Source organism: Trachurus japonicus, chromosome 6, assembly GCF_045865225.1.
Source record: "Trachurus japonicus isolate A0001 chromosome 6, Traja_1.0".
Taxonomy (NCBI): domain Eukaryota; kingdom Metazoa; phylum Chordata; class Actinopteri; order Carangiformes; family Carangidae; genus Trachurus; species Trachurus japonicus.
Window position 1 is genome coordinate 18,688,081 of NC_140912.1, and position 69,604 is coordinate 18,757,684.

General features: G+C 41.9%; 5 protein-coding genes and 2 non-coding genes across 11 annotated transcripts; 3 read left to right on the plus strand and 4 right to left on the minus strand.

Annotated features, from left to right (window-relative positions):
• Positions 1–13,605: 13,605 nt before the first annotated feature.
• trnar-acg (transfer RNA arginine (anticodon ACG)) lies at positions 13,606–13,678 on the minus strand. The gene has a single exon. It is a non-coding gene; the product is annotated as a tRNA-Arg (tRNA).
• A 676-nt stretch (positions 13,679–14,354) lies between these two features.
• fanci (FA complementation group I) lies at positions 14,355–23,928 on the plus strand. Its single transcript, XM_085779588.1, has 37 exons — positions 14,355–14,520; positions 14,630–14,702; positions 15,033–15,163; positions 15,581–15,734; positions 15,870–15,927; positions 16,060–16,101; positions 16,243–16,366; positions 16,481–16,566; positions 16,660–16,792; positions 16,893–16,970; positions 17,081–17,217; positions 17,388–17,568; positions 17,652–17,739; positions 17,835–17,965; positions 18,046–18,116; positions 18,255–18,369; positions 18,498–18,620; positions 18,748–18,816; positions 18,912–19,013; positions 19,104–19,301; positions 19,546–19,667; positions 19,764–19,925; positions 20,103–20,282; positions 20,365–20,531; positions 20,634–20,710; positions 20,914–21,030; positions 21,111–21,162; positions 21,251–21,378; positions 21,696–21,761; positions 21,876–21,972; positions 22,089–22,273; positions 22,357–22,413; positions 22,499–22,558; positions 22,675–22,749; positions 22,846–22,941; positions 23,093–23,194; positions 23,400–23,928. The coding sequence occupies exons 1-37, from the start codon at positions 14,428–14,430 to the stop codon at positions 23,475–23,477; spliced, it is 4,008 nt and encodes a 1,335-aa protein (XP_085635714.1). The 5' UTR covers positions 14,355–14,427; the 3' UTR covers positions 23,478–23,928.
• Positions 22,834–31,043, minus strand: polg (polymerase (DNA directed), gamma). Of its 5 annotated transcripts, none has more exons than XM_085779593.1 (23): positions 30,937–31,043; positions 29,865–30,462; positions 29,518–29,713; positions 29,253–29,420; positions 29,003–29,149; positions 28,784–28,863; positions 28,486–28,668; positions 28,222–28,364; positions 28,000–28,123; positions 27,664–27,888; positions 27,459–27,576; positions 27,176–27,253; positions 26,852–26,968; positions 26,595–26,755; positions 26,432–26,485; positions 26,208–26,325; positions 25,977–26,112; positions 25,628–25,874; positions 25,419–25,541; positions 25,147–25,315; positions 24,806–25,014; positions 24,319–24,479; positions 22,834–23,621 (listed from the first exon to the last, which is right to left on the minus strand). In XM_085779593.1, exons 2-23 carry the CDS (start codon positions 30,434–30,436, stop codon positions 23,563–23,565), a joined length of 3,588 nt encoding a protein of 1,195 aa, XP_085635719.1. In that variant the 5' UTR covers positions 30,437–30,462; positions 30,937–31,043; the 3' UTR covers positions 22,834–23,562. The 5 variants fall into 5 exon arrangements, with proteins under 5 accessions (XP_085635719.1, XP_085635718.1, XP_085635717.1 ...); XM_085779592.1 differs by having other exon boundaries at positions 26,852–26,971; XM_085779591.1 differs by having other exon boundaries at positions 28,210–28,364.
• Positions 31,044–31,266: 223 nt separating this feature from the next.
• trnar-ucg (transfer RNA arginine (anticodon UCG)) lies at positions 31,267–31,339 on the plus strand. The gene has a single exon. It is a non-coding gene; the product is annotated as a tRNA-Arg (tRNA).
• A 422-nt stretch (positions 31,340–31,761) lies between these two features.
• On the plus strand, positions 31,762–33,394 carry LOC146986034 (Golgi apparatus membrane protein TVP23 homolog A-like). The gene is made up of 6 exons (XM_085780601.1): positions 31,762–31,876; positions 32,228–32,372; positions 32,513–32,602; positions 32,708–32,836; positions 32,929–33,057; positions 33,151–33,394. The coding sequence occupies exons 1-6, from the start codon at positions 31,797–31,799 to the stop codon at positions 33,175–33,177; spliced, it is 600 nt and encodes a 199-aa protein (XP_085636727.1). The 5' UTR covers positions 31,762–31,796; the 3' UTR covers positions 33,178–33,394.
• A 23,485-nt stretch (positions 33,395–56,879) lies between these two features.
• On the minus strand, positions 56,880–63,871 carry rhcgb (Rh family C glycoprotein b). The gene is made up of 11 exons (XM_085779594.1): positions 63,530–63,871; positions 61,765–61,957; positions 61,043–61,193; positions 60,768–60,915; positions 60,473–60,639; positions 60,038–60,175; positions 59,795–59,931; positions 59,514–59,638; positions 59,315–59,388; positions 58,660–58,727; positions 56,880–57,846 (listed from the first exon to the last, which is right to left on the minus strand). The coding sequence occupies exons 1-11, from the start codon at positions 63,750–63,752 to the stop codon at positions 57,795–57,797; spliced, it is 1,476 nt and encodes a 491-aa protein (XP_085635720.1). The 5' UTR covers positions 63,753–63,871; the 3' UTR covers positions 56,880–57,794.
• Positions 63,872–67,871: 4,000 nt separating this feature from the next.
• On the minus strand, positions 67,872–69,146 carry gdpgp1 (GDP-D-glucose phosphorylase 1). Its single transcript, XM_085779596.1, has one exon. The coding sequence runs from the start codon at positions 69,133–69,135 to the stop codon at positions 68,047–68,049; it is 1,089 nt and encodes a 362-aa protein (XP_085635722.1). The 5' UTR covers positions 69,136–69,146; the 3' UTR covers positions 67,872–68,046.
• Between the last annotated feature and the right edge of the window lie 458 nt (positions 69,147–69,604).

The window sequence follows — 69,604 nt, forward strand, 5'->3', positions numbered from 1 at the left end:
GCAGAAGGTTTGGTTGAAATCGGGCCGGTGGTTTTGGAGAAAATGACCAAAAACCAAACAGGCGATTTTAAAAAGACGACAGGGGCGCGGCTTACGTTTTTTTTTTTTGACCAAAAATTAAAATTTCTCCAAAACTCGGATATATCATCTGGGGGTCCGAGGGGAGTCCAACGCAGAAAGGTTTGATTGAAATCGGGCCGGTGGTTTTGGAGAAAATGACCAAAAACCAAACAGGCCTTTTTAAAAAGACGACAGGGGGGCGGCTTACGTTTTTTTTTTTTGACCAAAAATTAAAATTTCTCCAAACTCGGATATATCATCTGGGGGTCCGAGGGGAGTCCAACGCAGAAGGTTTGGTTAGATCGGGCCGGTGGTTTTGGAGAAAATGACCAAAAACCAAACAGGCCATTTTAAAAAGACGACAGGCGCGCGGCTTACGTTTTTTTTTTTTGACCAAAAATTAAAATTTCTCCAAACTCGGATATATCATCTGGGGGTCCGAGGGGAGTCCAACGCAGAAGGTTTGGTTGAAATCGGGCCGGTGGTTTTGGAGAAAATGACCAAAAACCAAACAGGCCATTTTAAAAAGACGACAGGGGGGGGGCTTACGTTTTTTTTTTTTGACCAAAAATTAAAATTCAAATTTCTCCAAACTCGGATATATCATCTGGGGTCCGAGGGGAGTCCAACGCAGAAGGTTTGGTTGAAATCGGGCCGGTGGTTTTGGAGAAAATGACCAAAAACCAAACAGGCCATTTTAAAAAGACGACAGGCGCGGGGCTTACGTTTTTTTTTTTTGACCAAAAATTAAAATTTCTTCAAATTTCTCCAAACTCGGATATATCATCTGGGGGTCCGAGGGGAGTCCAACGCAGAAGGTTTGGTTGAAATCGGGCCGGTGGTTTTGGAGAAAATGACCAAAAACCAAACAGGCGATTTTAAAAAGACGACAGGCGGGGGGCTTACGTTGTTTTTTTTTTGACCAAAAATTAAATTTCTTCAAATTTCTCCAAACTCGGATATATCATCTGGGGGTCCGAGGGGAGTCCAACGCAGAAGGTTTGGTTGAAATCGGGCCGGTGGTTTTGGAGAAAATGACCAAAAACCAAACAAGCGATTTTAAAAAGACGACAGGCGCGCGGCTTACGTTTTTTTTTTTTGACCAAAAATTAAAATTTCTCCAAACTCGGATATATCATCTGGGGGTCCGAGGGGAGTCCAACGCAGAAGGTTTGGTTGAAATCGGGCCGGTGGTTTTGGAGAAAATGACCAAAAACCAAACAGGCCATTTTAAAAAGACGACAGGGGGGGTGTTACGTTTTTTTTTTTTGACCAAAAATTAAAATTTCTCCAAACTCGGATATATCATCTGGGGGTCCGAGGGGAGTCCAACGCAGAAGGTTTGGTTGAAATCGGGCCGGTGGTTTTGGAGAAAATGACCAAAAACCAAACAGGCCATTTTAAAAAGACGACAGGGGGGGGTGTTACGTTTTTTTTTTTTTGACCAAAAATTAAAATTTCTCCAAACTCGGATATATCATCTGGGGGTCCGAGGGGAGTCCAACGCAGAAGGTTTGGTTGAAATCGGGCCGGTGGTTTTGGAGAAAATGACCAAAAACCAAACAGGCCATTTTAAAAAGACGACAGGCGCGCGCCTGACGTTTTTTTTTTTTGACCAAAAATTAAAATTTCTCCAAACTCGGATATATCATCTGGGGGTCCGAGGGGAGTCCAACGCAGAAGGTTTGGTTGAAATCGGGCCGGTGGTTTTGGAGAAAATGACCAAAAACCAAACAGGCCATTTTAAAAAGACGACAGGGGGGGGGTGTTACGTTTTTTTTTTTTGACCAAAAATTAAAATTTCTTCAAATTTCTCCAAACTCGGATATATCATCTGGGGGTCCGAGGGGAGTCCAACGCAGAAGGTTTGGTTGAAATCGGGCCGGTGGTTTTGGAGAAAATGACCAAAAACCAAACAGGCCATTTTAAAAAGACGACAGGCGCGGGGCTTACGTTTTTTTTTTTTTGACCAAAAATTAAAATTTCTTCAAATTTCTCCAAACTCGGATATATCATCTGGGGGTCCGAGGGGAGTCCAACGCAGAAGGTTTGGTTGAAATCGGGCCGGTGGTTTTGGAGAAAATGACCAAAAACCAAACAGGCCATTTTAAAAAGACGACAGGGGGGGGTGTTACGTTTTTTTTTTTTGACCAAAAATTAAAATTTCTCCAAACTCGGATATATCATCTGGGGGTCCGAGGGGAGTCCAACGCAGAAGGTTTGGTTGAAATCGGGCCGGTGGTTTTGGAGAAAATGACCAAAAACCAAACAGGCCATTTTAAAAAGACGACAGGGGGGGGTGTTACGTTTTTTTTTTTTGACCAAAAATTAAAATTTCTCCAAACTCGGATATATCATCTGGGGGTCCGAGGGGAGTCCAACGCAGAAGGTTTGGTTGAAATCGGGCCGGTGGTTTTGGAGAAAATGACCAAAAACCAAACAGGCCATTTTAAAAAGACGACAGGGGGGGGTGTTACGTTTTTTTTTTTTGACCAAAAATTAAAATTTCTTCAAATTTCTCCAAACTCGGATATATCATCTGGGGGTCCGAGGGGAGTCCAACGCAGAAGGTTTGGTTGAAATCGGGCCGGTGGTTTTGGAGAAAATGACCAAAAACCAAACAGGCCATTTTAAAAAGACGACAGGCGCGGGGCTTACGTTTTTTTTTTTTGACCAAAAATTAAAATTTCTCCAAACTCGGATATATCATCTGGGGGTCCGAGGGGAGTCCAACGCAGAAGGTTTGGTTGAAATCGGGCCGGTGGTTTTGGAGAAAATGACCAAAAACCAAACAGGCCATTTTAAAAAAGACGACAGGGGGGGTGTTACGTTTTTTTTTTTTGACCAAAAATTAAAATTTCTCCAAACTCGGATATATCATCTGGGGGTCCGAGGGGAGTCCAACGCAGAAGGTTTGGTTGAAATCGGGCCGGTGGTTTTGGAGAAAAGGACCAAAAACCAAACAGGCCATTTTAAAAAGACGACCGGGGGGGGTGTTACGTTTTTTTTTTTTGACCAAAAATTAAAATAATTTCTCCAAACTCGGATATATCATCTGGGGGTCCGAGGGAGTCCAACGCAGAAGGTTTGGTTGAAATCGGGCCGGTGGTTTTGGAGAAAATGACCAAAAAACCAAACAGGCCATTTTAAAAAGACGACAGGGGGGGGGTGTTACGTTTTTTTTTTTTGACCAAAAATTAAAATTTCTTCAAATTTCTCCAAACTCGGATATATCATCTGGGGGTCCGAGGGGAGTCCAACGCAGAAGGTTTGGTTGAAATCGGGCCGGTGGTTTTGGAGAAAATGACCAAAAACCAAACAGGCCATTTTAAAAAGACGACAGGGGGGGGTGTTACGTTTTTTTTTTTTGACCAAAAATTAAAATTTCTCCAAACTCGGATATATCATCTGGGGGTCCGAGGGGAGTCCAACGCAGAAGGTTTGGTTGAAATCGGGCCGGTGGTTTTGGAGAAAATGACCAAAAACCAAACAGGCCATTTTAAAAAGACGACAGGCTTACGTTTTTTTTTTTTGACCAAAAATTAAAATTTCTTCAAATTTCTCCAAACTCGGATATATCATCTGGGGGTCCGAGGGGAGTCCAACGCAGAAGGTTTGGTTGAAATCGGGCCGGTGGTTTTGGAGAAAATGACCAAAAACCAAACAGGCCATTTTAAAAAGACGACAGGGGGGGGTGTTACGTTTTTTTTTTTGACCAAAAATTAAAATTTCTCCAAACTCGGATATATCATCTGGGGGTCCGAGGGGAGTCCAACGCAGAAGGTTTGGTTGAAATCGGGCCGGTGGTTTTGGAGAAAATGACCAAAAACCAAACAGGCCATTTTAAAAAGACGACAGGGGGGGGGTGTTACGTTTTTTTTTTTGACCAAAAATTAAAATTTCTCCAAACTCGGATATATCATCTGGGGGTCCGAGGGGAGTCCAACGCAGAAGGTTTGGTTGAAATCGGGCCGGTGGTTTTGGAGAAAATGACCAAAAACCAAACAGGCCATTTTAAAAAGACGACAGGGGGGGGTGTTACGTTTTGTTTTTTTTGACCAAAAATTAAAATTTCTCCAAACTCGGATATATCATCTGGGGGTCCGAGGGGAGTCCAACGCAGAAGGTTTGGTTGAAATCGGGCCAGTGGTTTTGGAGAAAATGACCAAAAACCAAACAGGCCATTTTAAAAAGACGACAGGGGGGGGTGTTACGTTTTGTTTTTTTGACCAAAAATTAAAATTTCTCCAAACTCGGATATATCATCTGGGGGTCCGAGGGGAGTCCAACGCAGAAGGTTTGGTTGAAATCGGGCCAGTGGTTTTGGAGAAAATGACCAAAAACCAAACAGGCCATTTTAAAAAGACGACAGGGGGGGGTGTTACGTTTGTTTTTTTTTACCAAAAATTAAAATTTCTTCAAATTTCTCCAAACTCGGATATATCATCTGGGGATCCGAGGGGAGTCCAACGCAGAAGGTTTGGTTGAAATCGGGCCGGTGGTTTTGGAGAAAATGACCAAAAACCAAACAGGCCATTTTAAAAAGACGACAGGGGGGGGGTGTTACGTTTGTTTTTTTTTACCAAAAATTAAAATTTCTTCAAATATCTCCAAACTCGGATATATCATCTGGGGATCCGAGGGGAGTCCAACGCAGAAGGTTTGGTTGAAATCGGGCCGGTGGTTTTGGAGAAAATGACCAAAAACCAAACAGGCCATTTTAAAAAGACGACAGGGGGGGTGTTACGTTTTGTTTTTTTGACCAAAAATTAAAATTTCTCCAAACTCGGATATATCATCTGGGGGTCCGAGGGGAGTCCAACGCAGAAGGTTTGGTTGAAATCGGGCCGGTGGTTTTGGAGAAAATGACCAAAAAACCAAACAGGCCATTTTAAAAAGACGACAGGGGGGGGTGTTACGTTTTGTTTTTTTGACCAAAAATTAAAATTTCTCCAAACTCGGATATATCATCTGGGGGTCCGAGGGGAGTCCAACGCAGAAGGTTTGGTTGAAATCGGGCCGGTGGTTTTGGAGAAAATGACCAAAAACCAAACAGGCCATTTTAAAAAGACGACAGGGGGGGGTGTTACGTTTTGTTTTTTTTGACCAAAAATTAAAATTTCTCCAAACTCGGATATATCATCTGGGGGTCCGAGGGGAGTCCAACGCAGAAGGTTTGGTTGAAATCGGGCCGGTGGTTTTGGAGAAAATGACCAAAAACCAAACAGGCCATTTTAAAAAGACGACAGGGGGGGGTGTTACGTTTTTTTTTTTTGACCAAAAATTAAAATTTCTCCAAACTCGGATATATCATCTGGGGGTCCGAGGGAGTCCAACGCAGAAGGTTTGGTTGAAATCGGGCCGGTGGTTTTGGAGAAAATGACCAAAAACCAAACAGGCCATTTTAAAAAGACGACAGGCGGGGGGCTTACGTTCTTTTTTTTTTTGACCAAAAATTAAATTTCTTCAAATTTCTCCAAACTCGGATATATCATCTGGGGGTCCGAGGGGAGTCCAACGCAGAAGGTTTGGTTGAAATCGGGCCGGTGGTTTTGGAGAAAATGACCAAAAACCAAACAGGCCATTTTAAAAAGACGACAGGGGGGGTGTTACGTTTTTTTTTTTTTGACCAAAAATTAAAATTTCTCCAAACTCGGATATATCATCTGGGGGTCCGAGGGAAGTCCAACGCAGAAGGTTTGGTTGAAATCGGGCCGGTGGTTTTGGAGAAAATGACCAAAAACCAAACAGGCCATTTTAAAAAGACGACAGGCGCGGGGCTTACGTTTTTTTTTTTTTGACCAAAAATTTAAATTTCTTCAAATTTCTCCAAACTCGGATATATCATCTGGGGGTCCGAGGGGAGTCCAACGCAGAAGGTTTGGTTGAAATCGGGCCGGTGGTTTTGGAGAAAATGACCAAAAACCAAACAGGCCATTTTAAAAAGACGACAGGGGGGGGTGTTACGTTTTTTTTTTTTTGACCAAAAATTAAAATTTCTCCAAACTCGGATATATCATCTGGGGGTCCGAGGGGAGTCCAACGCAGAAGGTTTGGTTGAAATCGGGCCGGTGGTTTTGGAGAAAATGACCAAAAACCAAACAGGCCATTTTAAAAAGACGACAGGGGGGGTGTTACGTTTTGTTTTTTTGACCAAAAATTAAAATTTCTCCAAACTCGGATATATCATCTGGGGGTCCGAGGGGAGTCCAACGCAGAAGGTTTGGTTGAAATCGGGCCGGTGGTTTTGGAGAAAATGACCAAAAACCAAACAGGCCATTTTAAAAAGACGACAGGGGGGGGTGTTACGTTTTTTTTTTTGACCAAAAATTAAAATTTCTCCAAACTCGGTTATATCATCTGGGGGTCCGAGGGGAGTCCAACGCAGAAGGTTTGGTTGAAATCGGGCCGGTGGTTTTGGAGAAAATGACCAAAAACCAAACAGGCCATTTTAAAAAGACGACAGGGGGGGGTGTTACGTTTTTTTTTTTTGACCAAAAATTAAAATTTCTCCAAACTCGGATATATCATCTGGGGGTCCGAGGGGAGTCCAACGCAGAAGGTTTGGTTGAAATCGGGCCGGTGGTTTTTGGAGAAAATGACCAAAAACCAAACAGGCCATTTTAAAAAGACGACAGGGGGGGGGTGTTACGTTTTTTTTTTTTTACCAAAAATTAAAATTTCTTCAAATTTCTCCAAACTCGGATATATCATCTGGGGGTCCGAGGGGAGTCCAACGCAGAAGGTTTGGTTGAAATCGGGCCGGTGGTTTTGGAGAAAATGACCAAAAACCAAACAGGCCATTTTAAAAAGACGACAGGGGACCAAAAATTAAAATTTCTTCAAATTTCTCCAAACTCGGATATATCATCTGGGGGTCCGAGGGGAGTCCAACGCAGAAGGTTTGGTTGAAATCGGGCCGGTGGTTTTGGAGAAAATGACCAAAAACCAAACAGGCCATTTTAAAAAGACGACAGGGGGGGGTGTTACGTTTTTTTTTTTTTACCAAAAATTAAAATTTCTCCAAACTCGGATATATCATCTGGGGGTCCGAGGGGAGTCCAACGCAGAAGGTTTGGTTGAAATCGGGCCGGTGGTTTTGGAGAAAATGACCAAAAACCAAACAGGCGATTTTAAAAAGACGACAGGGGGGGGTGTTACGTTTTTTTTTTTTGACCAAAAATTAAAATTTCTCCAAACTCGGATATATCATCTGGGGGTCCGAGGGGAGTCCAACGCAGAAGGTTTGGTTGAAATCGGGCCGGTGGTTTTGGAGAAAATGACCAAAAACCAAACAGGCCATTTTAAAAAGACGACAGGGGGGGGTGTTACGTTTTTTTTTTTTGACCAAAAATTAAAATTTTTTCAAATTTCTCCAAACTCGGATATATCATCTGGGGGTCCGAGGGGAGTCCAACGCAGAAGGTTTGGTTGAAATCGGGCCGGTGGTTTTGGAGAAAATGACCAAAAAACCAAACAGGCCATTTTAAAAAGACGACAGGGGGGGGTGTTACGTTTTTTTTTTTTGACCAAAAATTAAAATTTCTCCAAACTCGGATATATCATCTGGGGGTCCGAGGGGAGTCCAACGCAGAAGGTTTGGTTGAAATCGGGCCGGTGGTTTTGGAGAAAATGACCAAAAACCAAACAGGCCATTTTAAAAAGACGACAGGGGGGGGTGTTACGTTTTTTTTTTTTGACCAAAAATTAAAATTTCTCCAAACTCGGATATATCATCTGGGGGTCCGAGGGGAGTCCAACGCAGAAGGTTTGGTTGAAATCGGGCCGGTGGTTTTGGAGAAAATGACCAAAAACCAAACAGGCCATTTTAAAAAGACGACAGGCGCGCGGCTTACAGTTTTTTTTTTTTTGACCAAAAATTAAAATTTCTTCAAATTTCTCCAAACTCGGATATATCATCTGGGGGTCCGAGGGGAGTCCAACGCAGAAGGTTTGGTTGAAATCGGGCCGGTGGTTTTGGAGAAAATGACCAAAAACCAAACAGGCCATTTTAAAAAGACGACAGGCGCGCGGCTTACGTTTTTTTTTTTTTGACCAAAAATTTAAATTTCTTCAAATTTCTCCAAACTCGGATATATCATCTGGGGGTCCGAGGGAGTCCAACGCAGAAGGTTTGGTTGAAATCGGGCCGGTGGTTTTGGAGAAAATGACCAAAAACCAAACAGGCCATTTTAAAAAGACGACAGGCGCGGGGCTTACGTTTTTTTTTTTTGACCAAAAATTTAAATTTCTTCAAATTTCTCCAAACTCGGATATATCATCTGGGGGTCCGAGGGGAGTCCAACGCAGAAGGTTTGGTTGAAATCGGGCCGGTGGTTTTGGAGAAAATGACCAAAAACCAAACAAGCGATTTTAAAAAGACGACAGGCGCGCGGCTTATGTTTTTTTTTTTTGACCAAAAATTAAAATTTCTTCAAATTTCTCCAAACTCGGATATATCATCTGGGGGTCCGAGGGGAGTCCAACGCAGAAGGTTTGGTTGAAATCGGGCCGGTGGTTTTGGAGAAAATGACCAAAAACCAAACAGGCGATTTTAAAAAGACGACAGGCGTGCGGCTTACGTTTTTTTTTTTTTTTTGACCAAAAATTAAAATTTCTTCAAATTTCTCCAAACTCGGATATATCATCTGGGGGTCCGAGGGGAGTCCAACGCAGAAGGTTTGGTTGAAATCGGGCCGGTGGTTTTGGAGAAAATGACCAAAAACCAAACAGGCCATTTTCAAAAGACGACAGGCGCGCAGCTTACAGTTTCTTTTTTTTTTGACCAAAAATTTAAATTTCTTCAAATTTCTCCAAACTCGGATATATCATCTGGGGGTCCGAGGGGAGTCCAACGCAGAAGGTTTGGTTGAAATCGGGCCGGTGGTTCTGGAGAAAATGACCAAAAACCAAACAGGCGATTTTAAAAAGACGACAGGCGCGCGGCTTACGTTTTTTTTTTTTTGACCAAAAATTTAAATTTCTCCAAACTCGGATATATCATCTGGGGGTCCGAGGGGAGTCCAACGCAGAAGGTTTGGTTGAAATCGGGCCGGTGGTTTTGGAGAAAATGACCAAAAACCAAACAGGCCATTTTAAAAAGACGACAGGCGCGCGGCTTACGTTTTTTTTTTTTTGACCAAAAATTAAAATTTCTTCAAATTTCTCCAAACTCGGATATATCATCTGGGGGTCCGAGGGGAGTCCAACGCAGAAGGTTTGGTTGAAATCGGGCCGGTGGTTTTGGAGAAAATGACCAAAAACCAAACAGGCGATTTTAAAAAGACGACAGGCGTGCGGCTTACGGTTTTTTTACCAAAAATTAAAATTTCTTCAAATTTCTCCAAACTCGGATATATCATCTGGGGGTCCGAGAGGAGTCCACAACGCAGAAGGTTTGGTTGAAATCGGGCCGGTGGTTTTGGAGAAAATGACCAAAAACCAAACAGGCCATTTTAAAAAGACGACGGGCGCGCGGCTTACGTTTTTTTTTTTTTTTTGACCAAAAATTTAAATTTCTTCAAATTTCTCCAAACTCGGATATATCATCTGGGGGTCCGAGGGGAGTCCACAACGCCGAAGGTTTGGTTGAAATCGGGCCGGTGGTTTTGGAGAAAATGACCAAAAACCAAACAGGCGATTTTAAAAAGACGACAGGCGCGCGGCTTACGGTTTTTTTTTTTTTGACGAAAAATTAAAATTTCTTCAAATTTCTCCAAGATCGGATATATCATCTGGGGGTCCGAGGGGAGTCCAACGCAGAAGGTTTGGTTGAATTCGGGCTGGTGGTTTTGGAGAAAATGACCAAAAACCAAACAGGCGATTTTAAAAAGACGACAGGCCGTGCGGCTTAGGTTTTTTTTTTTGACCAAAAATTAAAATTTCTTCAAATTTCTCCAAACTCTGATTTATCATCTGGGGGTCCGAGGGGAGTCCAACGCAGAAGGTTTGGTTGAAATCGGGCCGGTGGTTTTGGAGAAAATGACCAAAAACCAAACAGGCGATTTTAACGAGCGGCCAGGCTGCACCTGCACTGTTCTATTTATAGACTTTGATAACGAGCTGGCCCCAACAGCTGGCCACTGCACACAGAGCAGAGCAGAGCAGAGAGATTTGTGCTCTGAGCAGCTTCCGAAAACAGCCCAGAAAAAGAGAACCGTATCTCTTATCAGAATGTGGCCATGACTACTGGGGCAAGGAGACCTTCCTGAGCACATTGATGTGCATTAAATGTTTGTAGGGCAAAAACTTTTCTCAGGGTCGCAAGGTAGAAAAGGGGGGCATTTCTGTTTTTCTAATAAAATCAGCTCCTACTTTTATATTGAAGTGGATGAGCCACTGGAGCGGGTCTAGCTGCACAATTAGGCTCATAGAGACAATTCTGTAAGTCTGTCTGCTGTTTTGAACACATCAAATGAGACACGACAAGTGTGGCTACAAACCAGTGAGGAAATCATGTGTCTAGAGTTTAATTTGTGGCCGTGCTGGCAATTTATCCAGAAAAAATCCTGAATGTTTTTTCGATCCCTCTCACTCTAGCGATGATGTCACTCACTCTAAGCCCTGCTCGTTAGACGCAACACACACCCATTATAAAGCTGGATTTTGTCAAAAAACTTAATGATTTTAAAGCGGCCAAATATCAGAAACTGTTGAAGATATCAATAAGCTGAATCATAGAGGAATACTTAAAAAGTTTGTCTACAGCTCAGAATTTGAATGAAGTCTCTAGCTGAAAGTATGTGGACACTTTAAAGGCTGAAAGAAGTAAGAAGATTTGAAGAGTTTCAAGACTGTTTCAATGCATTCTCTATGGGGGAAAAAAAATCAGAAATAGTTGAATATTGCAAAAAGTATGAATAGTTGAAAAGAGAAAAGACATAGCACACCTGTCCCGAAAAGGCTGAACATTTTGATATTTGAATTGTTGAAATAGCACAAAGTATGAAGGACTAGTTACATGACGAAGAAAGGCAGAAAATGGCACGAACCGAATAACAATAGTGTGAATGCTTCCAGCATTCACACTAATGATTTATGTCGGCTGCGTTCCCTCACTTAGTGTTTTCTGTGTAGAAAAAACCCCCCAAAACAAATACATAAACAATGACAAACATGTTCCTAAATTGTGTATAGTCACACACACACACACAGCAGATACCTGTCTGCAGCAGGAATGCTCTCAAGCCGTTTTCTTGTTAGAAACGCCACATTTTTAATTAGATGTGTGGCGTTTGCGCGACCGTCTCAATATGTTTTTTTTTTTTCATATTTCGGTCATTTACGCAGTAGAAATGCGGTTCAACTACTGTGACCTGTCAATCAAAACAACAACTGTGAAGCGCTTCGAAACAGCAGAGTCGTTCAGAGGGATAGAGAGAGAGAGAGAGAGAGAGAGAGAGAGAGAGAGAGAGAGAGAGAGAGAGAGAGGCAGTGAGGATGATGAGGTTTAAAGTTCTGACTAATTTGATGAGGAAGATTATGAAAAAAGAAGAGAGAGTTGAGACTTCAGCCTGCTCAGACAGCAGGGCCAGTGGGCCTCAGCTCCAGATCAGCTCCAGCTCTGTATTCAGACCTGCTGAGCTCTCAAACTAGTTTTTTTTTTTTTACCTCTCAAACAGTAGGCTACCACAGTGACAACACATATAGGATACATTATATAGGCTAAATATTGTAAATTTTGTGTGTTTTTTGTCTACTTAGTTGATATTTGGAGAAAATTTCTCATTTAGGGCTACACACATCTCATGAAGTTGAAGTCAATGAAGTCAATATTTAGCTTATGTTATCCCACATTTGAGACATTTAGTGAGAATGACAGTTAGGCCTAACATTTATGCTCAAAAAGCAATTTCACAATTTTTTTTCCACACTTATCGCCTTATATCATACAGTATATTCCACTGCTTTTGTGAAGCCCAGACTTTCGTATACCCATTTCAAGCACCACAACAGTTTGTTCTCATGATTGTGAAGAGACTAATTTTTTCATGTCTTCACCTAGGATTTACTCAGTGCAATTTTACTGATTGTTGTGCAAGTTGTGTATCTCAGGGTCAGAGGGGACATAGAGATACACTGTTATGTTTTCGTTATGATCATTATGATCATTGTTGGGGGGGCGCCTGAGAGTAATCTCGCCTAGGGCACCAAAATGGCTAGAGCCGGCCCTGCACACACACACACACACACACACACACACACACACACACACAGTTAACCTATTGTGGTTACAGCTCCTCCATATCAGTGCTTATAGAAAGATGATCACGTGTCTGTCTGATCAGCTCTGTCTTGACCTTAAGATCGTGGGTTTGATTCCCATGTTGACAGAGATGGCACAACCGGCAGTAGCCCCATGGCCCATTCAAAATTTCCCCAGAGGAAATTTTCTAGTTGAAATAGCAATAGCAATAGCCTACTAAATACAATTTAATTAGGTAACCTATTCATCAAACTGACCTTAATGTTAATGAATTAATATTGTTATTAGTTGATGTTTAACCATTGTCAGGTGGAGATAATTGTGTCAGTGCTTATATTTATTGATGTTTTTAACTCCTCTTATGCAAATACTGTAGTTTACTGTAGGCTACTTCTGTATTAGAATAACTCACTACAAAACATAGCCACAATTTGTACAAATGCCCTGATACACTTGCAATTGAATGTATTACTAAAGCATATGGACATGCAGCTAAACTGGTGTTGTTACAGACACCAATTTTTGCAGGCTGGTAATTGAGCTACATAAAGCAGCAATCAGCCGGTGGTAAAAAAAAAAAAAAAGAAAGAAAGAAAAAATAACAAAATCATGCTGTGACCAGAAAGTCCTTTATTAAATATTTACTTACATAAAAGCAATAAGTCATTTTGTCTTCATAGCTCGACGTTACCTGTCCTATCCCTGTTACAGCTTGCTTTCCAATTTTAGTGATTTTGACACTTCCTGGCTACTGATAGGCTATATTACATTTATGTAAAGTCAATTTAACGTTAACACCTCTGACAAACTAACGTCAACCTGCCTGTTGATGACATGAGCTAAGTAATTTAATTAATGTTAAAAACAAACACGGTACAGTCAATTACAGTACAAGTTACGACTTAGTTTTACTATTTCATTTTAGTTTATTGTAAATGAATGAATAATAAGTTAGCAGACTTACAGACTTAACTTCTTTTTATGCTTCTGCATAGTGATTCTGTGATTTTGGAAAAATATAAAATCTAAGGTGATTAAGATTGAATATAACTGGCAGCAATATAATACACAGATTTTTATGAATGTAGCTACAATACAGACAAATGAGATTTCGGGCACTAATTGCTTGAAATAACAATGTTGTTCATTCTCATGAGGGTGTTTGTGTGACAATAGAATGTATTCATGTATATGGTAGTCATAATATTATCACAGCGAGTTGAGAACAAGCGGGGATCGATACGACGATCCCGGGGCGTGTTTTGCGCCGTTTATTGCAGCTCGTCGACCAATGCGCTCGATATGACCACTTCACTAGAATCTGATAAAGAAAAATATTTCGAGCCAGCCAGGAGTCGAACCTAGAATCTTCTGATCCGTAGTCAGACGCGTTATCCATTGCGCCACTGGCCCGAGTTGCAATATCATAGGTCACGTGTCCTATTAAAGGTTAGATACACAACTTTCGTTAACCCTAACCCTAACTCTAACCCTAACCCTAATTTACAGTGCGTGTTATTGTTTGAGTAAGATACAGCCATATGTTGTGTAAGCAAACTAATCCACGGGTATTTTTAAGCGCTGAGCGAAAGTCTTTGGCGAATGTAGACAAACGATAGACGAGCACACTGTTAAAAGAGTCGTGCGGAAAAATTAGATAACCTGGCAACCCAGCCTTGGCTTGTGAATGGCTCGGTAAAAGCACTTAACCGTTTGTTACGTAAACTTAATCTACTTCAAAATGACTTCATGCTATACAATACCATACGTTTTATCACTATATGTATCCAGTCTATTCAATTTTATTGTATGTATTACAATGCAACACAAAACAGACATTATCAAATGCTGTGATTGTGGGACACTTTGAGTCGAATGTGGCAACCGCGAAACAAAACAGGAAGTGTCTACTGGCGGGAAATTTGTGAAATGTTATGAAAGCTTTACCAACGAGTCATTATGTTTGCCTAGACCTTTTTACGGACTACGTTTCTAAATTAACTTGTATTGGTCGATTATAAAACAGCGAGAAAACAAAGGTAAATATCTCACTCGTGCACTCCGCCGGTCAAGCTAATGTTATAACAACAAAACGGAGGATTTCTTTCTGCTTTTACCAGTTAGCCTACGTTAAGTTACTAGTGTCCGTTTGCAGGTCCACCATGAAGTCAGAAATGGATAAGATCCTCTCACTGTCAGGAGGAGACAGTACCGCCGAACTTCAGAAGTACCTATCCACTCTAAAAAATGACCAGGTAGTTATTTCTAATGACCATGTTTATCAAAAATGTCTTTTAAAACACTGACACTGTCTGAAAACCCCGTCGGACAGAAATACTGACCTCTTCACTATCTGCTTCCTAGCTGACCACTGTGATCACCAACAGCGCACTGAAGGGGAAGATGGTCGGTGCCACGATTAAAGGCATATTTGAAGGTACATCTGCATTTTAATGTTTACACTGTCAGTATGTGTGAATAGTATATGTATAGTATATGTGAAAAGTTCGACACCAACACAGCTGTTTGACGCATTGCTACATCTTTTTCAGGAGTAGAGAAGAGAAGTTAATATAAACTGTATTACGTTTTATAACGCTTCATTCCGTAACCTACATAACCACCTCGCACCAGAGGCACGAGATCGATTCCAGCCAGGGGCCAGGGTCATTTACTGCCGGTCATCCTTTCCTCCCCTGCCTCCTGTCACTGACTGGATAAAAACAAAAAATCAGTCTCTCACCACAAAGTGTGTTTTGATGTTTAGGTTCTCCTCTCAGCTCCACTGAAGGATCAAACCGCAGACTTCTTGTTTATGAACACTGCATCCCCCTCTGTGAGTCCGGCAACCTTCAGACTGAGGTGGTGTCTGATATTATTGGACTGCTAATGCTTGAGGTAAAAAACAAAACAAAAACAAAACAAAAAACAGCTTGATTAGATACTTTTCTAGACTATCAATTTACAATATTGGTAAGAAAATAAGGTTCCTGTCTCTGCCAGGGCTGTGCTTTGTGAGGGCAATCAAATAACCCATAAATACTAAATGCAGTTTTAAGCTTCTAAAGCTGTTTGGGTACAAGGATACAATATACATGGATTGATTCAATACATTAGCATAATGTAAAATGCTGTTACAAATGTAGAAATCATCACAGCCCAAATTAATAAAACAGCACTTGCTAGATTTTTAGTCTTTGTCCTCCTCATTAGTTTTAAGCAGTCCATTGCCTTGTGTTCATACTGTAAACCACAAACTTAACTGCAATAGTTAATCTGTCTAATTCCAGTTTGCCTTTTACTTGTTATACACAGACCCATACATTATCTGGACCCTCTCTTGCGCAACTGGCGTCACTTTTTGTTGATGCCATTAAGATGGGAAAATTGGGCAATGGGAAATCACTGGAGCTGTTTCCTACTGTGCTCACTGCCCTTGCAGCCTGTGAAGCCTTGTCCTATGGCAAAGGTAAGTGCAAATTGCCAGTGACAGTAACCTTGTTATTCAGTATATACAAATATATATTGGCAAGTGGTCTACAACATTTGAAATTTTAAAAGACAATTAACCGCTGTCTTGTGGTTACTTGTAACTGAACTTTAGGAGAGCTCAGTGGTGAGGAATACAAGAAGCAGCTGATCAACAGCCTCTGCTCCAGCAGGTGAGGGCACACAGATTTTAAACTGCATGTACAGTATATGTGTAAGGGAGATGTTGACAGTGTTTTGTCAGTTATATCTCGTAATTGTTACGTTGAAATCATCATTATTGATTTACTCATTTCTCCATGCAGATGGGACCCACAGTGTGTTATTCACCTGACGACCATGTTCAGGTAATGCCACTGAATGTTCATTGTAGTTCCCTTGTCTTTTATTATGTTTCATGATATCATAGTGTTACATAAGATATTATTTGTTTCTTTTGCCACCACTCAGGGTGCTCCATGCCATTTGTTGTTTCTGCCCCGTTGTAGGGATGTGCCCCTGTCAACAGAGGAGCTGCAGTTCCTCATAGAGAAAGTACTGCGGATGTTTGCCAAACTAGATCTGCAGGAGATCCCACCGCTGGTTTACCAACTGCTGCTTCTGACTGCAAAGGTGTGTGTGTGCGTGTGTGTGCATGTAACGACATGTTAATTTTGTGTCAGCAGCTGAATTATGTTGTCTATCTTGTTTTCAATATGTAAATGTCTGCCCTGTGCTGTCTGATAGGGTTGTAAGAAACAGGTCCTGGATGGAATCATTGGATATTTTAAAGAGCAAGATGTTCGTCAGGAAGAAGAGCAGAAACATGGAGAGTGAGTGACTTGTAACGCAACAAGTGACAAATGTATTCTGAATCTTAATGCCTGCTTTCCATTTATTATTGTGTTTCTCTATTTGTTCATTAGGAGCCTGGATCTCGAGGTCCAGTCCATCCCGCAGGACCAGCTGAGGCACGTGGAGGGCACTGTCATCCTCCACATAGTCTTTGCTATACGACTCGACCATGAACTTGGTAGAGAATTCCTCAAAGGCTTCAAGGTTATCTATACCTTATTTGTCTAAAATCATTTTAATTGAGGAAAATGATTAAATAAATATGTACTGTGGCATATGCTATAATTCAAACCTCTTCCTCTAGACGTCATATGGCGACATGTGTCCTTTCAGCGTTGCTCTGTTGCTCTCAGTGGCCCGTATTCAGCGCTATGAAGAGCAGGTGAGGAATTGAAATAATTTCTAATATTTTTTCCTATCTTAATTGGACTCTTACTGCCTTTTTTTCCCCCGTTAAGTCATTTTTCTTTCTACTTACATTGGTCTGGGTAGGTATTTGACATTTTGAAGGCGGCAATCATCAAGAGCTTCAAGGATGAGCAGCTGCAGCAGGGGTCAAAGTTCCTCCAGGACCTCCTGCCTGGACACTGCAGTGTGGCCCAGATGATACTGGACACAGTCAAGAACAGGTCAGAGCAACAAGCTACATTAAACTAGTCATGAGCTTGTGCTGAGATAAAATAATAGTCACGATAAGAAAATCTGATTTTTCCTCAATAAAAGCACAGGTCTCATAATAAAATAAACAATTTTGTTTTCAATGTTTTTTCATACGTGTACTACCTTTCCACTGGTGCAGTGTGTTTGGGTGGGATCATGTGACCCAGGGCCTGGTGCAGTTGGGCTTCTTCCTAATGGACACATTTGGACCCAAGCCAGGACCATTTGGCAAGACTACAGAGGGGTCTTCTGGTGTAGCCAGGACCCCGACTCAGCTGGCGTGTAAGCTGGGAGGTCAGGTGCTCCTCCAGGGGTTTAAGGTAACGTTTGGTTTTTATTCTATGGAATCATCTCAATGTAAACGATTGATATCCATTTGAGTGTTTGTGTTGTTCTGCGGCAGATGCACGAGCCTCTCAGAGGTGAGATCCTGGAACAGGTCTTGAATCGACTGGTCACAAAGACAGCTTCCCCTGTCAATCATTACTTGGGTAATATAACCTCCAGATATCAGATGTACACCAGTGTCTAATCTAGTAGGAGATTAGATGTTAACTACATGTTTTTATTTCTATATCATCATCAGAGCTTTTCTCTGACATCGTGGTCTCTGCTCCCATGATGCTCCTGGAGTCGTCCTCAAAGGTCACAGAGACATTTGACCACCTGTCATACTTGCCCTTATCCACTGTTCAGGGTCTACTAAAAGCTGTACAGGTACATAAAACACACACAAATACAAATACATCACAGAAGTTTCTGTTTTCTCACTGAATCATTTTTCTCCTTTGTTGCAGCCCCTGCTCAAAGTCAGTATGTCACTGAAAGACGCTTTGATTCTAGTTCTCCGCAAGGCCATGTTTTCCAGGTGTGTTCTCCTGTGGTCCTCATCAGTTGAGGAGATCATAAATCAATCATGCTTTGAACACAAGTGTGATGGCAATAAGAAAAAGATGCAGTTTAACATCTGAAATAAGAATTTCTACTCTTCTCCCCCCTCTCCCAGCCAACTGGATGGCAGGAAGTCCGCGGTGTCTGGCTTCTTGTTGCTGCTGAAGAACTTCAAAGTGTTGGGTAGTTTAGCATCAAGCCAGTGTAGCCAAACAGTCTCCTCCAGCCAGGTACAGTTATGATATGTATTTATGGCCATTACCTGTCTGCCTGTGCAATAAGGGTGCTGGGGGGGAAATATGTGCAATTTTAAACATGATCTATCAAATGGTAACTGTCTGTCCAAACCCCTGAATAGGTTCAAGTGGACGTTCATTCTCGTTACAACTCTGCAGCCAATGAAGCGTTTTGTCTGGAGATCCTCAGCAGCCTGCGTCGCTGTCTGAGTCAGCAGGCTGATGTGCGCCTTATGCTTTATGAGGTTAGAGATTGCTTTTACACTAAATGTATTAGTTTTCTTATTCTAATTTTGCCACATTACTATCACTAATAGCCTTAATTAGCAAAGGAGCAAATTATGTGAAAGGGAAACTTGTCGCCTTTTTCAGGGGTTCTATGATGTTCTCCGTCGCAACTCGCAGCTGGCGAGCTCCATCATACAGACCCTTTTCTCACAGGTAGGTGGCTCAAATAAATGCAAACTCTTAAGTGTTACTGTGTTCTTGTTGTGTTACACGTGTGGGAGCTGTAAGTGATGTCTGTGTGTCCTCAGCTGAAGCGGTACTATGAGCCTGAGCAAGACCTCCTGCCCCCGGTGAAGATGGAGCCGTGCATCACAGCTCACGGAGACCAAGTCTTCCTCCAGGAGCCACTGGTACTCCGCCTGCACTGCAGCACGGGTGCGACTTTTCTGCTCCTGCTGTGTCGACGATGTCCGCTATAAATAGTGTCTGTTCCGTCTCAGGCCCATCTGGTGAGCTGCACTGTACATTGCCTGCTGTGGCTGCAGGACATGCGGCGATCAGCCAACCGTGGTATCAGTGACAGCGACGATGAGGAGGAGGAGGAGGAAGAGGAGGAGGGATACCAGTCTGAACTCCAGACAATCCTAGAGAGTATGACAAGACGCATGATCAAGTGTGAAATGGAGGACTTTGAACTGGTATGCATGTTAAAAACAAATCTGTCTTTAACTCTGTTGGAGCTGGATTTTTATTTTCCATATCAGCATTAATAACATTTCACTAGTCTTGCTAATTATGTGTTGTAGTGACTAGTGTAGCAGTAAGAGGAGAAGCACTAATGCCCCTTTCATAGTGATTAGTCTATAAAATTAAATCTGGCAGGAAAGTCTGGAAAATAAACATCTGTGCTCTGTTATTGTGTAAACTGTGTGTGTTGATCAGGACAAGTCAGCAGAGTTCTCCATGGGATCTAGTGTTGGGGTGAAGAACAACATCTATGCAGTGCTGGTGATGGGAGTGTATGAGGTTCTAATGGAGTACAACTTTATCAAAGCCAACTACAGGTAACAACCTACCACTGTATCTAGTATGGATAGTATGAAGCATAAATGTTATTACAATGCATTTTAAAATCCTGCTGTTGCCTGTGTGTGTTGCAGTAAAAGCCGCTTTGAGGAGTTCATGCAGCTGTTTAACCACTACCACAAGCTGTCTGAGGTTCTGAGGGAGAAATCTGGAAAAGGTCGAGGTCCCTCACATAAGACCCCCCGCAGTTTACTCTCACTGGGCTTCATATCAACTGTCCTCACTGTGCTCTTCAGGTAAATGCTCTCTAATGCGGTAAGATTACTGTATGGAAGAGCTAAAAATAGAAATACACTGTAATATAGACTCAGGACACCTGGTGGAGCGTGTTCTATGTAAAACATAAAAATATTTCTTAAAAGAATAAGTAGAATTTTTGCCAAAATGGAAGAATTTTTTTTTTTTTTCTGCAGAGACAATACTCAGAGCAAAGAAGAGGCTCTCTCTGTGCTGCGCTCAAGTGGAGAATTTGTGCGCTATGCCTTAAGTGTAGCTTTACAGAAGATCCAGCAGCTGGAGGACACTGGACACACAGACGGCCCAGACGGACAGAACACAGACAGGACTTTCCGCTTCCTCTGTGACATGACGAGGTTGGACCAATGGCCTAAATAACAGCATTAGGTTGAACTGTCTCCAATGAGTGGTCCATGATTTGTGTAACTGTCCTTCCAGCGTGATGATGTGGCGCTACACTAACATCCCCAGCGTGGTGGAGGAGGCAGGGAAGAAGGAGAAGGGCTCCAGCCTGTCTCTGTTGTGTCTGGAAGGTCTGCTCAGGATCTTCACAACCTGCCAGCAGCGCTATCCAGACAAGATGGCCCAGCTCCTCTCTAACATGGGTTCGATACACACAAACTTCAGACCGTAAAAGTAGGGAGTTTTAGATCTTGTACCAATACTGTGCAGAAGTTCATCACGTTTTGTTTTTGTGTTTCTTGCAGATATTGCAGAGGATGATCCAGAGCCAGATGATGGCGATGCTACAGAGATGAATTTCTTTTACATCCGGCAATTTCAGGTGCATTTGTGCTGTGGCTTTTATGAATGCAGTTGCTTTTTAAAGCATTTTTAGGTTAAGATCGCAATATTTGTTAGCTTTGTATTTTTCTGTATTGACATTCTTTCACACTGCTGTGTTTTTAAATGTCATAAATGGTGGATAATTCAAATTGCACTCTGGGCATAACCACTAAAAATCCAATAATGTTTTTCTGCCAACAGAGGGCGCTGTTCACTCAGTTAAGTGGAGGAGAGGAGGAATTTAACAGCAAAGAGGCTCAGCTGCTGGTCAGCATCTTGAGTGTGCTCTCTCGCCAGCTGAAGGCGTCCTCCAAACAGGTTGGTGTAATCATCATAAATGCACTTCACAGGAAAACTTCAGTCGTACCTGTTCCCTTAACACACGTCTAAATCTACAGTTTGTTCAGATGATCACATGGACTGTGAAAATCTGCAAGGAGACCAGTTTTGGTGAGTTAACAGTTTCCTTGAAGTTGGTATCAATTTCAGGCACAGTGAGGGTTTTTTTAAAGAAGGGATTTATTTCTCCTTCTTTTAGAGGATCCTGCTTTTTCCAAGGTGCTGCTCTCACTTCTCTTCAACCTACATGTTCTCCATAAGAGTCCTGTAAGTCTGTTGCTGGAGCTCTGCCAAGACATCCACAGCCAGTTGGGGGATATCGATCAGGTACACACACTTACAGAACGGCATCAGCACAAACCAGCAAAGTATTAATGTTTACGATGCACAGCTAAAAGCAGGATCATCCTGGTACCTAGGTTGAGAAATTCACCATTCATAGTCCATATCCAGCCTTTTTTTTCACAGCAATAGAGGATAATGGTTGCTGGTTACTAACTGTTAAAATATTTATTCTAACACACAAAAAGTGCAATATTTGAGAATTTCCTCAAAGTGAATCCTACTTTTCAACTGTGATGACAATAAACTGATGAGTTACTTTGTGACTGAAGTGATTTTTGTGTTACTTTCTCTATGATCAGGATGTGGAGGTGGAGGCACAGTCTCATTTTGCCATCGTCAACACGAAGACTGCAACCACCACAGCAGTGAGTGTTTGTTTTCTAACTCGAGGCTTTTGATTTGTTGTGACACAGATATCCCAGCGTCGTATCGTGTAGCATGCTCACGGCCTTTATCATCATTTAAATCTGTTTCCCCAGCTGCTGGTCCTGTCTCAGGTTGACAGAGTGCTTGATGAAGTGGACTGGCTGATTGCCAGAAGGAAAAGCCACACGGCCTCTGATAAATCTGGCTCGGGTAAGAAGCCTTTTACTGTGGCGCTCACTTTGGATTAATGGCGTGAGTTTGAGAGGGGATGAGGAGAGCATTTGTCTCTGTCAGTGGACGGTACTAAGATCTGTGATGTTGTGTAGGCGACGCCACCCAGACGGGAAGAGAGCAGGATCCAATAGAGAAAGCTGTGGCGCTGCAGCTCGGGACTCTTTTAACAGCTTTGAATGAGCTGGTCCAGACGGCCCTGCCTTCTGGCAACGGCACCATTACTCTGCTCAGAGTACTGCGTCGCACATACACCATCCTCACCACTCTGGTCAAATATGTGCGTATTTGTCCACTTTTTGGTGTCTGTGAGGATTCATGCAGTTGAACCAACATTCATATTATCTCCATGTTTTGTTTCAGTATATCCAGGTGTGTGCGACCCAACACAGCACGCTGCCAACACGCTTTGAGAAGCTGGTGAGTCTGAGGTATTGTTTCATGGTTTCAATCTAAAAGTGTCTGACATCATCCCGATCTAACGCTTCCTATGCCATCTGTTTAGGTCAAACTGTCTGGATCACACCTGACCACACAGTGCTACTCTTATATCACATACGCACAGGTACAGCTTTGTACAGACACCCATGATGATCTGATTAGTTTTTGTTTTTTTTTTGTTTGGGTCAATGTGACTTTTTCTTTTTTAACTCGATCTTTAACAACTTTGTTTTCTCTCAGTGTGGAGAATTCAGTGGTGGAGGTGCAGATGACAAGAAGAAAAAGAAAAGGGTTGAAGTGAACGCTGCTGCTTCTGTAAGGACTCACAATCTCCTATCATTGTTAACTGAAATGGTTGTGATTTATTGTGTCACTGGCACTTAATATAAAATAAAAACATTCACTTGCTAGGCAAAACTTCTACGAGAGACAAAGACCATCCCTGACTTGATCTTCTGCATTGAACAGTATGAGAAATACCTCATCACACTCTCAAAGAAGTCAAAGGTACGTGTGCTGAATTCACCGAGATCTATGACACAGTCGTATTCTCATAATACATGAGGAGACTTTCAAAAAAAAAAAAGAGCAAAGTACAGTTTTCTCCCTGAACAATCAGGTCATTGAACAGTGTTTCACTACTCTACATCTCCTCCAGGTAAATCTGATGCAGTACATGAAGCTGAGCACTTCAAGAGATTTCCGCATCAATGCTGCTACTCTGGACGCAGCGCTGCAGGAGCAGGACGAGGAGGAGGAGGTGGTGGAGGCAAGTTACCGGCAGTGCCACAGCTCAACTCTGCTGTTTCATTACATCAGTCAATGAAGCTGACACGGACGATCACTGAAATGTTTTTCCCCACATGAGATGTTCTGCAAAATGTCTCATATAACACTCCACAGTGGCACCGGGCTTCTTCTGAGTGAGATTTCTGAGTGTCTGTTTCTTCCTCTATTCCTTCCAGGCCACAGAGCCACAGGACGCGGAGGAAACGCAAGAACCCAAACAGAAAAAGCGGAAGAAGCGAGCTGCTGATGCTTAGGAGCTCCTGCGTTTGACAAACACATCTTCAAATTCCTCAGCAATCTGGGTCACAGCAGCTAGGTGTCCATTAACAGCTGTCCTCCTCATTTGTTCAGGGAGCCTTTAGTGATGTTGATGATTTCATAGATGTCCAGGGCTTCACCTGTAGAAAGTTTGCACACATTGTTTAACAGTTTGGTTGTGTTCTTCCCTTCTTTAACTTTATTCAAAAGAAATATGTAATTTGTATATATTTCACTTCATTATTGGAAGATTTGACTTCCAGCCTTTATATTGTCAGGGTGAATGCTGTAACTACATCATGCTTGAGATAGTTTTAGCTTGTCTATCTCTGGCTAGAGTAACAGAAGACTCCCATACACATACAGTAAATGCATCCTAAAGAGATTTTCAGGCTAGAGTTGTAAAAGTGCTGTTTTGTTTTAAAATAAATATTATTTTCTTTCTTACTCTCTTTTAGAGTCTTTTTGTTGACTTGTATTCTATCAGGGGTAAAAATGTTGATGGTTCGCTGCACACGTTTGAAAAGAATCCCCTCAAATTAGTAACTACATTGGGCATAATGTCCCATGTGGTGTATGATGCAGTACATATAAACTGAGAGATTGTTCACAATGTAATATGACTGTTTGGCTTTATGCAATGTGATTTTGATTTTGGACTAAGACATGCTTGATAACTTTTTTTTTAAAAATTCTTAATATCAACAGGACTTTGAAGATCTTTTATTTGTCCTCCCTTCACGTTCTCACGTCCTCCCTTGGAATATTTGTTCAGCACAAAATGCCTCATACAAGAGAAAAAAAAGAAGATAAAGTCTGATGTTGTGCAGAACTCACCAGGCGGTAGGCCGTATCTCCGCTCCAGGCCTGTGGGGTTAGAGGGGGTCATGCAGTCCATGTTGACCTCCTTCCTCAGACACTGGTCAATGTCCACTGCACTGAAGAAAGCTACTGACTGGGGAAGGTCCTGCATGCCTAACGCATGGGCGAATGCACTCCTGTCAAGACAAAAGCACTGAATGGGTGAGAAACTTGACACCAAGTCTATTACTCGTTCTTTTTTTTTAAAGTATATTTTTTGGCGTTTTTGCCTTTATTTGATAGCACAGTGAGATAGACAGGAAAGGGGGAGGCAGAGAGAGGGGGAATGATATGCAGGAAAGGTCTGCCCGACACAGGATTCTAACCGGGGACGCCTGCGTTGAGGACTGTAGCCTCTAAATGGGGCGGCCGCCTTAACCACTGCGCCACGAACCGCCCCCTATTACTCATTCTACAGTGGATATTTTGAGAAGGAAGAATAACGTTTAAGATCTGAGCAGACCTGGTGAGCAGGTTTGTGATCTGAAGTGCCAGCGCTGCTCGGTAACGGTCTTCGCTGCGGACCAGATACCGCACTTCGTCGTGGATGCTGATGCAGAAGCGGCCATCAATCTGGTTCTCCTCAAGGAGCCATTTCATGGCCACCAGCATCAGGTGTAGGTAGTCCACTGCTGAGCTCTGGACCACCCAGTTCACTCTGCTGGTGATAAACTGACAGAGACATGGTCATGATCATCTAGAGGGTTTGGGATTATTATGTGATGATAATTTGCACACAAGGTGACAACACAAGTCTGAATAAAATCACGTTGATTAGTTTAATGTTTACAGTTGGTCTCTCACCTCATCCTGAACTGCCTTGGGCTCCAGTGCTCTGCTGATCCTGCAGCCTAAGACTGGAGTGGCTGGCTCGGCTGAATGAGCGATACTCTCCAGCTTATTGAACATGTCTGATTCAGTACCTCCGGCCCACAGACGTTTACCGACAATATCCCACCTCTTCCGCCGGGAGCTGAGAGGTATGAGGAACAGAGAGAATTGGGAGGATGTAGGCAAATATTTTGAAGTTTCTGACAAGTTGTTGAATTTATGTAATGTTTTGTTTGTGCCCTGACCTTTTTGAGGCCAGTTTAGAGATCCTCCGCAACTCCTGCAGGGAGATACTTCCATCTTCCTCCCTCTCTACCTCTATGCCCAGTTCGTCGACCAGCCACTCACCGTCCTCTGACAGATCATATCTGATAAAAAAACAAAAACATGCATTACTTCAGCTCAACTTTGTCAGATTTACACAAACCTAAACTGTTCAAGCTGTTCTGTGTACCTGCGGATGCCCTTTGTTATGGCATACATCTGCCTGGCTTTACTGGCAGCCTCTGTCTGACTGAGACGGTGGTTGAACTGCATCAGCAGCCTCTCTGCAAACGGCTGTCCCGCACCATAGATCCGTCCGTAGTTGAACACCTTTGCGTGTTCTCTGCTGATACCCACAGTGTCAGCAGTGCGGCTGTGCAGGTCGGTGCCCTGACTCTTCTTTCCCTGAAGCGTCATCCAGCCAAATGCTGTGGAGCCTGAGATGTTAGAAGACAGATGAGAGCAATATATAGCTTTCCACACCTTTAATAATACAGTTTTATAAGAACATAATAGGATTTGAAAGGGACAAATCTCACCATGCATGCCAGCAAAGTGAGCCTCTCCAAGCACAGCAGCAATCCACAACTCCTGCGAGTCGACATCTGCTCCGACCAGGTGGTACCCAGGTGGTACCTGCACCATGGCCTTCAGCTCACTGCCCACCCGGTCCCGCTGTGGACACAAAACACAGTCCATACAAACAAAACTCCTGTGGAGACTGTAATGTGATGTGCAGTTTTTTTGTGTGTGTCAACTCTGCTTCCTACCCGTGCATTACTGGCCGTCAGCCATGTTGGCTCCACAGCCCTACGAGTTACCGTTCCAGCGGTGACGACCTGAGGTAATATAGCACCGTACTGGCCCTCCTCGTCAAAATCTTTGTGCCTTTGGGAGGCAAGAAGGTTGTTATATGATGTACAAAAACAGCTTTCCCCCACTACAGAGGGGATTAAAAAAAAAAACAGGATACTAATGGATATACCAGACGAACCTGATGACACTACGCGGAAGCTCTCCCTTTCGCAGCCGCAGCACCATCTGAGAGCTACAGAGGGCACACGATTAATTCATCTATTTGCCATCTTTATATTTAATAAAGATGACCCATCCCCCAAAAAGATGAATAACTCTGCGCACAAACTGACGAGTGGTACCTTATACGTTTATGAGCGTTCCTCCAGAAGGACATCATCTTGTTGATCTCCAGTGCTCGTGTAGCATTGGTGCCGTCCCTTCCTGCCCTCAGAGTACCGTCCTCCATCTTGCTCAGAAAGTCTTTGGAGAAAGGACTGCCTACATTGTTGTCATTACCATCCTGTAACACAAACAACATTTAGGGATATGATGAAAGTAGCCCATCGAGTGACATTGTGTCAAGCCTAGTTATGCGATCTAACAGCTGAAACCTTACCTTGTGAGGCAATTTGAAAAACCAGCACCCTGGGATATCTACATCGTTGTAGGGTCCATTTCCCTGGTGGTAATGGCACTGGCTCTTCTCTGGGACATTATTTGGATCTCGGGACTGCTGCTGCAACAAAATACAAAGTACAGTATATCATACATTGAATCACAGTAAGCATGTTGAATTAACAAACGGCAGGTTAGAGACTATATCAATAAGGATATATACAGTAAGGAGTTGCTGTAAAGAAATACAGGGCTATTTGAAGTGTTTATGATACAGACACAAAGGCATAAAGCATCTGCATATAACAAAGTCCAAATCACCCACCGTGCTTTTCATCCTATGTCCACTTTTCATCACTTCATTTTCCTCAGTCAAACTTTCCAGGCGACTTAACTCCTCCACCTAGGGATGAGGTTAAGACACACCACTCTTGTCATGATCATTCCTGAGTCTGAGGTCCAGGCAAAGCAAATTTCTGAGGTTCTGAGGTTTTTTCTCATGTAGCCATAAACTTAAACAATGGAAGAAGCAAAAATTGATGGATTTGCCCCATGTAAGGTCATGCTGCAAGTTTTCATAGTCTGTAACAGTTAATGAGCATATGCACCTTTGCCCACACTGCGTTGTCCATCAACATGAGGTCATCTGAAGGGCTGGAGTCTAGATACTCAGGACTGTCTTTGCTGTTCTGTTCACAATACTCTCTGTAAACTCTCTCAATAGCTCTGTGGGACACAAGAAGGCCAAGTCATTCACATTAAAGCTATAGTTATGAGACTATCCTGGTTATTTCATGTCAGTGCATCAACTACCTATGTGGGCACACCGGCCCCGCATTTTCCTCTTCAGACTGTAGGTTATCCCTGCACCCGGGTACCAGGTAGCCCCAGCCATGTTTCTCTGTGTAATGCAGGGGGAAACCATCCCAGGTCAGACCCATCAGCTTCGGTGTCAGTCTCATCTGTAGGCTTATCAGACTGGCTCCAGGTAACCAGCTTTCCTCCTCAGACATCTTCTCACACAGCTTACGGTACCACCTGACAACACAGAAAAGGGGGAAAAGGGTCAACTTAACCGGTCTTGATTGAAAATAAAATTGAAATAGGAAGATACTGTAATCAACAATGGATGACTCTGTGTAGTCTTACGCCGGATGTCCTGGTAGATGTTGCCTTCGTTTAGGAAGTCGAGTAACTGTTTCCTTTAGCTTCTCCACAGCCAACCTGCTCCGGCAGGGGCCTTCCATCTCCTCCTCAGATGGTGGGCTTTGATCTAATCATAGTAAATCAACTTTATTACCTCAACTCATCTGTTATTTTTCCACACCTTTTGGCATAGTTGTCAATGTGGTCGTGTACCTGAGACTTTACCTTCGTCCCAGTCCGGAAGAGGAGTAGCGACTTGTGTTTCAGCTGCTTTTTTCAGTTGTTTTTTCTTACTGGCTGCTACTTTCTTCTGCTTGAATTCCTGCACATCCCACTCCAGGTCCCAAAGCCACGGGTCTTCTTTGTATCTGAAATAAAAGTATCAAATATTACAGCTTATGCAAAAAATATACCATCCTTTATGACTTGTTAGACATTTATGACCAAACCACACTCAGAAACATGATGTTTAATAGGTGCTCTTTTCACCTCTCATCCTGCAGCAGCTGACAGGCATCGTCTGCTAGAGTCATCAAAGACTTCTTCATCTCCCTCTGGAGCTCTTCATAAACATCCTGAGAATCTTCCAGGTACCGATCCCAGTTTTGATTGACGGGAAGGTAGCTCACACCCATCTCCAGCATCCCAGCAAGTGTCACTGGATGGGGACACCTGATAAAAGACAGTCAATATGAGAAGCATTGCAAACAAATTCATCATTAAGTGTGTGAATAATGATTACTGCTTTGTCAAACAATGGGAAACCTGTGGGTTGTGAGCTACTGACCTCTCCATAAAGAGAGGCAACTGCTCTGTGAAAACTTCATGTGTAGCCTTTACGTCCATGGCGCAGTACTGCATTAACTCCTGTAGAGGTCAGCAAAGGCTAAATTATTTTCCAACCTATACTTCATGATGAATGCGAGTCATTTACGGGGCCTTTAATATACATACATCAGGCTTATGATTACTGACAGTCTGACACAGTTTGTCATGAACCTCTGACCTGGAAGTTGTTCCTGACATCCATCATGCTGCCCTTCACAAAGGTCTCTCTGGCCTCTTTCTTCAGGGGCGGCCCTCCCACATACAGCGCATGGACATCGGCAAGGTTATTAATGCTGCTGATGTTCACCCAGTCCCAGGAGCCGATCTGTACACCAAGACCCAAAATTAGCTTTCCTGAAACTGCAACACTACCAATCCTAATGCATTTTGTGGAAAAACTGTAGTGAGGGGGGGAAACAAAGACAAACCTTAGGGCTGTCCCTTTTCTGACCGGCTTTCTTAATGTGTTCCTTGACCTCCTGAAGACCCCTCCTCTTGCCCAGCTTACTGGCCATCCACAGTGTGCGCTGGAACCCAGTCAGACCCGAGATGGCCATGTGAAGACTCATGGTGTCCATGAAGCGTGACTTTGAACCCTTTAGGAGAGAAAACATATTTTATTTCAAAAATCCAACAAAAAAGAAAACGATGGAAGTGATGGAAAGATGTGTTGAAAGGATGAAAAACACCCACTTTCAGTAAGTATTGCTCTTTGATGTATGATCGGTCAAAACTGACATTATGGCCCACTATGAGTCTGTTCTTCCATTGGCCCTTAGGAGGGTAGGCAGAGTTTATTGGTGTTTCGAGTGGGATAAGGTCAGCAAGCGTCAGCTGCTTTGACCAGGAATAGCGCTCTTCAATCAGACGCTTACTGCACCAGGAATACCTGATAAGTGAGAGATACAAACACTGTATTAAAGACTGAACTTCAGCCCGTTTAAACAAAACGACACCATCCTTAACACAATACCACAATTAAGCCAATCAATCCTCTCACTAAATCATTTAACATAACTGGTATAATACTTCTTCCTCACCAGGTAGTGGGAGACACAGCGACAGCCAGCGTGGGACACTGTCCCTCCGTTATGCACACCTCCACATCAAACACCAGCGCAGACTCATCTGGGAAATCCACCTTCTCCTTCTCCCCATTGGACCCATAGCGTGTCCACCCGACCTCATAGCTCCATTCCTGAGGCATGGGAGGGAGCTCGGCCAGATGCAGCTTGTTTGCAGCATCAAGGTAGGGAAGACTTTGGTTCTCAGCCAAGACACGAAAGTGCTCATCAATATTTCCGCCAAACATCTGGGGAAGCTTCAGCTCAACATCAGGCAGCAGTGATGTTTCCTTCCCCCATAGCTGGTGTCTCTGCAAATGCCTAACGCTTCGCTCCACGTGTTCCTCTTTGTATTCTGGTTGCTGCTCTCGAAATATCTGCTTATGGAGGTTTTTTGAGAGCATCTGAATGTTGAGGGGATTCATGCGAGTTTCTGTGGAGTCCTCGCCCTGAAGGGACTGAGGCTTGGTGGAGTACATCGTGCGGAGACACATCCATTTTAGAGCGATGAGAGACCTCTGCCGAGGACAGTGCAATACATGCAGCATCACCTCATGGGAACTTCACAGTGGAGCTGGAAAACATTGATATAACATCAGTAACATAGTATATTTTAAATATCCTGGTCTCATCAAATGAAATATAATATTCTTTCTTTTGTAAATACAGGTTTAGCTGTTTAGTTAAATGAATGCCTTCGCTTGACTCCACTAATGTACAATACAGATGTTATTACACAAAAAGTTGTTACCCAACTAGTGACAACAGAAATGAGTATGACTGAGAAAGTGCTGGATCAAACATTAACTTAACCACCTTTAAAATAAACTCTTGGAGACACACTTTTCTACATTCACTGCCCTAATGAACGCACCACCACCTTGTTAATGTCTGTTTACCTTGATGTTTACATGCACCACGCATGCACATGGGGGCTGCTGCTGCTGCTAACTTGTATGCAACAAAACAAAAACATTAGCGCAAACATTAGCTGTTTAGCTGTCCGCTTGCTCGACGGTCGCCAAAAACAACTTAAAAGGCACCTCACCTGGTCTGTGCTATCAAATATAACGTTTCAAGCAATCAATGCAAATGTTTTAGATATCGCTCCGTTGATAAGGAGGCTGCTACTTGAGCATGTCAACCTCTACAGCCCAGTGGTAATGTTGATGTAGTAAGGAGCGGGTAGCGCCCCCAAGCGGCCCGGATGACCGCACCGGTGTAAGGTTGCAACTACAAGTTTCTGTGATGCCGCGGCGGGCAAACTACCGGTATATACTAAACAGAAACGCAATAATAACCCACACATTGAAAAAAAAGAAAAGTATGTCTAACGCAATATAAAAATATGATCTTCTTCCTTGTTAGGTACCTCGACGGCCGCGTGGCCTAATGGATAAGGCGTCTGACTTCGGATCAGAAGATTGCAGGTTCGAGTCCTGCCGCGGTCGCTCTTTTGATATCTCCCCCCTGATTTCTACCCTAGCGAAAGAAATCATCCTTGGCATAATCCCTGTCCAGCATCGACTTGCAACACGCTTTACGGCTATAGTTACCGTGTCTGCACATTTAGTGAATCATCCATCCCGTGGGTTATTTTTAAACCAGGGATGCTGCAGCTGCTGGTGTGGATGTGGATGTGGATGTGTAGCTAAACCGAGGCTGTGACAGAGGAGGAGACGGTGTCGGTCCCATTTCACTGCAACACCTGGCTCCAGCTCCTGTAGGCTACGGTATGGCATCACTCTCCCCTGGATGACACTTAACTTAGCTTAGCTTCGCTCATTCACAGTGATTATTATGACACAAATCGTATCGTTCTCATTACATCAAAATTTCTATTAGTGTTGTGTAAAATGCTGTGTAGTGATTTTTCCTGTTTCCGTCCTCGCATGTTGTTGGCAGACGATGGCGGATGACACGGAGGATGTGGAGCTGGACTTTGCTGCTGACGAGCAGGAGAGGGCGCGGAGAGGCGCAATAATAAGGTGCACTGCAGGAGATAGGCTAGTAATAGCTCACATCATATGTTATCATGTAGGCATTCATTTGTCTTGTGCTGAGTCCTTATTTTATCAATAAAAAAAAAAAATATGTCGATCAGATTTGAAGATTATTTATACCTTTTATTTAACTCTGAATAATTTCATTATTTGCTCTCAGTTCTTTATAAAATATGTTTTTAGTTGCATAGGCTACATCAAAATCAAAGTGTCTGTGTCTTTGTAGGTCCTGTGAATGGTACATGTTGTGCAACAAAGGTGTCTCTTATAAATGCCTTCATCCCAGGCATTTATAAATGCCTTTTTCATGATTTCTAATCTATGGTTTGATTGCAGACACCCCCTTGCCTCCTTTTTCCACCTGTTCTTCAGAGTGGTTGCCATCGTCGCCTATTTGCTCTGTGATTTGATCAGCAAGAACTTTGCCTCATGTTTTATCCTGATCATCACTCTGCTTGCTTTTGACTTTTGGTCTGTCAAGGTGAGAGGTCAACCACCACGTCAGCTGATAAATTCCCCTCTCTTATATACCTCGCCCCCTCTCTCACCCTCTTATTTGACTTGAATCACTTTAACTGCTGCTTTTCTGGTTTCTGCTACTCATGCCCCGTGTTGTTTCAGAACGTGACTGGCCGGCTGCTGGTCGGGCTGCGGTGGTGGAATCAGATTGACGACGATGGACGGAGCCTCTGGGTGTTTGAGGCCAAAAAAGTGAGACAGTGTTATTGTTGTATGACCTTTTGAATGAAAAAGAGCATTTATGGTGTGTTTAACATGTGGTACGGCGTGTGTGTGTGTGTGGTTGTGCATATACAGACCTCCCGGGGCAATAACACTGGGACAGAGGCAGAGGCGAGGATATTTTGGCTGGGTCTAATCATCTGCCCTCTCATTTGGACCTTCTTCTTCTTCACGTCTCTGTTCTCCCTGAAGATCAAATGGCTGGTGAGACACATGCTGCTTGTGTGCATGCTCTGCATATATATGCCATAATACTGTATGTGTCTCTAATGCATCTGCCTGTCTGTACCCCACAGTCTCTAGTGGTAGCCAGCATTTCCCTCCAAGCAGCCAACCTCTACGGCTACCTACGCTGCAAGGCGGTGGGACAAGATGGCCAGCCTCCAGACTCCCGCTCTTTTACGGGACAGCACCTCCTGCAGCGTGTGAGTGAATGACTGCAGCATTAACATATAGGCTACAGTTGTCCTATGCCACTGTTAATTAAACTTGGCTTCACTTTTCTTCTCCTTCTCCAGCCGGACATCATCTTTGGAATATTATGAAGATTACCTCCTCGACCTACAGCCATGATACTATGCGTGCGTGTGTATGTGTGTGATAAAAAGATACAGAAAGCTGCCTCATCTCTACAGTTTTCCCAAACTGCATCTACTTGAATGGCTGTGCCTTGTGTATGCCTTTGTTTTATGCTGCTGCCTGTTCACACGTTGCCCATGGATCAAGTCTGACTATTATTTCAATAAAAGATAAGTGCATTTTTTGTCCTTTGATGACTGAATTATTATTGTTGGTGGAATATCAGATACTTTATTTCTAGACATAAAAAGCATATTGTTTTTAAAACATTCATCTATCAATCTAGATTTAGGATTGTCTTTTGTCCGGCTTTCAGTAAGCATCTTTATGGCACACCTCTTTGTTGAAAGGCCTTTGTGTATGATCTAGAGGGGAAAATACAGATAAATCAGATTAAAGGAGACATGTTGTATTAGTACCTGTTAAAAAAAAAAAACTAACATCAGTGAAAGAAGAAAAGGAAGCTGCTCAAAAGCTAAAATGGCACTCCCCCTCTGTCTCCAGACTTAGTTGAAATTCTTCCACTGCACCTCTAAAATATTGTCAGAAGCAAATGCCGATGGCACCTCAGGATATAAACAAATGGCGATTAAAAGTTTGATGGAAATGTGAAAACTACTTGCTTGTTGTGGCGGGCAGATCCTCGTTGCTTCAATGGACCATAAGGAGAATAAATTAGCTGAAGAAACTGTAGAAAGGGAGTTGTGTTTGACTTGAAATGAAAGAAAGCATTCAGCCAGATTTATTGGAACATAACTTAAAATCCTTCAGAGGTTTGTTAATTAAAGGTTGTTTTTAGTCCATTATCTATCATTTGAAAATCATCTTCAATTACAAACTGATTCTCAGAGAGATTACCGGTAATTTGTGGGCCACAGGTTACACAGTCCAACTAATTTTAACTCTCTTAACTCCAAATATAATGTAGCCTAGGGGAAATGTGATCATTTACACTGGCCATGTTGAGCCAGTGTAATTTGAATGACTCCAGAAACATCTCTGTTAAGTCAATGCACAGGTCAAAAATAGCCTAGCTATTCATTTAAAAAAAATCAGCTTTAAGAGCCTTTCTGCAAACTGCTTTGTAGTGCAGGCTTTTTTCTAAAAGTATTCCCGTCATATACTTAGTAAATTCATGTTTAAATGACATAATGTACATGCAGGGAGCTCTGTCCGCTAATTGAAATTAAATGATCAGGGCGATGAGAAGTAAAACTTATAGGCTTGTGTTCTCCACCGGTCTTACTGTAGCTTACTTTAAACATGAATAAAATTCAAGACACCCTGAGCATATATTTTTTTTAAAGAGCAGTTTACCACATTTTAGCATTTTTTGTACAAATTTGGAGGAAACTGCTCCTGCAACTCTTGGCCGTGGCTCCTGATCTCATGGCCAGCACTCGCCCCAGACCTCAGAGATCGTCTATTTGACAAGAATGATCACACTACCTTCTTCCAGTCTGCTGAAGCCCCCTGAACAGTGTAGGGCGGGAAATGCGCTTGTGCACTTCTTGTTCAAATTTACAATAGCCCACCAGTGTGTAAGAATAGAAATACTAACCTCCAGTGTTAAAAAAAAACAAAACAAAACAAAAACTAACACAATAGCAACCGACTTTAGTCACTAGAGTTGAATTATGTAGCTATAGCCTAGATGTGAACCACACTGGCAGATTTGGGTGTTGCAAATCTTGGATTTTACACATTTTTGTTAATGCTGTGCTGGGAGCTCAAAGTGTTTGAGATTGAACCATTAGATAGAGCATGGCAGTGGAGCAACACAAGGGTAGCTATAGCCTACCTTTGTTACTGTCAATCTGGAGATGATTGTGTTCTGAGGAAATGTTAATAAATGAGATGCAGAATTACAATAGAGATAGCATTCAGATGCCAGACCATAGTCTCCTTTAGAAATAGTTGGCTATCATAATCTGCAATATGCATACCATTTAGAAACATAGCTACCTTATCCACTAATAAAGGTAATATGAAATGAACAGATGGCAAATTGTTGAGATGGTCTTCTTTTGTGAACTGCTGTATCATTGCCAAGATTAGGAGGTATTATCTCAATGTTCAGACCAAGCGGTCAAAAGATATCTATCAAAAAGGAAATCCAGAAAAGTTAGCTAGGCTACTAAATGGACTGAAATGAATCCTTTCATTATGATCATTATCGTTATCACCACAAGTAGTAGTAGCCTATAGGCCTATAGCAGTAGTAGTAGGTGAGTAGTAGTATAGGCTGGTGAAGAAATCAAGGAAAAGCCAAAGAAAAGGAGTGGGACGTCTTGTTCGCGCGGGCAATCTTCGGTGACGGCGGACTCTGTGATTGGTCAACCCGCCGCCTGGTATGACGTCAGTGCAGGAGCGAGTTGTGTGACAGTGGAGGAAGCGCGCGGCGCAGGCTGGAGAGGAGGCAGAGGCTGGAGGAGCGAGGATGAGGCAGGACTCATCATCAGGGAGCTGCGGCGCTGACTCTCCACCAGGGCCCGATGGAAACGCAGAAAAATCAATGTGGGGGACTTCATCACGAGCTAAAGTTTGCGGACACTTTTCCTCCAGAGTCTGTTTTTGCAGCAGAAACAGGTAAGAAAACGCGTCTGGGGAATAGGCAGGATCTGCACGGAGAGAGCATTATCCTACATCTTTTCTTAACCTGCTTTGAATCTCTTCTCATGCCATGTCCATGTGTCTTTATGCAGAGAATTTATGGAGCCACAGGATTCATGTTGAGATTACCTTTTAGTCTGTTTTCCCACGCATGTTATTAACCAACAGATACGCCCTTGCGTTTAATTTAAAACGAGGGGAAAAGGTGTATGGTCTCTTGACAGACAAAAAAAACCCCTTGTTCTATAAAGTGGCCGAATATTAAACCACGCTCCTCGGCCTAATATTATGACTAGGAACAAATTGGTTTCTATAATAGCCTATGCGGATTATCCCTGTGATGTGAAATAGTCCAGTTTTAAAAGAAGTAGGCCAATCACAACTCTCATTAAAAGTAGGGATTCTTTGCCCCCAGGAGCACTAAAGAGGGAAGAACAAATTAAAGCATCTTAAAACCCTGCTCAATTTAGATTCAGTTGATTTAAAAAAAGGAAAGAAAAGAAAGAAAAGACATCTGACAATCTTGGAGCATCATTTAACCTGCTGCATCAAAGAGCCACTTCTTTACCTTGAGGCCGTGTCAGGTTCATGGTCATGGTGCTTTCAGGCCGCCCTACTTATGATCATCCACGGAGAAAACAGGCTGTTATGGACATTTATATCTTCATATTATAGCTATACTTACAGGCTTCAAGCATGTATCTATAATTTTACACCAATTTTTTTTTCCAGTTCTGTTGGCAATCACGAGTCATTGAACATATACGCCAAAGTAGATTTAATTGTGTAAAATTACACTGCATTTAGTGGTTAGTAATATTTCCCTAAAGTAGCCTATAGGGCTGTAGTGTCAGGAGATAGCGCTGCAGAACAGAGGCACGTCCTACAAATGATGTGTTTTAACTAATAGGTGCAGGTGGATGTTTTTGAATGCAGCTTGGCACGTGCTATATGTGACTCTTTCATAATATATTTTTTAATTTGCCATTTTAAAGTTTTAGATTTAAAGTGCATTAGTTACTAACAGAAATAAACGCTATTTGTGAAATTTAGATTTAAAAAAAATAATACTTACAGAAACACAACAAGAGGTGCTCATCGTCCACCACACATATTCAGCTAAATAGGAAGTAATATTTTTCTTCTCTACGAGTAGTAATATGATTAGAGAGGGCGTTTCGAATATAACAAAAGAATAATGTCGAATTTACAAAGATTTCAAGTATAGGTAATTGGGTCAACACTGAGCAGGCCTTTAATTAGACACATTGTGTATGACGACATGAATATTTGACGACAAAATGTTTTATTTCTAGCTTCTCTAGGCGACAAAATATGTGGCAGCCTGACTGTTAATAATGTAACACCTTTTATTCATGTCCCCTTTTGTTTGGCTGTTATTAAAGAAATGTCAGGGTTTTTTTATGTGTTGGGCCTGCTCACGTGTCTTCTTCACCTCTTTCCAGATCAGAGCAGCATCACGTCGAGCTACAGCTGCAGAGTGAGTGGAGGTTTGTTTCTGTCTTTGGTTATCTAGCTGTATGAGTGTTAAATACCTGTCATAAAGCTAGATAACCGAAAGTAGAAATGACTTCCGTTACATTGTACCTCCGTGGAGGAGGAGGGAGGGGGGGGCGTCTTCACGCTTTAAATTCAACACCTTGACTGTGATTTTGACTTCCACCTCCTAAAAGGTAAGAAAACAGTTTTTGCTTTTAAGTTTGTTAAGAAAATGAGCACACAAATATTATTAAATGGCTTGTGCAAAAAACAAAACATGTGGGTTTGATATATAGTATGTAGTGTAATAATAAAGTAAGATTTTTTTTTTTCGGTGGTGAGAAGCACAAATTCTGAGGATGGTTTTCTATTGAATAAATTCACCACATACCCTGATGAGTCATGTCACTATGCAGTCTTCGTAAGAAAATAAAAATGTCTGTCAGATAGTATATATTTCACTTAGGGTATACAAAGTACAAAGCAGAACCTATGTGTATTATTTATTACTGTGTTGCAGGGTTTTAAAGATTCAGATGTATTTGTTGTGTCCTCACTTTAAGTGTGTTTTGTGGATCGGGTGTATGAGCTGCCTCAGGGTCCACAGTCAGTAACTGGCCCTGTTTGGGGGGTGCTCAGGGTTTGCTGTTCATTCAGATTCTCTGCAACATGGTGCTGAATGTTAAACAGGTCGCCCAGTGGGTGGAGGAACAAAGTATTGTCCAAAACAAGAACTCCCACACTTTCTCCATTTCAAGGGCTAAGACCTAAGATTTAGAAAACATCATGTGAGAGGAACTGAGAAGACTAATGTAGGCAGGGAGGTGGTAGTAGTGGGTAGGCCGCAATTGGCCTTTTTCCCAGCAGACATTTTGACTTGTCGCAGTGGAAAACATTAACGATGGCACAGATCTATTACAGTGGCCTAGTAAGACACGAGGCAGGATTTCTGTCAAGGATCCCTGGTGGTACCTGCTGTGGGACACACTGGCACGCTGCCCTGCCAATTGAGTCAACCCTCAAGCAGATACTCGTGCTTTATCTTTTTTACTTTTTTACAGCCCACTGTTGAATTCATTTACTTTTGGAACAGTATTTTCCATTTGTTAAAAAAAAAAACAAGAACACATTTTAGATTTCACTTGTTAGCCTTTGTTTACACATGAAAGAAAAGGGAAGCTAACACTTTGTCCAGGCACTAGAGTCTCCAGGACTGCTAATAATGCTGTTGAGTGGTGTAGCACCCTACACACACACACGGTTTTAAAAAAAAAACAAAAAAAACACTTGGTGTCTGTATTTAAAGCTGTACCCAGTCTCGGAGCCTTTGGGAAACATTGTGTCTTGCTTCAATGAGAAGGCCAGGCCCATCCTGTAGACAGGAGCTGAACCTTTCAACCTGGTACTTCAGCACTGTGCGCTGCATACGCTCAGCCCAGAGAAAGCCTCTAAAGCCTAAAGAGCACCAAAGTGAGATGAGGTTTCATTCACTCTGTTAACTACCTATCGCTGCAGAGCTCGCTGTAAAACTGGGCTAATTGCTTCGTTTCACAGTGAGTGAAAAGGCTGAAGTCCAAGTCTTTGCCTGAACTCTCCCTGTTATAGGTAGCATATGTGCTTGAGGTTTTACCTTACTATGGGATGGTCAAAGGCATCTTTGTCTCAACCCATGTACACCTATAATGACTCTTCTTGTGTTTTTATTGTGGAATATAATATAATACACACACAGAAGGGGAATCTCTGGGAATCTCTAGAGCTGGCTGATTTTAAGGGTTATTTAATTAAGATACCGCAACCACGAGGCTGTGTTTGATTACAAGGATAAGAGTAAAATGCATTTTTCATGTTTTACTCCCCTGTTTTCTCTCTTTTGTCCCGTCTTGTCACAGGTTTCCGATTAACGACGCTGAATGATCGGCTCCTGAAGAGAGGGTACAACCATCTTTTAAAAGCAAACGAAGACAGAGAAAGAGAGAGAGAGAGGCCGGAATTGCCACCCCCCACCCCCCTCCTCCTCCTTCCTCTCCTCCCCCCCTCACCCTTTTTACCCCACAGCCTCTAATGCCATCTGTACTGCCAACGGGGGGACACTTTTGCCTGTGCCAGGAGGCGGACAAAGACCCTGGCGTATCCCTGGAGTATGGGCGCGCTCAGAGGAGCCATCTTGGGAGATGTTGCCGCGACACCTAAAATGGCAGGGCTGGCATACGAGGTGAGCTGCATCATGGTTTTCTGTAGGGCACCATTTGTAATGGCGTCGGTGGGCAGGAGGTGGGGGAGTGTTTATGTGTATGCGATTGTGTGTGTGTGTGATTTAGGGAACACGAAGGAAGGATGAGGGAAAGAAGAAGAGTTTCCTCCCCAGTCACACATGGCCTCTCCCTTTTCTCTATCTTCTGCTCCAGCTAATTAGCAGTTAAGGGGTGATGTGAGGGGGGGGTTGGTGGGTGAGGAAGGGTGGTTGGTGGTTGGTGGGAGAATGGAGGGAAGGGGTGCTGGGCCACAAACAAAATTAATGAGCTGGCACCGGTTGAGGGAAATCTGCCATCCTCTCTTGTCATGGTGCTTCTTTACTTCCTGATGACACCAGGCAGCGGTGTACGTCGCCTTTCCACCCGATAAACCTCATAGATTAATTAATGCAGAACTGATTTTATGAATTTCACATGATGATATGTTGTACGTTATCTTAAGGATGTTAATGCTCTGAGCCCCTTAGGTGAAATTTGAAGGAAGCTGATTGGGCATACTGGGATAATTCCCCCACTTGGGTATTAAAAAAGAAAGTTGAGCCAATATGAGCTCAGATTTAATTTATTTTATGAACAAAATGATATTTTGGCTTCCTTATGTGTAACAACATCAGCACTGAATATTAACAGTTTTTGCTTAAGAAGACATAAACACAACAGAACATTTGAAATGTCCATATTGGGATACTACCCATACAACATACATGTTTCTGTGTCACAGTAAATCAATGTACAATTTTTAAAGCCACATAACTCCACATGCATATTGACTTCATGTTGGATATAATATTTGCAGATATTAGGTCTCAGAAATTGAATATTGATCACAACCCTCTGCGACGTGACTGTGCTGGTACCAGCTGCTCGACCGATTACAAAATGTCAGACTTCACCAACGTAAAAATGTCACATTCTGCCAAACTTTGACAAGGGCAAGCAGAGACCACCGAATATCAAGGATTCAGGTCTTTACCAGCTCCGTCCCCATCACCTCACACACACACACACGCACAGACTCTCAGTGTGCGCCTTATCATGGCGGCAAGCTGCCCTGTACCCCCGGTGTCTCTGGCACAGCGACCTGAAGCCGAAAAAGAGAGAAGACACGTGAGCATGTGTGTCCAGGGCCAACATGTGCAGCTGCAGCGCTTGTGTGTTAATGAACAGCGCAGTGCATTTTCACATTATCATTCAGCCCCTCTCTCTCTCTCTCTCTCTCTCACTCTCAACCCCCCCTCCACTCCCACCCCCTCAATAGCTGTTTAGTCCCCCCCACCCCACCTCTGAAAAAGCCCGCTTTCCCACCATTGTGGGAGCTGGTGCTGCGGCGGGCCTGGGCTGGGGGGCAGGGTGGGAAAGACCCTCCAGACTAGACATGAGCAGATGCCTGAGACATTAGACTGTCGTGCGGATCGCCGGGGTCGGGCGAGCCGCTGAGTTTTAATGTGTGTGCAAGTGTATGTGTGTTTGATATGTGTGTGATGGGGGTGGGGGTGGGGGGGTGGGGGAGTGGGGGGTGTAGTAGTCCAGGCCCTGGAGTGCCACCTGACTGTTCATTAGTCTATTCAGCCTCCTCTGCATGTCTGAAAGGCATGGAGATGCTGTTTTTTTTTCCGCCAAATGAGAAGGATTTCTCTGGCATTAGAGATGCATTCATGATATGCATATAGAAGCATGCACTCAGGCCTGCACCCAGCCACACAGCAGATCATGGTTTACCCTCGTGTTGTATCAAAAGGTGTAATGCAATGCTATTTTAAGATGCATTTTCGCATTTCCTTTTACACTGAGTGTGATTTTTATTTCAGATTTACACCTTTTCAGTGTCCCCGTCATCAGCCGTGCTCTCCTTTATATTTGCTCTCTTTACCAGCTGGATGCAATTTGTCCTTCATGCAAACAGAATCGTCACATTTGCATCGCTCTCAGGTTGTATCAAAAGGACAGACATCGCCAAAAATCTCACAAGACAGTTGGAGGCACGGTGTTTCGCTGTGAATGACTCAGCTAAGGCGATGGGTGTGCCTAGCAAGCTGAATGATGTAACCGGCGGATAATGATTATTAATGAGCTTTATACTGTACGTGCGCCTCCACAAGATATGTAAGGCATGCGCAGCCCCACATGTCAAAAGATTATTCCCGCTCTTTATTCATATAAAAGACTCAGAGCTGTCTTTATAATTGCATTTGTGCTGCTCATCTGTGATATACAGCGCATAGCTTCGGGCAGATTTGACAGAAGAGAGAAAGCCAGGTGAAGGCAAGAAATTAATCTTGGAGATACTGTGGCTTCCTCCATGATACATCTCTGTTTCAGATCTCCATGGTCGGTGTTTGAGAAAACAGAGGAGTAATTGGAGGAGGGAAAGTAGAACTAAATATTGGTTTATCAAGAAAGGGTTAAAAAAGATGGTGGAGACAAATGTGTACATGTATGTAAAAGAGGCACGGGAAGCAGGTGCAGGACATGGGCAGCCATGTTTGAGCCACCGGTGCTACCTCTGCGTTTGCTGATGAAGTTAGCCTGTGTTAGCTTGTGCAGTGCCCATGCTAAGGCAATCTGCAGCCACGAGGAGCTGGGCATGGACGACCGTGTCTCTGTGTGTGTGTGTGTGTTTGACAAGAGTAAGGGGGGGAGGTTGGTCTGCAACTGTATGTGAGAGCTGCAGCAGTCGACACAGGCAGCGTGGCCAAAAAGAGGCGACGACTGATGCAAATTTGTCAGGAAAACGACACAACGGCGGCTGGAAGAGTATTTGATGGATGTACAAAATGAGTGACAAGCACACATGCACAAATGCACGAAGAATATTTATACGTATAATGATTACTGAGATCTGTGATTCTCTGTAATTAAATGAGCAAGGGGGGTGAAGATGCGGAAATGAAATACACTGAGCTCATCCTGATTTTGATGGTGGTGAAACTGCTTAGGAGTCTAGTTTTAATCTGCTCTGAAACAAAAGACAGTTTTCAATCAAGGCTGTCTGAGAGCAGAGTGGCTGGGCAGCGAGGTCAGTGGCTTTGACACTGTTTCAGGAGGATTTAGGATCTGAACTTCTCTGAATCTCTCCTCACTCGCTATGGACGCAGCGACTTAAGTATTCATTCATCATACTTGAGTTCCTTCCCTCTTATACATAACTTAAAATTTGACAGAAAAATGTATATCCCCTCCAGAAAATGCCAGAATAGAGATGATTACCTTTCCCTTTCTTTCTTCTCTCCTTCCTCTGTTATTCATTATTAACCATGTATTGCTTTTTCTATGTGGGATTTTCAGAGCAAAGAAATTATAATGTGTGACATGATGAAGTGACAGTAGCCGGCGCTAACCTCCCATTCTGTGTGGGTGCAGCAGCGTAGCCATAGTAGCGATAAAATGTTAATACCATATAGCTCCTGGGTTACCTCTTTGGATTCTCCTCACTATGTGTGGACACTATTAATGTTTTAACGGCTCGGCTGTGATATATATAAAGCCCAGCCCATAGTCTTGGATGAGGTCCAATGTGGGTCAAGCGAGGCTCATCGGGGCTCTTTAATGCAACTTTGGCCGAGACTAATCTAGTACAAAGCCCGATGTTAAGTATCTTAGGGGAAGATGGAGAGAAGTTTCTACATCCCAGGCTTTTCAGATTACGCCTGTTGGCCGTGGCGTCCCTGAGTAGGGGTCCTGCATGCCCCAATGAAAGTAGGGGAGAATTAGGTGACTGAGCCTTTAATGCAGTGGCCCTTTGTATCATATCAGGAGGAGACGAGGGGTTCTAGGTTGAGGAGAGAATCCTTGGTGTGACCTCTTTTTCTTGCGCTTGTTATTTAATTTTATGTTGTAATACAGTACAACTCAGTGAAAAGCAGAGATGTTCAAAAAAAGAAAAAGAGAAAACGAAAGTCCAAATGACTGTATATTCTGTTTTACGTGTCTCTGTTGTGGCATCGGTTGGATCTATGACTCCGTCAATCAGTCAAGTTCAAGTTCATGGTGCAGCCACTCTGTCTGCAGCCGGTCAAAGAGTTAAGAGCGTCTGTGGCCACCCCAGAGTACAAGAGAAGGATGTGGTGGTGGGTGGGTGGATGGGGGGTACATAGCCTTTGACCTCTGTTTGGGTTGCTATGGGAAAGAGGCCGGTCGACTCAGTAATGTACGATTGAAAAGGCCGAACTGTCAGAGCTGTCCAGCAGACTTCACCCCCCCACCCCCACCCCCACACCAACACCACCACACACACACACACACACAGTGACTCCAACCCATTCACACATGCTCACAGATGGCACGGGCCAGCTTGGGAATATTAGCTGCGAGAGCGGCGCTTTATGTTCATCAGACGCCGTTGTAATTCATCCCAACTTTAGAGTCACACGGTCCACACCTCTTCCTCTGTTCAACGCTTCTGTCGGCTCTTTCAGCCTCATCCTACACATCGCCTTTCTTTGTGTGTGTGTTTACGCGTTAAGACATTACTGAGGTGAAACGACACTTTGTCTCCTTTCCTAATTTCTACAAATCCTCCTTCCACAAGGCCTTGAGTCCTTGAAATCAGAAGTCAACAAGAATAAAGGATCTATTGTTAAAAGATAAAGCCCCTAAAATCATCACATGGACAGGACTGAGACATAAAATGGAGAATTTTCGTCACTCTCAATTAAATTACAGACCAAACAAAGGCTTTCTTCCTCGGGAACTAGCAGTTTATGGCTAATCGTGAGATATTTGATGTATCTCTGCCCATAAAAAGACTTAGTTACACTTATGCTTCTGCACTACTGTTCTCTATTTTGGTTTTTAATCTCTGTTTGGATACATGAGCTGTAAAGACGTACAGACAAAGTGATCTCTGACATCCGTGCATTTTTGTGCCAGCTCATTTTTAAAATGGTCAGTGTTGGATGTCTGAGTGACTGTGTGTCAGAGCGGGCATGCATATCCACTGATTGTAATGTGTGCATGTTTCCATGCCCCCTCTGTAAATGTGTGAAAGTGTGGCCTCATTTAAGGTTGCATTCATTCAGGGGAGGGGTCTGGCGAATAAAAGAGCGTGTATTTGCATACGCTGCATGCCGTCTGCAGAGAGGGAGCAGTCAAAAAAAGATATCAGAGGTGGACAAAGAGAAGGAGAACAAATCCTTCATTGTGGGGTTGGTGGGAGAAAGGGCTCGTCTGAATTAGGGAGTGGGTGAAAATTGACAGAGAAAGAGTTTAGGCTGGTTCCCTGTGGGGATAAAAGCCTTAAGATCCCTCCATGCATACAGCCTGAAAATGGGAGAGAAGAACAACATGCAGAGCACAGGGGCCTATTTTTACAGGGCATGAAAAGGAAGTTTGTTTTTCTTAAACAGAGTCTACAATTTCTGGTCTAAAAAATGTTTTTAAGAAATCTCACACCACAAATTCAGTGTTGTCACAACATGGAACTACTAAAGAGCTTTGGTTTGCACAATTATCATTACCTTCTGTATTCTTGTTCTTCAAACAAATCTTAGCGGACTCGCTTTTATATGACATTACTTTAATGTAGCGAGTTCAATTTCCCTTTTTTATGTGTTTCTTTTAGCCCATGGTCCTTTGGTTTTTGTTTTAATCTCTTTTATTGGAACTGTTTTCTGTTTTTATTGACTGATCAGCACTTTGCACGCTTTTGATTATTATTATGTCCTTGACTAAACTAATTTGCTTTTACTGTATAATCATACAGAAAAAGTTTCTTTCTTTCTTTCTTTCTTTCTTTCTTTCTTTCTTTCTTTCTTTCTTTCTTTCTTTCTTTCTTTCTTTCTTTCTTTCTTTCCAAAAATGTGAAATATTATTACTTTTCCATGCAGAGTGGAGGAGTTTATTTCAGAGTTTGATTCTCATGCTAATGATTCCCTCTATCATTTCTCCTCAGGACAGGACAGGATCTGTGAGACTCTGTGCGCTCTGCAGGAAACTGCTTTGGCACGAGGAGACCATGGACCGAACTCAGAGAGATGCTGTCATCAGATTGTTGAGACTCACCAGAGCATGAACTCAAGAGATGATCAGTCAGCTAAGCGCTGCGAGAAGAGATCTATGTAGAAACAAAAGACTTGTTGTGTAAATCTGAATTGTTTCACTCAATGTCTGTTATCCATGGAAATATCAAGTTACTTCTATATTTTTAACAATGACATACAGTATGATCAGACATATTTATATAATTAGACTACTACTGCAAATGAAAATGTTTGTGCTTATTTCATACTCAGTGCTATATATGTATTTTCATGTAAGTTTATATTATTAAAAATGTTTTTTGTCATATCTAAAACGAAATATTAATGAATATTATGAAATATTTGATGTTCACTGTCTTAAATGACACTTCTTTGAAATAAAGATTATGAAAATGTCATTGCTGTGTTGGAGCCAGTTTTATTTTTTCAATTAGCCAAGGAAACAATATATTTTTTATAACAAATATTTGTATTCATTCTTAGTGTTTTGTTTTTAGCCTTTGAAAAAAGAGCTTAAAAGCGAAAATTTACAAGTGCCAAAATGTCAAGAAGTCAGAGACTGCAGAACCTTTTCTTTTTCTTTTTTTTAAATTCATAAATTTGTGCGTGCGTGTGTGTGTGTGTGTGTGTGTGTGTGTGTGTGTGTGTGTTGGAGTGACCTCACATTAAGTTTTAATTAGGAGGAGCAGACAGGGGGACGTGTGTTGAATCAGTGTGGGAAAGAAAAAGTTCATCAGCCACAAAACTCTATGAACAGAATGACCCATGGCCACTATTAAAATATATAATAAGGTTTGGTTCATTGCCTTCATATTTTATTTATCAGGCAAATGTAAACGGGTATTTTTCTTATAGTTATACAACCACATGGTGCAGATTTCCTTTTCACAAAAAAAAAAGCAAAGGCCTTAACTATAACAAAATAAAAGAAAATCGTTTTTTTATTTTGTTTTTTTAAACCTGAAAACAGAATATATTTCAACGTGTTGTTTACTTGAAATCCAAATTTAGTTCTCAGCATCAAGACCCAGTTTTGACAATTAATCAGGTTTGGGGATTACAGGCTGTCCTGGTGTCAATCGGACCTCAATCAGTGTCCGACTGATCTATGTCCAGAGTCAAACAACAGATGGACACACGCAGGGTCAACAGGGGATTATTTCCCTCTCTTTATGTGGAAACAGGAAAAACACAGACATGTCCATTATAGTGAGTCCAGTATTTGAACACTGTACCACTGCATAGGAAAATATTGTGACAAATGAAACCCTAGATAGATAGATAGATAGATAGATAGATAGATAGATAGATAGATAGATAGATAGATAGATAGATAGATAGATAGATAGATAGATAGATAGATAGATAGATAGATAGATAGAGCAGTTACAATAAAATGTAAAACTACACTGCCTTGCAAAGACAAATACAGGTCAAAATTAAAGGAGAAAATGAATTGACACTGCAATTACACAAATGGCTTTGGTGTGAACATGTAAAACGACTCTTTTCCTCCCCATCCATTACAATCAAAAGTCAAACTCATGCAGCAGTGGAGATCTCAGTCGTAGAGGCCCATTCAGGAGTCAGCATGTTTTCAACCCATCCAAACACTACAGAGGCTGATTTTGGTGATTAGTTCCCCTCTCTGGATGAATGGAAACCAATTAGTGAAATCAGCCTCTGCAGAGGCTGGGTGGAACCAAAGCCCAAATGTTCAAATGATTTTGTAAAAATTGTTTCACTGGCGTGATTTTCATCATTAAAAAAATGTTTCATATTCTGTCTGATATGCTCTGCAAATGGATGCTTTATGTTTCCTTCTGCAAACAAATATTAGAAAGCCGCAGGAATAATCAGGACAGCCTCAGTATGCTATCGTACTGCTGCAGAGGTAATTGCTTGAACAAGTCACTTTAGTTAAATATTGCTTTTTGATGAGTGTCTTGTGGGGTGGGGCAGCTGGTCAGGGACCTGTTGGTGAAGTCCCTACAGGTCACCAGGGATCAGGGGTCATGATCTGGACTTGTCCCCCAGAGGACAATAAACAGGCAGGAGAGATGCCGGGGTCAGGAGCTGCCTTAGCCAGAACCAAAGGTCAAGGGCTGCTAATTAAGTGGCTATTTCCTACTATTCCCCAGTGACCAGTGGACTCAGCGATGGACAGGGAAATACACGAGGAAGTCTATATATAGGAAGTTAATAAAACCTGGTGTTTAGGGAAAAAAGTAGTGGGTGGAACAGCAGATAATATGACATTGCATTCATTCATTTGTCAGACACTCTTAGACAGAGCCTCTTTCAAGTGGTTGGCAATGCTAAAGCTCCAGTGCAGCAGCAGACCTGTTAAAAATATTCAATATTCAAATATAACAGCAATAGCTTTGACTTTGAGAAGTCTGAAAATAAATTTGAATATTCTTTTCTACATAATGTTAAATGTTTCAGTGTTTGTTACAAGAATATACGTATCTGTAAATGAGCATGGATAGAAGATACTCTGATCAGTAATCTCACATTAAATCAAGACTTCACACTTTCCTCTTCAGAAGCTACAACAGGGAGAAAGACTGAGGCAGGAGCTCTGAGCTCGAGTTGAGGAATCCAAACTTTTTTGGTGGGAAAGTCGGTCGGAGCTGTTTATGCCTTCCCAGTCCCTGAATGAGCCAATGTGACCCCTTAGCATAAGAATGGAGATGGGGCCTGTCAGCTCCTCTGACACTGACCTCTCTCCGAGGATGTGAATATGCGGCAGCCTTTCAGTCGGACCTGAGCCGTGCCCTCTCCTAAAACTCCTAATCAGGCTGATTTAATGTATCCTACAAGCCCCTTCCTCACCACCAAACCCAGCCCTACCCCACTGCTGCTGCTTCAGAGGAGTCGCACTCACTGGAGCCACACACTCTCCACACAGCTCTGCCTGCCTCTGGGCCCCTGCACTTTGGGAAGTTAGAGGAGTTGGTTTGAAACAACAGGGGGCCCTTTCTCCCTCCAAAGAGTCTGGGTCTCTTCATAATCAATTGGTTCCTCCTCCAAGGAGCTGATGCTTAATCCAAAATACTCTGGATTTGAGGCACTTCCCCCCCCCCCCCTTAATTTTATTTTATAATGTTGCCACCAGCTGAAACTGTAATGTCTATTAAATAGCATATTTTAATAGAACGTTGATCTTACTGTATAAACTACTATATGACAGTACCCAGTAAAATATAACATGCTATATTACATAATATCCTGTCATCTGAGTGGATTAATAATAATAATGATCCATATAATATACAATATACACATGATGGCTAATTGTTTAATTTCTCCTACAGCTAAGTCTGTATGTATCAGGCCTTTAGCTTATGTGGCCTCTTGGTAATGCAAAATGTTGATGAAACTAAACTTGACCTCAGTTTGATAAAGTATAAAGTCGTTAGGAGCATAAAGTGTAGCCTACTGTATGTAATTTTTTTTTAAGGCAGAATGAAGATCAGCAGTGGGCCTACACGGCATGACTGACTGAAACTGATCCCAAAGCAGAATTTGATCACAAGCTCATAAATGTCTTCTTCTTTTTTTCTTTTCTTTTTTTTAAATGAAGGTTTACGCATATTTCCAGGTCATAAAACAGAACGAAAATTAAATTAAGCTCCATTGGATCAAGATGAAATAAGATTTTGGGCAAATACGCAAATTTCCCCATTAATACCCCGCTAAAGGTTTTAGTGTTTTAACATTTTGCCATAGAAATCTAAAGGCTTATTTAGATATAAAAGAGATTCACATGTAGGAAGCCGATTTGGGGATTCGCCTTTTTTTAAGTGTAGCCTACATATTACATGTTCAATATTTAAATGGTGTTTCATTGTGAAGGAGTTACAGTCGCTGAGGTTGATTGCAAATTGCAAATTACAAGTGTATTTATTCGTTCGTGTTTTTCTTGCTCAGTAATTGGCTGCAATGTTAATTTACGCCTTTTTATTTACGACTCTCCATCAGTGTTTACTGCAGCAGTGCGTCTCTTGATTGGTGTGTAATGGCATCAGTGCAGCGAGTCCCGCCTCTCGCTGCAGCTCATTCCCAGGCTGTAATACAGTTAATGTAGAGCAGGTCCTGTGAGTGAGGGGCCACCTGCACCATGCAGCCCCCGAGCCATCTACACTCTCCTACCAGAGGTGTCATGGCGCAGAAATGATTGTCAGGTGAGAGTTTAAATAGTGATTATTAACGTTGATTCAAAATAATCAGACATAGGTGAATAAATTGTTTATTCTTAAAAAGTTTTTGAATTTATTTTGAAAGGACATACGCAGAGAATAGACCGGGAAAAGACACGAATTAGAGTTATGCTTAATTCACATTAAAGTAAAAGAAAAGAAGAAGAAAAATCAACAACTTTTTTTTTTTTAATGTTAGACGGACCGGTGTGCGTGTGTGTTATTCCCTCTACAAATAGGCTACCTGATCACCAACGCTATTTTCAGGCCACTGGTTCTTTCTTTCTTTCTTTCTTTCTTTCTTTCTTTCTTTTTTCTCTTTTTTATAATAAACTATGTTTTCTCAATTTGTTGAAACGAAAATGAGGCCAAAACGTGATTCTGTGAAGCTTAAAGTGCTGTCACATAATTTTAGAGCACAGTCAATTTAACACAACTGATACTAGCAAGTCAGTGAACTCTCAAACAGGCCAATGGAAAGAGGAAGGTTGTGGCCTAACTTATAATATTATTTTATTAACTGTGCTTGTTCTTAACCTTTTGTGCTTATTGCTCTGCTTTAACGACCATTTCACTGATTGCTAATTAAAATAAATTACAAACCTTTAAAAAGCTTCCTCCTGTTAGGACAAGAGGTTAGAGAGCAGGTGGCATCAGCTGATGCTTGAGGGTGGTTTGGTTGCTGCACCTGCATGCGCCATCAACTATAGCCTATACTGCTGCTGCTATTTGCACTGTTGGAGGTATTTACCTGCTTGGTCTGTGTCCAGCATTAAACTAAACTAAACTGATCCCCCTCCAGGGTGTATGGATGTCGACGGAAAGCTTTGTGTGCACACGTGTGTGTGGGTGTTCCTGTTTGAGCTTCAATGTCTCCTGTGTGTGTTGAAAACATTTAATGTGAGATAAATCCACTGATGCCCCCATCTTGTGGTGTTGCACGTCATTCTTCAGATTGTGAAATGTCAAACACTATGGGAAGTGGTTAAAATGTATTACAAAGAAATTAGCTGATTTTTATTTATTTATTTTACAAATTTAGATCTGAGCAGAGAGAGAATATAAGAGGGGGGTGATATTTGTTTTGCTAACGAAGAGAAAGATGCATTTATGGCCATTCAGACAAGGACAAAAGGTAGAAGAGACAGGAAGGGGAGAAAGAAGGAGAGAGGAGAAGAGAGATGAGCCCATGTTGAGACACAACCGGGGCTGTGCGCATGCTCACATGAGGCGTGGAAAGGCTCATCAGAGCTGCACACCGTGTGGGGTGGCATTTTTCAAAAAGCCACGTGAGGCTGCAGCCGTTCCCTTCTCTCACAAATCTGTCATGACACGCTGGTTGCTAGGCCGTGATTGGCCGAGGACGGTGTGAATCAGCAGGCAAAGGTGAAAGGTAAAATGTAGCATGGCTGCTTGGAAATGGCCCCTGATGTGGCCAGAGGATGATTGTCTTTAAGGCCACAATAAAATGTGATTCTGTATCTATAAGCACAGTTTAAATGGTGACTGAGTTACACTGAACATTTTGTTCCATTTTTAACTTTAATGTCATGTTCCTGTTTTTTTATTTTTTATTTTTTTTTTAAATAATCTTTATAATATATTCAGCCACAGTGATTTCTAAAAGTCGTCTCGAGGTCTTCGGGTTCATCTCTGCAGGAATTCACCGCCACATTCCAACAGGCCAATTTTTAGGGTGATTTACCATTCAGCTTTTATATGGACACAAGGGACTCGAACCGTGTCTGATGTGTGGCTGCTGTGTTAGCCTTTGACCCCAGACTGTCTGGAGGGCCACAGTGACAGAGAGTCAAGGTCAAGGGGAGGGGGGAGCAGGGGGACGGGTGTCGACTCGTCGGGGATGGGTGTAAGCAGCAGCATCTGATGGGTGGAAAGGCCCCTTGTCTGGGAGTGTCGAACCCAGACAGTCCCAGACGTCTATGTGAGGGGAGACCGTGTGGTGTGTGGGACCCCTTTAGATCCCCACATCCTAACATGTCTGGTCCCACTCACCTCTGTGGCCCTGGAGGAGGAAACTGGGGACCGCTGATGTCTAGAGCCCGGCGGGGCGATGGTTCCCACACTGGAGGAGGAGAGACACAAATGTGAATATCACTAATCCTTTAGATGCAGATAAACACAAAGCCACACCCATATACTCTCTCTGTCTGTGTCTCGTTTACACCAAAGCTTTTATCCTTACTTCCCACAGTACGTCATCAGCCTCAAAATAGACTAACTACTTTTTTTATTGTAGTTATCATATAAACGCATCTGTGTTAATTAGTTCGTTCCATAATGTTTATTTACCATACATCTCTGCTTTCAAATGTAAACACACTTTTATTTATAATCGTCCAATATCTCACCATTGAGCTCTAGAGAATACGTGCTTGTCTGTGACTTTCTAAATATTATTATCTGTATACAGAAATTTAGTATATAGTCTTTATGATTCTTAGTCTTTGCAGTGTCATTTGGAAAACGTTACATTTTTTAATTTCATTTCTTTATTTATTGAATTGGGACAGTGCACATTCATCAACACTGACGCATTAAGTACCAGTGTAAATGTGCCGGACTTAGCACAACTGCTAAATTTCAGCCGCAGTCCCAAGGCAGGTTTCTAAAAAACCTAATATATACATCTGAAGAGACACTGAATATATTGTTACGTATTAAACCAGTGACCATCGTCTTTTAGACTTGTGAGCCTTTAAAAGAACAAAAAACCAAACACACAGAAAAAACAGTATTTTAACAGGGGGCTCTTATCATGTTTTGCTCCTTTAAACTACCCAGACAGTGTCATAAAAACAACTCACTGAGTCCCAAATGATCCATTATCTCAGAAAAATACAAAAAAGCAAAGATTAAAGAAAAGTAAAGAAAAAAGAAAAAAGAAAAGAGAGAGAAATGTGTGAGGAATGGGAGAAGGTTGATTTTGTTCTTCACTAATCACATTAAGATCTCTCAGATTTATTTTGTAACCAGTTTGCAGGTGCCAGATATGTTGGTAGTAAACCACTGGACTAAAATAACCAACAGTATTGATTAAAACTAACTCCACCTCAAATAGCATAAACAGTAAGATGTTGCTTGTAAATTTACCCATCAGTGGAATGAATCTAATAACGTCATACAGAGTTGCAGTGATAGGGATCTTTTCACTGAAGATTATATTATCTGATTGTATTTGTATACTTCAGAAATGTATAAAGACACATCCCTGCTGTGCTGGAAGTGATAATTTGTGTCTGATGTGCTGTTTTTAAAAGTTCCTTGATGAAAATTAAAAATTCTTCCCCATGAAACATCCATAATCTGTGAATACACAAAAGTTAATATTCATATGTGAATATTCAGATACAGAGATTCACGGACGCAGAGAAACATTCCCTCTTCAGCAAAATGAATGTAAGGATGATTTCTGGTGTCAAACTCATGGATTATTCTGCACTTTGAAGTAGGGTTTTGAAATCAGGACTGTGTTTTCACATTGTCGTTGTGGTACTTTTACTTCAGAATAATATCTAAGACCACTGCTGGCCGGGTGCAGGGGCCAACGCACCAACACAGCAGGCTACTGCCAACGGACTGAGCATCTGCTTGAGGTAGAAGCAGCTCCCTCTACAGGTAATAAATGGTGCCACTCATAACAGCAAAAACCTTGAAAGCTGCATGCCCTGTACCCCCCTGTTCGCCCTGCCAACCAACATAACCTGTCTCTCTCTCTCACACACACATACGCACACACACACACACACACACACACGGTCACAGATATAAGGCCCCCCAGACCTCCCGGGTGATCTGCAGTGGAGCGTGTAGCCACCTGTCAATCACCAGATCTCTGCGGCCTTAAGAGAGACATTTCGTCTGGGACAACGGCAGCCCGTCCCTCCCCATACATTCTGCCTCCCCTAGCAACCATGGCCGGATGACTGAGAGGCTTTGTCCCCTCACAACAGGAGTCCGCCATTGAACCCAGAAGCCCGTAGCAACCAGAATTAGAGGGTGCCAGAAAGGGGTCTTTTCTGTGAAACGGGGGTGAAAGCTCTGTTCTTGTCCCTGCGTCTGGGATTCATATCATGGGCCTGAATGGCGTCCCCTCCTCCTTTTAAATGCTGGTGTAACGGAGCGTATGAAGGGGCTAGCAGCGAGCGGATAGGATCATGGTTAATCTGCTGTTCCTCTCCACTGTGGTCCGATAGGGACACTTAAGCAGCCTCTGTGGACAGTTAGTGGCGTGGGGAGGCCTGGGGGTACCTGCATGGGCCGGCCAGTGCTGCACGGTTCATCAACAGGTTGCAAACTGAGGGGCAAAAGAAGGAGTCAGATCTTTAAGTAAAGGTTTCATCCATCTATCCATCCATCCATCCATCCATCCATCCATCCATCCATCCATCCATCCATCCATCCATCCATCCATCCATCCCTCGGGCCTGAACAGGTCACCAGTTCATCAAAGGGTTTGTAAAAGTAACAGTACAATAATTCAAAGACACTCCACTACAAGTACATCCCAAATTCTCCACAAAATGTTGGCAAAGTACGAAAAATTACTGGTTCTGCAGAAAAATGGCCTCTGTAACTGAATCAACACTATTACATTATTAGCAGGTGTATAAACAGTTTTACTAGCATAGCTGGTAAGGGTGGAGATGATTGAAATACTTTTTCATATATATTTAGGCCTCTGTATTTTCATCTTCTGGATCTCAATTGAAAAGTTGGGCTCACTTCATGTAGGCCAAGGGGATGAGGATGTATTAAAAAAAAACTCACTTTCAAGGGGAAGCTCTTCATTTAGAGGGTTTTTTTTTCAGTACAAATATATATAAAAAAGTGTATTTATCAAATTAATTAATTGATTTCATTTAAGGTATCAAATGTTCACATATTAATGATGTAAGACTTCACTGTACTAGCTGTATTGTGTGACAAATAAAGTACCTTTACCTCTCTATAGTTTATTGTTCATATCAATGGATTACCATGTGTGCATATCAGCTTTATTTACTGCTGGGCATGCATCCTGTTTCATGAAGTGATCAGACTTTTTTCAGAAACTTGTAAAGTAATATTAAAACAAAGCTGTGTCAATAAAATGCAATTATTTTACTTCCCTCTCAGACATAAAGGAGCAGAAGTATTATACAAGACTAATGACTAATATATATATTTTATGGTACTCACCAAGTGCAAGGATTGGAAGTCCAGATCCAAACAGTGAGAGTGGTTTCAGGAGTCAGATGCACCTGCTGAGGAGTAACCTGTAGGGGACAGTGAAGCTGCACAGAACGTGAGCAGATTGAGTAAAGAGGGGAAAGAGTAAGGGCTTGAATAGTTTATGAACAGTTTTATGGACCTTTGAATGCTTTCAATAGGAGCTTTTACAGCTCTCTTTATGAGGGAGTGAACATGGATCCCCGAGTACTTCTGTAACCGCTGTACCTCGTAACTCTAAGTGAATGCAGTGAGGTTTTACCACAGAGTGACTGACACATATCTGTAAACTGCAAGACTGAAGTGATCACATGAATCAGCACATCTCATCACACTTGGAAATATGACATTGTTCATTCTTACAATAATGCTGAAAAATAAAAGAACAAAAAGGCCAAACAACCAAAACCAGGCGCTCGAACACGACCTCCCACGTTGTATTTAGCCCTGTAGTGTTCTGTGCACTTTACATCACGACGTATAGAAGATTACAAACTAATCTCAACCTACAAACAACATCGCTGGCATGCAGAGAAAACATGCTTTTCCTGGTATGTTCTTTATCATTAATGAGCGTCTCCGTGGCCCCCTGTATGGGAGTATGTTTTGTGCAGCTCCCATTCTAAACTCTCTTCCTGCACCCCCTTTCCCACCCTCTCCTTCCCTCGACCTGTCAATCAAAGATTGTGATTGAGCCCGTATGGCAGGCAGTCAGTCATCAGCGGTGAAAGTGAGGCCTCATTCTCTGTCCGTCCCGCCCCCTTTTCATGCCCCCTTGCTTCCTAAAGTTTTTCCATCTCACTTTCTCTGAGGCCTCTGGAGTTTTGCTCCTCTGCTGCCGCCGTCCCTGTACAGTTTGTGAAAGCCGCATCTGCAGTGGCAGAGCGTAAATGACTTCAAACATGGGCGTCACAGTACCGTGTTGCCTGGTTCACCTCAAGAAGAAGGAGAAAGGCCCGGTATCATTTCAAAATAAGTCTGAGTTAGTTTTAACAGTCCTCTGCATTTGCCCTTTAAGTGGCTGATGAATAAACATGAGTAGAGTTGGGGCGGGAACTGCATGGGGTTAGGATGAGAAGAGGCCCGGTCTGTGTGTGTGTGAGAGAGTGTGTGTATACGTATTGGGGGGTGAGGGGGGATCGAGGGCAACAGGGGAGCCTTTCTTCCCAGCAGGGCTGCATCTCGTTTAATTGGAGCACTTGTGGCACCATTACCTCCTTTACTCAAACACGTTACTGATGACAAAAGAAAACAGCACTAAGCCTGCCTTTGTTAGCAAGGAGACTGGATGAGGAGATGGATTCCTCACTGCTACTCATGTGTGGGAATCATCCACACTCCCACCGTGGGCTGCCTCTGCCTCTGGCTTCGGCCGAGGTGGGTAGAGGAGCAGAGCACGTGGAAATTACAGCCACCGTCAGAAAATGATTCGACAAACAGCAACTGCATAATTAAACTGTGCGGTGAAATGATCCTCACCACCAAACTTTTGAAAAGTACTCTCTACTACTTTACATTGCAAAAAACAGCAGCGATGTTTACTGCATGAACCCGCAGGAATTCTCTCCCTTAATCCATTTAAAAAAGATTGACTCGAGCATGTGTCTGCAGCCCTGTCAGTGACCTTGCTCTTTTGCTAAACTTTGACCCGAGGTCACGGTGACTAGGCAAGTCTCTGGTTTGTCGTTGGTCACCACAGTGTCCCTAGAGTGCAATAACCGTGTGACCTTTACCCTCAGTCTGACCTCACTCGAGAGAAGACACCGCTACTTCTTAGACGAGGAAAAAAACACTTCCTCTTCTGCTTCTTACTGGAAAATCCAGTATTTTTTTAAGTCTTGAATATTCTCAATTTGTCAAATTCGAATAGTATGTAAGTTGTCCTTCCTTTATTAATTTTCAAAATTACATTACCATTAACAAACTTTTCACTTTTCAAAACAGCATGACATAAATATTCTACAGTTTCTAAATGTACAAATATCACCTTTTGACAAAATCATTCATTTTCAGATCAATGTTAAAAAACTAAATCTGGTAACACTTAATTACCACCTCCCCATGTGCATTTATAAAAACTGTTGACAAATACTGTACATTAATAAACACTTAAAATGTCGACATTGTGTTATGAAACACTACTAAGTGTTTACAGTGGGTGTACATGCTAAATGAGGGGGTTGAAATAAAGTTTAACCAAACATCATTTAAGTCACAGGACAACACAGGCCACACTGACAGGAACGATTCAACTCTGAGCAAATTAAGGTGTGAAAGCTCTAGCGGAAAAATCCTAAAAGTGCAACTCTTGGGTGTGAAGCAAATGTAATACAAAGCATGGACTCAAATATTTCCTGCACAAGTAACCATGGATATGTTACTTGGCTAGTTCAGGCCAGCAATGAGCTGTTCACATCTTGTTTATAATAAGAATAAGAGAAACGTGCAGCTGCACTCCCTGTAAATGTATCATCCTCCCTGTGTTTAAATTAAATTAAAAATTATACTAGAGGCAAGATAATGCCACTCATTTTATATGATATTCAATAGAAATACTTTATTGAATATTTGTGGACTTAAACTGGAAATAAATATATTGTGGAATGAGAAAAGCTAATATTTCACAGGGAGAGATTTGTTCACTTAAAGAAAAAAAAGATATAGAGAAAAGGTAACAGATAAATAGATAACAACATATTTACAATTTGAAAAGTAACAGCTTTTGATTGAGGAGGAATAATAGTATCAAATGAATATTTCTGTTCAACAAAAAAGCCTGTCGTGTGATATAGACAGAGCTCCATCAGGCTCGAGGCCTCGGGTCACTTTGCTCCATGTTGAAATTGGACTCCGCTCTGGGAAAAAAAAAAAAGGGGGGGGGGGGTCACATCATGAGTTAAACACAATGACAATTAATAGTAAAGTTTACTGTGATCCCATATAATATTTAAATTGTATGTAGTTATTATCAAGTCAAATATTTTCTGAATAAAGTTTGGTTTCAAGGTTTGATTCATTTATTTTTTGTATGAGCTGCATTAATCAAAAACACCTTTTTTATTCACTGAAATCTGGCTTTGATGTGCTCATAAATGCAGAAGATAATCACTCTACTGCTTGGATATAATTAATAAAATCTGTCGTGATCCATGGTTCTGTTTTTTTTTTTTCCTGAGTGTATCGTTTACATTTCCACAGAAAATGTGACTCATGTTGCATAACTTCAAGGTCACTTTGAAGAGCTGCACATGCAGAGCTGTGCTGAGAAGAAAAAAAAAACCCCTATCAACAAAAAGCACAGGTGAGGTGAGCCTCACTTGGAAGAGCAGAGCACAGGGCGTGTGTCAGCATTTTATAATCTAGTCCACTGTGAGAGATGGCGACAGGCAGCACAGGCCTGTGTGTCAGCAGTGCCATGCTGTCCACACACACACATCCTTCACTGTGTCTTCATATCGCATTCAACACAAATTCCCAACAAAGGACAGAATTACAATTGGTCACATGAAACCTCTGCAAGTTGGGATGTGCTGCCACCAAGAGGCCATTAACTGCAACACATTTCTCAACAATGAGAACCACTTATACCTGCATCGCTTGTTTGCTATGAAAATAGCATGTGCTCATGACCAGAATGCTGTTATCACACCACCTTATCAGACACTTACACATCTTTGTTCCGCATGTGGTTGTTGTACTGCAGGACGGGTGGGATGTTTTCCTCATCATCAGGAAGCTGTGATGTCAGAATGTCAGAAAATGGAAAATTATGAGCCGTTTCTTTTGTAAATAGAGGTGGTAGAATGACGGTTGCTCATTCAGTAATGGACATAAGTGGAAAAAACTGCCTCAGGGTGTGGAGCCTAAAACAATAACATGTGTCCAACCATGAAAGAAATGTAAGCAAAAGCATGACTAATCTGTTTTTAGTATATACTTGTAGATTCTGAAATCTGTTACATAGATGTTGCTGAAATATATGTATATTTTTGTTGTACTATATATATATATATTTTTTTTTTAAATTTCCGTTTGTATATTTCTTATGATCACAAAAAAAATCCTGAAATTCTTCTGGTTAGAACAGAGAAGTTTGAACAAAGGGACCTGGTAGTGATTATTCAGGATGTGACAATATTATAATTTTGCCTGAAAGGATGAGGATACATCTCCAAATCAAACTGTATCTCTCTAGAAACACTACTCCAACATCATTATCATTAAAAACATTTGCATTCCTGAAGATGCCTGGTGTTTATTTTCTGTACATTCCCATTTCAAACGGCAGAAACATCTTTAAGGCTGTAAAGATTTCTCTCTTACCTCCCAGTAGGGCTCATCATCAAAGCAGTTGTCATCTGCAGGATCTCCCCAGATGGGCAGTCTCAAGATACAACCTAAGAAGAGTACAAATGCATCTGGCATTACACTGTATGCAAACACACCCATCTTTTTCAAACACAGTAATGTCAGTTATCAACATACAGACTGTTTGTATGATCGAACTGTGGTTATTCCTTACCGACAATAATGCCTCCGCCTATACCGAAGCAGATAGCCACACAGAGGCCTGCAGCCTGGTGGCCGCCCTGTCGTGTAGGTATCATGTTTTTGAAATCACCCTCAAAGTCAAAGGTGTTAATCAGCCTTTAATAGAAAAAAAGGAAAATTCACAATATTGTTCTGCAACAAATAGATAAATACTGCTACTTTTTTTTTCATGATTCATAATTTATAGTATCAGTTAAATTATAAATGAAAGCAACCCTGACCTCTGGCTGCTGGTTTCCTAGGATCACTCACCCTTCATGGCCATAAACGGACTCGGACGCAGCTGCAGCAGTAATGGCTCCCACAATCCCCCCTATAACTCCCGGCATGGCATGGAGGTTATGGATACCACATGTGTCCTGGATTTTAAGGTACTTTTCCATGAATGGCTAGAGGAGACATATCATATCGATTAGGATTAGCCGAGTCTAAAGTCTTATCTGGGACTCTAGAGCAGAAAATGCAGTGATCAATGGCAGAGGAGAAATTCCATACAGTGAGGTAGATGTATCCCAGGGTGGAGACGATACCACAGCAAAATCCTACAATCAGAGATCCGTAAGGCATCAGCATGAACTCTGCTGCTGTTCCCACTGCCACACCTCCGGCAAGAGTTGAGTTCTGGATGTGAACCTGAGACACAGAGCAGTGCAGAGAAAATGGTCACAAAAGAAACTGTGCATCAATTTGATATCGCTTCACCGTATCGGGTGGAAAAAATGTGCACACTGTCACTGCAAGGTAACGTTTGTTTAGGTGGGGCACAAATAATGCACATCGCATTTGACACCTTCTCATGGTGATCTGTTTCAGCTGACCGTGCCAACTTAGTAAATGTGCACATCCCCAGTTAGAATGAACACATTGTCTTTACAAAACAGCTCAATCTGTTGGGGACTGACATGAGAGGCAAAAGCTGCTTTCCGTTACCATGTCTAGTTTTCCATGCTTCTGGAAGAGGCTGGAGATGGCCACTGTAGTGAGCACGGTTGAGGCCAAAGCCAGGTAGGTGTTGATGGCGGCTCTGTGCTGCCCGTCCCCGTGGTCTGTGATGGCTGAGTTGAAGCTGGGCCAGAACATCCACAGGAAGAGGGTGCCTGTGCAGAAAGCAGGTAGTTAACAGACAGAGGTCAAAGATCCTAGGAAATTACAAAACAGAAGAATGAGAGGCATTGGTGTTTTTTCTTCTGGGTGTAAAAGAAATATTGCTAAAAATCATATTCACCGATCATAGCAAACACATCTGAGTGGTAGACGGAGCCCTGCAGACGACCGCTCTGGTCCAGATTTGGCCTATAGAGCATCCATGAGATGGAAAGACCATAATATCCTCCAAATGTGTGGATCACCATGGAGCCTCCAGCATCTCTGGCCTTCATTAAAGATAAGATAAGATAAGATAAGAAAGAAAAGCTTAACATTAACTGTAGTAACAGCAATTACAGTACATTTTATAAATCCAAACAACCCAACAACAAAACAGTGATGGTTCCAATTTACGTGTATGAGGTTCAGGATGATGTACTCCTCCACTGCAAACAGTGTGATCCCAAACAGGGTCAGAACCATCAGCTGGACTGGACTGACTTTGCCCAACACTGCCCCATAGGCAATTAAACAGCCCGCCACACAGAAGTCAGCATTGATCAGGCTGAGGGGGGAAAACAGACATACAAACACAATATGAGAAAATCTATAATCTGTGCTGGTCAAATATGAGGCAAGATTTAATTTGGCAATTCTTCTTAGTCATGGCAGCAACTCAATAGAGTAAAACGGATCAGTATCACATTATCCGATTCTGGCTTTCACTTCTTCTTTATTGCATACACAAAGAGAAACATGTATCTGTTGACACGGTGACTTAGCACAACATCAACAGTATCATCATTTCTCAATAAACCGGGTTTCTGTTTACCTTCCAACCACTCAGTCCACAAACACTTCATCTTCGCTGGCTATATTATATCTGTTAGACTGGTTTCTCCACCTCACTGTTGATCCTGGTGTGTTTTTTTGTCTATGATAACCATTCAGGTGGGAATGTATTCCCATCAGAGATATTCACTTGGCTAAACAAAAGAATTGGACTTCAATAACTGTCCTTGCTTTTGATTTCCACAGTTGTGACTGCTTGTGTTAAATCTGTCTTGTGGCCTGAACCATCATCAAAATGAAGGAGAATCAAAAGAAGGGCTTATTTCCTTTCAACTAAGACCTACTTTTCAACTCCAATTTTGATCTTTCCATCACTGTAATCCAGGGAGTGGAACCAGCCTTGCATCAGCAGCGCCCATTGGAGGCCGAAGGCAGCAATGAGGAAGTTGAAGCCGACGGCACCAAAGCTGTACCTCTTGAGAAACGTCATCAGGAAGCCAAATCCAACAAAGATCATCACATGGACATCCTGGAAACCTGGGAGGAAGGTGGGGAAAATATGAATATATTATACATATAATACAATGTCCCCTTCTTGAGGTAGAGCATTGATAATGATCTTAAGTGTTTTAGATGTAAACTGTCATCACTTTATCATTATATCCTTGCAGACATTTGTGTAAAACCGGGTCTCGTAGCTACTCATTGTGTCATTTCTCTTTGTATTTAGTTTCTACTATACCTTTATGCCTTGATTATTATTGTCTATCCTTGGTTTATTACAGACGAACTGCCTCTCTTGTTTGGTCTATAGGAAACTTATAGGTACTTTAAATGCTATATTTAAAGGTGACCTTATATGCCACTGGAGGCAATGAATATACTATAAAGTGTTTGCTTTCACACCACATCCTCGTAGTAGTTCAGGGACATCTTAGGACACATTGCATAAGAAGGGGAAATCAGGCACTAACCCCCTGCGGCTGATATTAACTGTGAGCTGAACTTGTAACATGTGCTACAACCAACAAACAACAGTATGTGGATACCAGCATAATAAAGCCAGTATCGTTTACAACATAACACTGTGACCGCCCGACACATCTTATGGCACATAATAGGTTCCCACTGCACTGTGAAACACTATAGTTTGCATAGAAGAATTTGCAGCAAACGACCCACTGTAATAAAAGCTATACCACAACACACTGAACATATTTTCACCGCTCCAACAACAGAGGCTACAGATGTTTCAGACCACACTCCTGATAGTCTGGCAGCGATGGCTGTGGGTTGAAAAAAACAAAAAGGTCCTGTGACTTCAAGATGAGAGCTTAATAGCACTCAGACAACGACCTGTGTCAGGACATACATCGATCATCCGACATCCAACACCGAACATATCTGAGACGGCTTCGTGAAAGCCTGACACTGACACCCTGGGTGGTGTACAGTGCAACCACACCCATACCTCACTCAGGACAAGACTCTTGGCTGAAATTGTAGCCAATACAGTATATAACAGCAAACATTTTAAAGCCAGACACAGAAAAAAGAGAAAAACGTTGACTTGTCAGGTGGAAAAGGAGCTTTGGGGAGTTGAACCCCAGGGGAAAAGTGAACCTGTGGGCGTCACATCCTTGTCAGCAATGTAGGAAGGAATAATGTTAGGTCAACATAAACAGTAAAGTACAGTATAATCAACTTGTCTAGGTTTTGTAGAAATGGATTTTACTATGATGAAAACAGACAATTTCCAACATAATATTAGTAAAATAAAAATAAAAAAGATGCTCCATAACATTAAACAAGTGACTGGTTTTAATGTTTTGAGTGCTCTGTGTTTTATTTTGACTGAATCGAGCCATAAAAGCATGAAAAATAATTGAAACAACAATTAACGTTTGAAATCAAATTACTACTAATTGAGAATTAACTCTCAAAACGAGCCACAGACATACATCTGTCGGCCACAACATTAAAATCATTCAGCTGGAATGGCTGATCCATGTTGACACTTGGTTAAAGAAATCACATAGGCTATTAGACATTTGGTGGACAGTTTATGAGAAACAGAAAGAAAAAAAAAATCTAAATTAAGTCACTTACTTGGATACCTGAAGTAGAAGTCATTCTCAATGTCACTTGATATATTCTTAGCTTTTCTGTGCTCTATCCAGAATGGACTCGATTCTTCATTGTAACGAATAAACACCCCGAACAAGATGATCATTGCTATCTGCCATACGAAGCAAACTGCTGGAAGACTGAGGCGAACATTAGTATTTTTTGTACGGTCACACAAGTCCCTGAAGCTTTGAACGCAGCCCATTGTGTCCGATTCTCCTCTGTATGTTTTTATGGTGTAAGAGTTGCTGAATTATTCAACTGAGCTGAAACTGGCAAAAGGGACGGACACTTTAAAAGCCCTGAGCATCCTAAGTTCAAGTGCAGATGAACAGAGATGAGGGAGTTTGCTTTAATATGAGGACACTCCCCCACAGTCACACCCTCCACACTGCACCTGGGATGTGGACTCTTTTCACGTGAGGACACGTGTTGAGGTGATCCGTCAATTTGGACATCTCATGATTCTATACGTCTCTTTTCATTTTTGTTTAACTTGTCAAAACTTTGTCCTGACATTACTCAGTACTGCAGCATCAAACTCTACTGCTACAAATGATTTGTGGTGAGAGGAAACTCACTCAGACAGGTGAGAGATGACATTAACATCTTTCACAGAGTTTGTGTTTGTTATATTAACATGGTTAGGTTTGTAGTCAGACCAACAAGAAGAATTATGTACTTCTCGATTATGTACTTTTGAAGTTTTCTTGGAACCCACCCGTCATATATCACAGACACTCTTTACATGCCAGGGAAAGACAAACAATCAGTTTTGAGCAACACATATGACACTTGTTCCTATAGTAAACACAGACAGGCTTGTAACGCACCCACAGGTTGTCTGTTCTCACTGCTAGTTAAGGGGGTGTGGATGTTCCTGTCTGTCCTCTGAAGCATTAACTGTAAATAATCTGTATACATGCAGGGCCCCATTAGAGAGATGCATGACAGGTTTGACTTTGTCAAGCGTCACAGCCCAAGGGTTCAAGGTTGACACAAGGGTCTAGTATTTTTTTCTCTTCTTCAAGTCCAATTGTTTCTGTGCTGTTGTACAAACAAATTGTAAAGTAATCAATTTTACTAGATGTTGAAGCCTTTTTAGTGAGTTTCAGTGTTGAAAGAATTCAGTACACATGAAACTGTTTCAAAAACAATAAAAAAGTGATGCAACTAACCAATATTGGTGAATTATTCACTATGAAAGTATATCATAGTCTTATCCCTGGCAGGAATTCATATTAAGATGGGAAGTCACTGAAGACCTTTCAGAATATTTGTTTGTATCCAACTTCAGTGTTTTGGACATACAGTAGGCTAAAGCTGTAGACCTAGATATTGAACATGATAAAAATGATGCCAACCACTGTGTTTCATCTTGAGTTTTTATGCAGAAAGATGTGATCATCATCAAAGAGGTAGGCTACTCCAGTATTTTCAGAAGAAATGCATTTTTGCTTTCTCCTCAAGAGTTGGATGAATTGATTGATTACAAACTCATATTTGATATGTTGCTGTTGCAAAGAGTTTTATAGTTTGCAGGTCTGACTTTCTCCAAAGGTGATAGATAGATAGATAGATAGATAGATAGATAGATAGATAGATAGATAGATAGATAGATAGATAGATAGATAGATAGATAGATAGATAGATAGATAGATAGATAGATAGATAGATAGATAGATAGATAGATAGATAGATAGATAGATAGATAGATAGATAGATACTTTATTGTCTAGCACCGCTAGATATATAAATTGCTATGCAACCAACAGAGATTTTTGCTCTGCTGTCAATTAGCGAGTTTGACAGTTGCTTTTCAACAGAGTCTTCTTTGTTTCAAAATTTTGTAAATAGTGAGTACACGTGCATTGCAAAATGTAAATAGTGAGTAGTATACATAACGGACTGTCAGATGTAAATAGTCAGGATGTTCAGGGAGTACCTGTTCCAAACATGTGCATGTGCGGAAATGTCAGCTACACAGGACTGGGGGACAATACAGTAACTCCTTCAAGCCATGTTACTGATGCTACCTGAATAAATTCAATACATTCAATGAATTAATTATTGATTAGGAACTATAGGTCAAATGTGATTGTGTTATGTCTGTAAAAGGAAGTAATTTATTAATCTGACAAACTTTAATATTATTATATCAATAGAGGATTCTAAGATGTGCATGCAGGCAATCATACAGTATTTCCAGCATTCTGAGTTCATATATGATATGTATAGAAGACTGGACAATGGATCATTTCATCTCTAAGTAATAACTATAGAGGTTATTTTCTCAACAGAAATAGCATTAATCATATTTGTAGCCACTAAACAATCTATGCAGGGTTAACCTGTGGTGACCAGACACCGACAAGCCCAGGGTATAGGAGAATGGTGGCCATGGGGGTGCCTCTCTTTTGACATCATCATTTATAACATATCTTCATGCCAGCCAGTGTTTATTCAGCAAAGCTACAAAGTCACGTGCCAAGAATTATGATTTCCCACCACACAGAGCATTGGACAGGAGGAAGTGGGCAAAGAAGACAAAATAATAAATATTTATACAATGACTGCCAGGAGGTCTTGATACTCCAGTAACTCGGATGGCTGCAGAATTTTTTTATGCAAACTCATTGTGATACTGTGCTACAAGAACAGTTTATTATAAACAGGGTGTGCATTTTTGTGCTCAGTGAGTCTTATCATTGCAACACATCAAAAGTTAATGACCTAAGTAAACTACTAGCTTCTCTTAATCAAAGTAGCACAAAATCACTGCTAAAATATGTATTGTGAAATCTTTATCTCACTGGGAAAAATGAGCTTGACAGCAGCTAAACATACAATATAACCACTGACTCATTAAATGTCCCTTTCTTAGGTAAAGTTATGGGGAAAAAATAAGAAAATGTATACTTTCTTATGAATCATATTATCTTAGAACCCGCAACACACAGCACAGGTTACAGTGACTTGATTCAGATGAGCTTCTAATCCTTTGACACTGTTGACCATGAAATCCAGATATGAATTTTAAGTCTTTATCATGGATTTTCATATTTTTTCTTTTAATTCATTGGGTTCGCTTTGATAATTTTTTTTTTTTTTAAAAAGGAAAAAGAAAAGTTTTATTGTTTGTTTTTGTAATTTTAACTTTTGCAAACGTTTTTGTCTGCTGGTTTAATCTTGTTCTGTGTGGCACTTGGGGCTGTATGTTTGTATGAAAGGTGATATATAAACTGTAGTATATGATGTTGAATAAATCAATGCACTGGTTTTATACTCGCCACTGAGGAACCTCATTAAAATGAATGAGCGAGTGTCTATGCTCATTGATTTTACTGCTTGGCTTAACACTGCAACCTTGGTGATGCAGTTCTGGCAGATGATGTGCTCTTCAGGGATAATGTCTAACACTAATCCCTCTTGATCAGAGCACCATTGTCAGGTTTGTTGAGGAGACTTTATCATAAGACTGTATTTGTCTGTTTCATTAGCTCAAAATGTGAGTACTAAGATGAGGATGAGAGTAAAGATTACGCTTACACATCTCTAATGTTAATTGCTGGTTCTTCAGTCTGTTTCATAGCTGTCATCTTGAGTTGTTACAGCAGTAAAAGCACAGATGTCACCGACTGCAATAAGACAGTGAGCCAATGTGCTCTGCAGCCAAAGCAACTAAATGGACATCATCCATTAATTTCATAATTTACTCTACTGTGACATGTCCAACTGTTTCCAGTGAAAATATTATTGTAGCTACAAATAACCTCTATAAATCTTTGTTTAGCCCTGATAAAACAATAAGCCACACCTTCAGCCATGTTCGGTCTCACGCGTTGTTGTCAGCATTATCAGCGATAGTCAGTCTAGACTGCTTTTCTGATAAATGATCCCACCCTTGAGACTGAGTCATCATGAAAGCAACACATTTTGATTTGGTGTCATTTTTCAACAAGTTGTCTCTGTAAGCTCACCTTGTTATGTTGTTCTGGGAGTCCATGTTCAACAGGAAACATCACAAGGTCTTCACGGGACATAATCTGACCTGTTTTAAGTGTAAAGAGCAAAATTAATGATGGCTTTGTCCCACGCCAACATCCCAGTCAGATGTGACAGGAAACCAGTATGAACAAGGTTGAACAACAACAAAAAACCCCAGCTATTATAAAAATACTGTGAGATGCAACTAAAAAAGAAGAAGAAGAAGAAGAAGAAAGAAATACAACAATTGTATTTTTGATTCAGTGTTTGTTTTGTTTTATTTGATACCAGTCATTGTAATAAATCAATTAGTCCATTAAAGTACACTCTCATTAGTTGCAGGCATATACAATGGCATATGATGTTGCAGTATAGGGAATTAAGGCCTTCCCAAGTCCAGTCAAGATATTTTCATGTTTTCTAACTTTACATCTTCACTGAAACACTGAAAACTGAAATGTGTGTCTTGGGCACAAAGTTTACCAAGGCGTATTTTCTTTTGTTATATTACATTATAAAACAAGTAAATGGCGAATAAGCTGCTGTTCCAACTTGTGAAACTCCTCAGCAGGCAGGAGATAACTTTGAATTATATCTTTAATGTCTTTCTCAGTAGTTAGCTCATAGTCCTTCTTGTTCTTAAATGGTAAATGTCCAGCCAGCTCACAGAGAGCAACGTTGAAGGCAGACTCCTCTTTGGCACCGAAGCAGGATATCCTGGGCCACACAGCGATGCGCACACCTTTTCTTGAACAGTTTTGTGTGACATCACAAGGCGGACACCCTCTAGTCATGAACAAGTTGTGAGCAATATTGCCAGTCACAAGAAAGTCTGTCACTTCACAGATGGCTGTGGCCACTTTCTCCACATCCTCTGCTTCTGCGTAAAACAAAAACCCGGTGGGAAAGTCCAAAGACCGGTAAAATCCCTTTTCAGGAAGCAGTGGTTTGACTGGCATGGATTCAATCTTGAGCTCGTGGTCCAGGTAATAGCCATGTAGGTGTAAATGATTGACAGACGCAAATGCTCCTAAGCTGTTGAACCCCACACGAAAGCCAGGGTCGGAGCTCAGCAGCACAGACTCGATACCCACCTGGATGGTGAACCGGGTCAGGATCTGCGGTAAACAACACGACGGGTTGGGGACAAAGAGACAGTGTCCAAACTCCAAAGGACTGACATTGACCAGCACCGTCATCCTCCAGGGCTGAGCCAACGGTGCACCGTGACACTCCTCTCTGTCTCTCTCTCTGTCCTTTATCATCTCAAATATAACCTCCTCTGCGTTGATCTTGTTAAAGTTAAACTGCCTGGCATTGAACTCCTGCTGGACGCTCTGTATCTCCTGAGGCTTTCTCCTCTCTATTCCTCTTTGAATGTTCAACTGGGCAACGAAGCCACGCGCACCCGGCACGATGCGTGTTTGCAAGTCAGTCAGCTGATAGCGGAAAAGCCCTCTCTCCATCCTGTCCGTCCAGCCGGCCTGGAGGCTCTCGTCAAACCTCGTTGCCGCCGCTGGTGCCATCCCAGATGTGTTGTCACCGCTCCGCCGCACGTCTGTCACAAAATCCTGGTTCGTGTACACAAACGGGAGCGGCATGATTACAGATGCTGCTGGAGCAGCAGAGCATGGAGCAGAAGGACTTCTGCTTCTTCTTCTGCTTGTAGCTTTCCGGTGGTTGGCCTCCAGCATTTGGTGCATTACCGCCACCTTCTGCTCTGGAGTGTGGATCAGACATTACACCCTGATTCCCGACACACAATATACGATACACAAATACTTTCTTTCTTTTTTTTAAATCCCCGTGAATGGAGAAAATCACTTTCAAACTAAGGAACCAATTTTTTTTAAAAAAAGAAAACTGGTCAAAATGGCTCACCCATGTGTCAACTGCAAGACCTGATTTTGTATAAATGTCAAAAGTAAGGTCAAATCCTTTAATAGAAAATTATTTTCTCTATTTCCAACAGCATAATGTTATGTTTGTATGATGTACTAATGACATGAACTAATGTCCAAATCCTCATGTTATGTTGTGTCATGTTGTGTTATGTTATGTTGTGTCATG

Coding starts and splice junctions, on each gene's coding strand:
- LOC146986034 (XM_085780601.1), top strand. CDS start 31,797: ATGGCGGATGACACGGAGGATGTGGAGCTGGACTTTGCTGCTGACGAG. Junction 32,373..32,512: donor TTGACTTTTGGTCTGTCAAG/GTGAGAGGTCAA, acceptor GTGTTGTTTCAG/AACGTGACTGGCCGGCTGCT. Junction 33,058..33,150: donor GACAGCACCTCCTGCAGCGT/GTGAGTGAATGA, acceptor CTCCTTCTCCAG/CCGGACATCATCTTTGGAAT.
- polg (XM_085779589.1), bottom strand. CDS start 30,436: ATGCTGCATGTATTGCACTGTCCTCGGCAGAGGTCTCTCATCGCTCTA. Junction 27,889..27,999: donor CATCTACCAGGACATCCGGC/GTAAGACTACAC, acceptor CTGTGTTGTCAG/GTGGTACCGTAAGCTGTGTG. Junction 27,577..27,663: donor GGGCCGGTGTGCCCACATAG/GTAGTTGATGCA, acceptor TGTGTCCCACAG/AGCTATTGAGAGAGTTTACA.
- gdpgp1 (XM_085779596.1), bottom strand. CDS start 69,135: ATGCCGCTCCCGTTTGTGTACACGAACCAGGATTTTGTGACAGACGTG.
- fanci (XM_085779588.1), top strand. CDS start 14,428: ATGAAGTCAGAAATGGATAAGATCCTCTCACTGTCAGGAGGAGACAGT. Junction 16,567..16,659: donor GAAGAGCAGAAACATGGAGA/GTGAGTGACTTG, acceptor TTTGTTCATTAG/GAGCCTGGATCTCGAGGTCC. Junction 19,014..19,103: donor TCTTCCTCCAGGAGCCACTG/GTACTCCGCCTG, acceptor GTTCCGTCTCAG/GCCCATCTGGTGAGCTGCAC.
- rhcgb (XM_085779594.1), bottom strand. CDS start 63,752: ATGGGCTGCGTTCAAAGCTTCAGGGACTTGTGTGACCGTACAAAAAAT. Junction 59,932..60,037: donor TGGGATACATCTACCTCACT/GTATGGAATTTC, acceptor TGTCTCCTCTAG/CCATTCATGGAAAAGTACCT. Junction 59,389..59,513: donor AGGCGGAGGCATTATTGTCG/GTAAGGAATAAC, acceptor TACTCTTCTTAG/GTTGTATCTTGAGACTGCCC.